Source organism: Stegodyphus dumicola, chromosome 6 (assembly GCF_044657685.1).
Source record: "Stegodyphus dumicola isolate Sdum_Otavi_A_Nest chromosome 6, ASM4465768v1".
Taxonomy (NCBI): Eukaryota; Metazoa; Arthropoda; class Arachnida; order Araneae; family Eresidae; genus Stegodyphus; species Stegodyphus dumicola.
This window is the reverse complement of record NC_140773.1, coordinates 184,074,362-184,146,450: the sequence shown is the minus strand read 5'-3', so window position 1 is coordinate 184,146,450 and position 72,089 is coordinate 184,074,362.

Genomic DNA, 72,089 nt, shown 5'->3' with positions numbered 1-72,089 from the left:
GACGGCATAGACAGGGGTTATTTTACCGGTGATGGGAGAGATTTGTTTTGCAAACACAATATTTCCATCGGGATCCAGCATATAAAATTCATCTCCTTGTCGATTCTTAGCATAAATCTCATTTCCGTCAGCCAATTTGGCATAGCGCTTATCTGATTTCATTCGATCGGGGTAGTATTCTTCGTAATTCAGGAGATCTCGCCTATGCCGACGAATTATTTCCTCATCCACGTCCATGGGAATATTGCCTACATTATCATTATTAGGAGGATTGTCATGGATTGGAGGAGGATGGTTAGATGGATTGCTTGGAGGGTGATTGTTAAGGGGGTTGTCAACGACTCGGTCTCCTACATGATTAGGAGGAGCTGCTTCCATTCGAAGCAATTTTCGTTCCGCTTTATCAGATTTGGATTTATCCCTTCGAACCATTTTTTTTAATTAATATGAGTTACTTTATTATTATCTCTTCTCTTCTGACTCAGAACAAAGAAAACAAAAATATGGTATCGATCCTCTTATGGTTTTTATTATTTCTCTTTATCCACCATCCCGTTTATAATGCTTACCAGAATATTACGTATCGGACCCTTTATTACGAGACATTAGGTCAAGAATAGAGAAGAAGAAAAAAACAAATGGATTCCTTAACATTAGGAACGCTTTTAGTCGCTGGAGCGTATACGTCCTTCGTGATCCTGTTTTGTCTCATTTTAACACAAAGCTGGTTCTTTCTCCTTTTCCTCCTCATCAACGGACTCATTTTTCTCTTTCTGGCTTTTGGATACATTCGCAAGCTGACGATTTTTACAACTTTCGGCGAATTGCTCGGCAGTTTGGTGCAAAATAAAGACGTGGGAGATTGGTATTGCCGTTTTCGTCAATGGTGGTTTAAGTAAAGAGAATGGATGCTCAAACCTTTAAACGTTTAAAACGAACTTATTTAGAAGATGAACCGATCGTTTCGAACGAACTCCAAGAAAGCCAGGCTCGTGTTTCACTGTTCGTGGCTCATAAAATTCATGAACTTTTACACTTCAAAACCTCTTCTTCTCCACCTCCTCCTGCGGGTATCGACGTCACCCACTTTACGACCGCTTTCCGAGAAGAAGAGCCCCAACAACGATTAGATGAAGTCGTCGTCACCTATTTATTATTCATGGCCAATTTAATGAACCAAGATAAATGGGGACGGACGTTTCTACGACCTGGAGCTTGGGTAGGCGAATACAGTTGGATTCAACTCTTTAAATTGACCACGTACTGCGTCTTAACGCTCCTGTACCGTATTCGATGGAAGAGCGAATACTTTTTCTTTTTAGACGAAGCGGTGATTGCATTACTCCAGGGGAAAAGTCAGGCGATTCGAGACTTGATGACCCGGATCGGCATTTCCGTATCCCCACAACCTTTTTCAGCCGAAGATTATTTTCATCACATCGATTACCACAACACGTTGGTCTTTGGTCCTTATTACTGGCGGCTTTTACATTGGATGGCCGAAGCGTTTTCAGTTCAGGACGAGCAGGACGAGGATATTCGACTCGCGAAAACTCTTTGGAGAGACTTTGTGACAGAATCTTTATATCGAACTCTCCGATGCGGGATTTGTGTGTATCATTACTTATCCAAACTCAAAACGTATAAAGAACGATTTTTAAACGAACACTTTGCCCACGTCTGGTTTCAATTTCATAATGAAGTGAATGCCAGTCTTCAAAAGCCACCTTATCCTGAATCGGAATTCCAGAAAGATCAAGAATATATGCGAGCTGCGTTAAAAAAATAAAGAATAAGAAGCATGGGATCTTTTCTGACTCGTCTCGGGAATCAAGTATGCGGAACAACCACCATGGGTTCCATTCAAGATCTTTTCAAGAAATGTCAAGACGCACCCGTGACCGTTGTATTAGGTAATTTAGGAAGGCATCCTTCCCTCTTATCCTATCATTTGGAAACCCTTTTTGTTCGACATCATAAAACGGTCCATATTCTTCTCGACGATTCCAACGATTGGTTCGTCAGCGGGTTAGATCCGTCTTACGAATGCGACGGCACGCATTGCGATCTTCTCATCTGGATCGAACCGAATTTTGGAGACTCGGTGGTTAAACCAGCCTATGCCGATCGTCTCATTGTTTTCACGAGCCATCTTCATCTCAATTTATCTAATTGTCAGTTACTGAATTATCATTTAGGCGATCCCTACGACCTTCCTTCCAGTACCATGAAACCGTGGATCGAAGATGAGGCTGAAATATATCCACACAATGAAGTGCTGTACCCAAGGAAATATCAAACTGGGAGATGGTCGAAGCAAGTCGAGAATGAAATGGATGTTGTCTTTCATTTGAAACTGTGTCGTACAGCTCAAGAATGCTATCTCAGCATGTTAAACGCTCTCGAGATTGTTGGAAAGTATCGTCCCAAAACCTGGCGATTCCTTCTTTCCGAATATATGAAAAAGTCATTGGCTTTAAATCTTCGGATGGGATTAAAGAAATGGGATGAATATCAGTCCCAATCCATTCCATCGGTTCGAGTCCGATCCCTACATCCGTCATCGGCTAATTTACTCAAACCCATCTATGGTCTCAATTCCTTTTTCCAGTCTCAATTAGTTTCCTCACTCTGGTTTTCTTCCTCAGGTTCGATTGATTCTGTTTCCTCCTCCTCTTCCTCCTCAGAAGTTTCCCAAGGTCCCAATAATTCATACATGAGTAAATCATCTAAATCAGCCTCATCGTCTGAAAACCTGATGCGGTTTTCATAATCGTAAATTACATCATATAAAAAAGAACGTCGAAAAGGGAGAAACATAGAAATTAATTTCTGCAGGGCATCTTCAAATGGTTCTCGGCAGACAGGACACGTCAATGCTTTTTCTCTCCAAATGTCAATACATTTCGTGTGGAACTGATGTTGACACGTTAAAGTAGAAATGGTTTCTACATTTTCGGCAATGAGTTCGTCTAAGCAAATTGGACAACATTCGGCCATTTTGTTTCTACTGTTTCTTCTTATTATTATAAATATTTTTTTTTGATTCAAAAACCTATTAAAAAAATTATAAATAAGTAAGAGTTCTTCATTATACCAAAAATAAAAGAAGCATTATGTCTCCCTCAAAAACTAGTAAATTAGTCTACTCTATTTAGGAAAATCAATATGAAACTTGGTGTTTACAAATGCATAAAGATCTAAATCATACCGAAACACTTCAAGAATATCACCAATATCTTATCGATCAAAAACAACGTTCCGCGAAATATATTTCAAATGCTTTAAATGCTATTCGACGAAAATGGTTCTTACCTTCTGCAGATGAGGTGGTGGTCAAGAAACCTCGTCGTCGAAAACACCAACTTTTTACAGCAGAGCAGATGAATCAAATCCGTAATTACTGTCTCTCCAATTATGAAACAGATGAACTGTCGCTGATAGTCTTATTACTTTTAGAAACGGAATTGAGGATGATTCACATCTTGGGCTATCTAAACGATGATCCAGAGAAACGAAAAGCGTTTGCGTCTAAATCTTTAGAAGTCTATAAGGATCCAAATCAGATTATTCCAGTTTCTTTTCAATGCTCCTCCATCCAAACTATTTGGAAAAAATCATTACCAGTATTTATTTAATCTAAAGCGACGATTGAAGAAAACGTATAACATCAAAGGGGCTTCCTTCGAAATGCTGAAGCGGTCTCGATATCTCGTGAAAGCAAAGGCGAAAACGAATGAATCAGAACCCAGTGAGTGAAACTTATATATCGACTTATATATCGTTATCAACATCTCCAAAAAAAGAAAGTAAAACCGACCGACTGGTGGAAAATATTTCTCAAAAAAATCTAATGTGGTATAAAAAAAAAACTTTTTGTTAATTTTTATCATGTCTTTAGACATGATAAAAATTAATGACCCTCCCTTTTTGTCTGGGAAGGATGTCTCACCCTTTCTAAAAATAGACCATGACTCATCCTTTCTCTAATGGCAATCATTCCATGAATGAATCACGATTTGTTTTTCAAAAGAGTGAGACAAAAGATTTCCAAGAAATTATTTTTCCAAGAATTTCCAAGAATTAAATTTCCAAGAAAACCATGATTCATTCTTAGAAATCTATTTTTAGAAAAGGTGACATCATTCAAAATAAAAAAGAAAGTACAGTTAATTTTTATCATGTCTAAAAGACATGATAAAAATTAACAAAAAGTTTTTTTTTTTTTTTTTTTTTTTTTTTCTATCAAAATTTTTGAGAAATATTTTTCAACAGTCGGTCGGTTTTACTTCTTTTCCATTTGGAAATAGATTTGTTGATATAACGATGTATAGGAGATGGATCTGTTGATAACGAAATATTATACACCAGTCGTGAGTCTTACTTTTCCATTTTTACGTACTGTATTTATTTTTATTTTAAGAATCATCTAATTCCTTCTACTTCGTCTTTGTCGTCTCATTTCTCTCCAAAATGCATTCGGTCGACCAAAATAAGGATTGACTTCCCGTTCTTCATCATCTGAGGTAGGTGAACTTTGTCTAGGTGTATCCATATAAGCATAATCTCCCACTAAATCTTCTCTTCTCTGTCTTCTGGGTCTCGTCTGACTGGTACTAGGCCCTGAAAAAATGAGACCATGGCCTCCCAGATCGACTAATTCTTCTTCGGGTCTTCGTCTTCGTCGTTGTCTTGGCGGTTCTTCCACCTCTGGTTCTTCCTCCTCCTCCTCTTCATCCGAATCTATTCTTAAATGTTCCATTTGCAATGTTCCGCTGGTGAAATACAGCATATCATCCTGGCTGATACGAGTCCGACAGGTCGGGCATTTCTTTTTACCATACTCTCGAATCCATTTCTTTATACATTTAATATGAAAGGAATGCTCACAATCGAGATTGTAGACTTTATGGCGTTTCGTTTCTTTGAAGGCCTTCAAGCAAATTCCACAGATTTCTTCCTCTGCGTCTGCCATTTTTCCCAATGATTTACTTGATTATGACATATCCATCTCTTCGCCATCTTCGTTTCTTCTTCCTCCTCCTCCTTGACATATTTCTTGACGAGAGGGAACTTGAGATTCCTTCGTCGCTACATTGAGTAACATTCTCAATTCTTTTTCCATATACCCGTCGGAACATAAGAACAGTTTCACCATTTCCATCGTCCAGAAAATTTCTTCGTCGGATTTTTCAAATTCGCGTATTTTCAAGGCCACTTTCTGTACAAGACGGTAAAATTTCTTACCCGTCGCGATCGAACCTTTCACTAATCCTTTACCTTTGAGCTTGGAAATAATAAACCCGGTCCCGAAAAGATATCCGAGGTACTCATCAATTTGGGTGGCTTTTTTCGTCGTCTCTTCGTCTTCTTTCGGAACAAACAGGACGTAGGGGAAATTTTGTTTGAACGCAAACTGCTTTATTCGATCATCCGCTTTTCCTAGGAACACTTTCGCTAAAAAGGTTTCGATTCGACTCATTTTTTCAATAAATTCTAGTGATAAGGCATCGCACGTGCCGCCTTGTTGAATCTCTCGAAGGAGGTAATAGAATTCTGTATTCCGATGGTACGTAATTTGAGAAGTGACCAGTTTTCGCAATTGCTGGGTCAAGAACGATTCTTTGAAGAAGTAGGGGCGACGACAAATGCGAACTCCAAACTCAAACACGAAATTAGCCACCACGTTGAGTTCGTTCCGGCATAAATTGCAATAAATCATGACGTGCACAAGATCAAATAGGGTCGTGCAAGGAGAATAACGAGCCCGAATTTGATTCGAGGCTTTCATTTCCAAACATAATTGATAAGCGGGATCCTTTTCAACATCCTTGGAAGTAGGAGGTAGAAGGAACGAAGCATCGTCGCCGTCACATATTTTTACATAGGGAGCTAGGACTTTGTGATAATAACTTAAGAAATTGAAAGGTTGGTCCTCGTCTTGATGGACATTTTCCATGAGCGATTTCATGTTGGTGAAAAGAGCGTGCAGAGCCGCTTTATCGACTTGGGAGTGATTCTCTTCATTGGCGATTTTTTCAATATGCTGGGCGTATTCGTCCATGTATTCGATCATGAACCGTTCGAGTGATTCATACGATTCAAAAGGTTCGGCCTGGGATCGAAAAGGGGCATTCACGCATTGTAATAATCGAATCCCGTTTAATAAAATACGTAACGTGACGGAAACATTACGTATCGGTAAAATACCAGGAATCCCTATGAGAGGAAATGTGCAGGGTACGTTTAAATCTCCCGTCCAATTCGCATATTCTCGAGCTAGACGAGCTGATAAGAACGGATCACTGTCATCAGGAAAGGACGCTTGTAAAATAAAAGCATACGCATCTTGAATTTGATCACATTCCGTGCACTGCAATTGACCATTGACACCTGCTACAATTTTATCGGGACCGTGACACGTTGAAATGAAATCAAGGAACATGGTAACCAAGATCCTACTTGTATTATTCTTATTCTTATCATGCCGTATACACCTATTGAAATAAGACGGGAAATTCGTCGTTCGTATTATGAACGAGGGCAAACGGTTCGTCAAATTGCTCGACACTTGAATGTCGCTCCTTCCACAGTTCAATATTGGATCTCTCGCTCCTCGGCAAATGAGGAGAACTATCAAACCAAACACAAATCCGGCCGACCTCGAGCCACGACCCAAGAAATGGATCAACGTATTTTTGAAATGTCGACGGGTGATCCCTTTTTACCCGCGACAGATATTGGTCGTCGATTACAAGTGCCTTGCACCGCTCAAACGGTTCGTCGACGATTAAAAGAAAAAGGATTAGTGTCGCGCATCCCCGTCCGAAAAGATTATTTGCGGGAGATTCATCGTCAACGACGCTACGACTTTGCTTCTCAACGTGCGGAATGGACGGTTGACGATTGGTCCCGGATTATATTTTCCGATGAGAAAGTATTCAGTTCGATCGGGTACGGTCCTATTCGCGTATGGCGGCCTCGACAGGTCCTGCGTTATCAAGACGAACTTCTATTCAAGAATTCGAGATATTTTTCTTCTGCGTTAGAAGGCCGTCAACGTTCCGGTCGTTTTAATCTCAGTGTCTGGATGTGCATGAGCGGAAAATTTCCCAACCAAATCCGTCGAATCGGGATCCAGCATTTAAATGCCGACTATTACCTCTTTAATATTTTAGAGCCGGTGCTTCTCGATCATAGTCAACCTCCCGATGTTTCTTTAAACCCTTTGATCACCGAACACCGTCTCTTGTTCATGCACGATCTCTCTCCGATCCATACGAGTTTACGCGTCACACAATGGATTCGAGAACATGAAATTCCTATGGTCGAAGACTGGCCTCCTAAAGGAGCTGATTTGAATCCCGTCGAAAATGTTTGTGCGGAATTAGAACGTCGATTAGCGAATCGGGTAGCTCGAAACCGATTGGAATTATGGGATTTGGTCCGCGATGCTTTTTATAGTTTGGAAGAAACTTATTTTGAAACATTAATCGCGTCCATGCCTCGACGAATTGCATCTGTCATAGAACACAGAGGAGGTTGGACAAAATACTAATCATCATCTATAAAAAAAGACACTTCATTTGGTTCTTCAATGAATATATTTATTGACACCATATTTCACTATTTGTTGCAGGGCGATCATAGCCATAAATCGATGACAATATTTCGTTCCACAATACTCACATTGCTGTGGACGACGAGAAGGTTTATAGCTTACTGTCCATACAGATTCAACACGGAGCAATTGATAAATTTTTTTTGACAATGTTCATTCGCGACATACAGTCTTTGAATATGAAGTTTTCGCAGATCCTCATTCAATTGCTGAATCCATTTGGTATGCGGTCGATACGTTTTCATGTCTCTAGAGGCAAACCGGACACTGTTTGTCAGAGTGTATCCATCAGACGTGATGGCCAGCACACCTATGACACTCGGATGAATTTCAGTTCGATATTTCTTTTTTTTAGTAGAAGAAGTAGAATGAGATGAGGAGGGAAGATCTTCGATTGTAGAACGCATGCGTGGTGGAGAGGATTGGTCCATTATTTCTGAATAATGAGAGGAAGAAGACGAAATGGGCGATAACGGCGGATTAAAATTCAGAGAAGGAGTATCACGAATTGGATTAGGTTTCTTCTTTTTGATCCTACGGCGGACAGGTGGAGGAGAAGGAGTTGGCGATATATCAGACCACGACGTGATATACTCATTCTCCGAAGAAACACATTCATATAAAGGCGAAGAAGGTTGCAAGTCCAAACAGGGTTCATCATCGTCTTCACACGTCATGATTAAGTCTCCCGTAGCCATCTGTTTTCGACCTATCTGCTCAAGAAAATGAGCCGCGATTCCTTCTGCAATCGTTTATATAGAGAAAGAGTGAGAGGGGGGAATGAAAGTAGGTAGGAGTAAAAAAGATAAGTCGTTGGGAAAAATATTTCTCTCAGAAAAATTTTCAACCTTAAAAAAAAAAAAAAAAAAAAAAAAAAAAAAACACTTTTTGTTAATTTTTATCATGTCTTTAGACATGATAAAAATTAACTATACCCTCTTTTTCAAATGATGTTAACCTGTTGTCTCGATATGCTTCTAAAAATAGAACATGACTCATTTCTTTCTTGGAAATTTATTTTTAGAAACATATTCGAAAGGATGAGACATCATTCTCAGACAAAAAGAAGAGAGAGTTAATTTTTATCATGTCTTAAAACATGATAAAAATTTTGTTTATTTTTATCATGTCTTAAAACATGATAAAAATTAACCAAAAGTTTTTTTTTTTTTTTTTTTTTTTTAAGGTTTATATATTTTTTCTTGGCTCTCAGAAATTTTTCTCAGCCAACTCGATGGACAAAACCCAATTTTTTAAGAACGGACTATCGCTCATCTATTTAAGCATTCCGAGTTTCGCTTTAGTTCAATCCGTGTTTCCTTTTAGAATGAGTGTGTGCTCTCCAACATGGTTCTACCCTCTCTTCTCAAGAACCCCGTCCAGTGAAGAATTTAAGGATATCTCCTACCTATCTATCAAAGAAGCCACGCGTAAATTTAATAGAGTTGAATTCAATATGAGTTTTTCTAACAGTTTTCATCAATGGATATTCACAAAATTAATAATAAACGCGGAACCACCATTTTTTTATGAACACAGATTAACGAAAAGAAATGCTTTACATTTCGCTATTTTGTTCTCAATGGATGATATCGTTCGGCAACTGATTCTTCTTGGATGCGACATGAACAAACATGATATTTTTGGTTTTACCCCTTTACACTATGCCTGTCAATTACGATGCAAACTCATCGTGGATATGTTGTTGCTTGCTGGTGCAAATGTCCGGTGTTGCGATCCCAAAACAGTTTTAGAACGCTGGCGAAAAAATGGAAAATTGGAAGAGGAAAATATGCGGTTACTCAATTATGCTGTTGAACCACGTATTCTTAGCCTGGAAAATTTATGTTACATAACTATTAGAAAACATATGAGGCATGTCAAAAGGAATGCTCATCATCTCGGATTACCTGACTTAATGGTAAGACGTCTCACCCTCGAAGAATGGTAATAATATTCTTTAAAATAAGATCCCTTAACCACCCCGCACTTCCCACTTGAAGAATCCATTCTATCTATTCTTTTTTTAAATGTCTAGGGATGTCATCCGACGCATTCTCTCCGCCAAAAAAAAAACAAGTTCCTCCCACCTACCCCAAAAAGAAGAAGAAGAGGAAATTTCCCATGAGTCTTTTCGAGAACCCTTCCCCCCTCTCTCTTCCTATATATAAAAGAAGCCTAGAGAAATGTTGTCTTTTCTTTTTTTTTTCCATCTCGTCCTCAGGAGAGAGAGAAAACCAAATGCCATGGAGTAGTTACGGCGAGAGTCTTTTTCCCTCGCGATTCGTTTCCGTTTCGCCAAGACAATTCCCCTCACGTTTTACTTGGGGTCGGGCACGCTCTATTTTCGAGGATCGGAACTCGTGACTTGCCTTTCCCAGCAAGGGACTTGGATGAGTCCCAAAGGTCAACGGACCCTTCAGCAATGGATCTCTCGAGCCCCTTTTCGCCCTTACCGATCCTTAACGACGGATCTCTGGATCGATACGTCGGACCGCCCCAACCGGATTCTCCGCTATACCCCTTTTATCACCTTCGATTCCCTGGAAAGACTGCTCAACGATTTGGGTCCAGACGCTCTCCTCTTTTCGACCTGGCTTCAGAGTGTGATGAGAGAACCTCTTCAAATCCAAGAAGATTCTCAGACCGGAGAAACTTATTTTAGTCCCGTGGAGAACAAGGTGATGTACTTTCAGTTTCAAAATTTATCGGAACTGTTTCAATGTGCTTTATGTTTTTATTCTTCTTAAAGAGTGGGGGGGGGGAAGAAAAACTAAAAATTGTAGAATAATCATAAAAAATAATTTCGTTTTTCTTAAAAAAAATATTGAGATAGTTCAATCTTGGGGAGGAGGTGGAAAATTCAAAACTATTATCTAAAACAGATGTGGCGGTCAGTCCATTTCGATCCACGGAGGAGGATATGTGTGAGATTCTCTGATCCATAGAGAGTTTCAGAAAAAAAAACTGCGAAAGTTCCCCCCCCCTATCTCCAAAAAATGGGTATCCAGGTTGAATGCACAGTACAGACTGATGGGAAGCCGAAACTCGAGTTTCTTAAATAGAAAAAAATAAGAGCTCCTTCTAGAAACAATTTTAGATGTCTTGTTTGGATGAGTGAGTCGACTGGGAAAAATTTCAAAAAAAAAAAAAAAAAACTTTTGGTTAATTTTTATCATGTCTTATAGACATGATAAAAATTAACTCTCTCTTCTTTTTGTCTGGGAACGATGTCTCACCGTTTCGAAAAATAGAACATATCCCATTCTTAAAATTCTATTATTTTAGAAAGGATGATGAGTGATGGTCTATTTTTCGAAACGGTGAGACATCATTGCCAGACAAAAAGAAGAGAGAGTTAATTTTTATCATGTCTATAAGACATGATAAAAATTAACAAAAAGTTTTTTTTTTTTTTTCAATTCAGGAAATTTTTCTCTGAGCTTTGCCAATTTTTTCCCAGCCAGCTCCATCCATAAAACAACACCTCTCAAAATCTTTTCTCACTTATCTATTTAAACCACTCGAATTTTTGCTTCCAATGAGTCCACGCATCTTGGCCTTTCTTCCACTCTGCTCTGAGAAAGATAGGATAGATTGTTTTCGGTGGACCGTCCTGTTGACGCTTCCGATTTATATAGAGAGCTATATATAGATAGGGTCCCTCCTAACTCCCTCTATTATGACTATTAGTCTTTTCTTTTTTTTTCCAAGAAATATACAAAGAATGATCCACAGTTTTTTTTCCGTTAATGAAAAAAAAAAATGCTTCTACCTTCCGACTTCTTTTTAGTACCTCTTTAGGTGTCTCCTCCTTCTGGATCTTTTCCTTCTCCTCTCTTCCTCGCGAGCAGGGAATTGGAAATGCTGTTCAGGATGCAACGCTCGTAAAGGCTCCACTTTCTTCCTGGAGAGGGCGTCTACGGCAAACACCGTCTTGTCATGAAATTGGAGTTGGTAGTAAAGAGGTCCGTGAATAATGTACACGGAGCGAGCTCGCAGTCGATAGGCAATCATACGATACCCGTCGGCTTCTGATTCCATTTCCCATCCATAAAGACGGATAGAAGCTTCTCCGGTTTGAAGAATATGAACCCACTCGGGTGAAACGTAAAACAGTTTTAAAAAGGTTCCAGCATCGACGGCGATCACATTTTCCCATCGCAGATAAGCGTGTAAGCGAAAGGTTCCTGCCTCCATCATCGATTGGAAAGCAAAGTGCTTGAAAACTTCGATGGACGAAAAATAATGCAGGATTTTTCCATCGTAACAGGATAAATAGCACATGGTTTCTTGGACGATTTGTTCCATACGCTCCGGGTCCCGAAACCATTCTTTTAAACGGGAGAGAGGTTCCCATTGATGAGCTACTTCGAGATGACAGACGGGCGTGATTTCCACCAGGGTAGGTAGAACTGCAACGCCATCGGTCGACTTTTTAGTTTCGCTTGGTTGGGAAGGAAGAACGAGAATGAACCCTGTAGGCAGAAAAACTCGGATCTATATAAATGCTAGAGGAAAAAAGGCGGGGGGAAGGGAAGTTCTTCCTTCCTCCCAAAGAAAGAAAAGTGGGTGGAAAGAAAAAAATCATTTCACTCTCAGGAAAAAAAAAGAATTTTTTTTCTTGTCAACATGTTGTCTAGACATGTTTCTAAAAATAGATTTCCAACAAAGGTTCATTCTTTTCTTAGAAATCTATTTTTAGAAAAGAATTGACATATCCTTTAAAACAAATTTCTTTTTTTTCCCTCCCTCCAGCAGCCAACTGGATGGGCAAGCGTTTCGGGTCAGATCAGTCCGTGCTGACATTATTTTTTTTAATACAATGGAATTAGTATAGGAATGTACTAGAAACTGACCCAAGGTTGAAAAGAAAATATCAAAATCAATACTCACTTCTTGACGATTTCTTTTTCCAAAAACCTGTCGAAGAATTCTTGATGCGTTATCCAATCTCTAGACCTGTCTGAAGGGAATTGAATCTAAGGTGAGCGCGCATTTACCTGACGCGAAACTCGGAATATCTGCATAAATAACAAAACGTCCATTCTTAAAAACTTATCGTCTAGTCCATTGAGTTGGTTGGGGGGAAAAAAAATCTCAGAGCTCTGGAAAAAATTTTCTAAGTAAAAAAAAAAAAAAAAAAACTTTTTGTTAATTTTTATCATGTTTTATAGACATGATAAAAATTAACTGTCCCCTCTTTTTGTCAAGGAAGGATGTCTCACCGTTTCGAAAACGAAACGAAAACTCATCCTTCTCATGGCAATTATTCCAAGAATGAGTCACGGTTTGTTTTTCGAAACGGTGAGACATCCTTCCCAGACAAAAAGAAGAGAGAGTTAATTTTTATCATGTCTAGAAGACATAATAAAAATTAACAAAAATTTTTTTTTTCCATCACTCAGAAATTTTTTACAAAGCTCTGAGAATTTTTTCCCAGCCGACTCGATGATCCAAACAAGACAGATCCAAATTGTTTCTAGAAGGAACTCTCCCTTCTCTATTTAAACCACTCGTGTTTCCAACTTCATTTCAGTCTGTGCTGTGAATTCGACCTGGATACACACTTCTCCCTCCTGGAAAGAATTTCTGTGAAGGTATGCGAACATTTTTCTCAGCTCTTAGAAAATTTTACCAGCTGACTTGATCGACGACAGACATCTCTAACATTCTGTTATCTGCGGAAGCCGTTTCATTTTCGTGCAGTCCATGCTGTGGACTCACCTGAATATCCATTGCTCCCTCCCCTTCTGGAAAGGGTCGTAGCTTTTTTAGATCCTCGTCGCTCTTTTTACGTTTCGTTGCATATCTAGGACGAACTTTTTTACCTTATTCCTTTCAAACTCTAATATTGAGGTTGGAGAGCCTTCATGGAAAATCAGCCATGATCCTGACGAATCTAAACCGACTCCTTGAAAACAGAGCTATGTCATGTTTTTTTGATGACAGAATTCCAAGCTCCGAGTGATGAGAAATTTAGAAATTTTGCAGTGTTAACGGAAAGGAGGAGACAGAAACCTGGAGAATAGAAATGAAGCTGAGAAAAAATGCTAAGAGCTCAGAAAAAAAAAGGCTCTTTCCAGGAGGGAGGAGAAGCGCGTATCTAGGTTGAGTGCACAGCACACACGGATCTGAAGTTGGAAACGCGAGGGGTTTAAATAGAGAAGCGAGAGTTTCTTCTAGAAACAATTTTGGATGTCTTGTTGTTTGGATCATCGAGTTGACTGGGAAAAAAAATTCTCAGAGTTCTGGAAAAAATTTCTGAGTGAAAAAAAAAAAAAAACTTTTGGTTAATTTTTATCATGTCTTCTAGACATGATAAAAATTAACTGTCCCTCCTTCTTGTCTAGGAAGGTTGTCTCACCATTTCTAAAAATAGATCATGACTCATTCTTGGAATAATTGCCTTGAGAAAGGGTGAGTGATGGTCTATTTTTCTATTTTTAGAAAGGGTGAGACATCCTTCCCAGACAAAAAGAAGAGAGAGTTAATTTTTATTATGTCTTAAGACATGATAAGTTTTTTTTTTTTTTAAATCTTATCTAGAGAATTTTTTCTAGCCGACTCGATCGACAAGACATGACATGACCATTGTTTTTTTTTAATAATGGACTTTCACCTATCCCTTTCAACCCTCCGAATTTGGTTTTGGATCCGTGTCCTTGCTTCCACATTCAGAGCTCTTTTCTTCAACATTTCGATGCAGGGGAAGAATCAATTCTCTCACGACGTTTAGATATTCTTTCAGAATGCTAGAAAACTCATTCAAAGAAGAAGTATCTAAGGGTGGAGTTGCCGGTTGAATCGGATTATGCGAATCCGTCTGTATGCCAAACTGTAAAGGTGAACCACCCGCTTTAGGAGAGCATATAATAGTAAGATCCATCTTTTTCCAATTTTTGATTTGAATATACTTGTTTCTTCTTACTCGGAACATTTTCCTTTTTCTTCCTCCTCATCCAGGAACTGAATTCCAGGTGGAACGGAAGCATTTGTAATAAACTGTTGTTTCTTGGTTCCACACGCCTGACATTTTCCCGTGACCATCGGCCGTCGATTTTTCGACATGCGATAGTGGACGTCGACCGTATCGGTCTTGGCCCGGCATTTCACACACCAAATGGAATAAGAAATAGGTTCCGCGTCAGAATGCTCCATTGCAGTAACACACTCTTTATTATTTTCTTCTCTTTCGATAGAGAGAGAGAGATCTTAACCAGAAGTGTAGATATAAAATTTAGGATACGTTTCGGATCCGTCCGCTCTTTTCGCATACCCCACTTCTTCACAGAGGTATTCCGTTTGCTGATCCGCTCTTCGAGGATAAAACTCGTTTCCCCAAGCATCGCGAGCATAACGAATTCGATCGCCGGCCGTTAAACAATATTCGACTCCATCCGCCTTTTTAGGATACATTTCATGCCCCGATTCGTCTTAGGCATAAGGGAATAAAACAGACGTATAAAGCGAATACTCTTCCCCATTTTGAAATTTCGGGTAGTATTCTCGTCCAAAAGACGTTCGGGCATACCGTCGAGGAGCTAAAATGCATTGGTTTCCGTTTAAATCTACTGCGTAATACTCATGACCGTTTTCGTCTGGAGCCAAGATAGGATTTCCTTCAGGATCCGTAACGTATAATTCGTAATGAGGATGTTGGGGGTCGGTCGGGTATCGTTCTTTCCCCGATGCGTCTACTCGATAAACAGACATGCTTAGTTCTCGTCGCCTGCTCCTTCCTTCTCCCACTCGAGACCCGTTGAGATGAGGGTATGAGGTTGATATCTATAAAATGTGTTGAACCTTTCAAACTATTCCATTGTTTAAAGACGGGTGGGTTAGGAAAAAAAATAATAATAAAAGCAAATATCTGAACGGTTCAACACAACGGGTGAATGGAAAAAGGAATAGTTCTCTCTCTCCACTCACAGGATGGTTTCTTCTTCTTGAACGGCTCACACTCAACTGAAGCGAAACTCGGAACTCGAAATGTTTAAATAGATCATAGAGTCCATTCCAGAAAGAATCCGGAGATGTCTTGTCCATCCAAGTCGGCTAGAAAAAAAATTCTCAGAGCTTTGAAAAAAAAAACTTTTGATTAATTTTTATCATGTCTTATAGACATGATAAAAATTAACTGTCCCCTCTTTTTGTCTGGGAAGGATGTCTCACCCATTCGAAAATTCGAAAAAACAAACCATGACTCATTCTTGGAATTGTTGCTATTAGAAAGGGTGAGTGATGGTCTATTTTTAGAAAGAGTGAGACATCCTTCCCAGACAAAAAGGGGGTTCGTTAATTTTTATCATGTCTAGAAGACATGATAAAAATTAACCAAAAGTTTTTTTTTTTTTTCAGAGTAACAGAAATTTTTTCCAGCCGACTCGATCGACAAGACGTCCCCATTTTTATTTAAGAATGGATTCTTGTTTATTTGTGTAAGCATTCCGAGTTTCGTTTTAGATGAGTCTATGTTGTTGAAGAGGAAACATGGGTACCCTCATTTTTTTTCCTATCTGATTTCTAAGATGAATTCAGTGAGTTCACCTTGAACTTTTCAAATTTTGTTTGTTTACTTTTAGCCCAGAGGTCGACGGATAAATCATTCTGAATTTTTATATATTTTTTTGTGTCCCTCTCTCTCTTTCTAAGAAACCTATCTCGTTCCAAGTCTTCTCGAAGTGCTATTGGTTCGTTTCGAGACGAGTTCATTTCACAAACACCCCCCCTCCTCCTCCTCAAAAAGTATATATATATAAATTAAAGGAAGTGATTTTCATACACACACTTCACCTTTTTGAGTGGTGTCACGATGAGCCTATCCAGTAGAGAACGTCTTAGGGAAAGATTGCGTGAACAGAAACGACGCTGGCGAAGCAATTCAGCTAATCGAGAGCGAGAACGAATACTTCAAAGGGAACGTTATGCTGTTCTTAAAAAGAACTCCCGACCGCGAAAGAAACATCTTCCTCCCAAGCAGTGGGAAAGCTATACGAATTTGCAGTATAAGGATATGTGGTCCGAAGAAGCCTATCAAAAATGTATTCGACAATGTAATAAAGAGCAATACAATTTCCTGATCTACGTTCTCGTCCGTTTGTACACCTATTACGCGTTACCTGAATCGAAACGTCCCCCTCCTCTGGATATTATTGTGCAAGGATCTGCCGGAACGGGTAAATCTTTCCTGATCCAAGCTTTATACCAAACTCTGATTCGAAGGCCTCTTTTTAGCGAACCGTGCTCGGTTCTCAAACTCGCACTCAGTGCTCAAGGAGCGGTCTACATTACGGGAGATACTTTGCATCATGCCCTGCGTCTTCAAATGAACGGGACTTTTGTTCGACCTCTGACCCAAGAGACTGTAGACTATTACAGACCCCTGTATGCTCCTTTACGGATGGTGATTTTGGATGACGTTTCCACGATCGGATCCAATTTATTTTCGCGCCTCGACCAGCAACTTCGACAATTGTGTCATGTGCCGGATAAGCCGTTTGGGAATGTGCATATTATTAAATTCGGAGATTTGCAGCAGCTCCAACCGATTCGCGACACGCCCATTTTTTATTCTGAAGGGTGGTGGACGCCTCAATCCACGCTCTACTATGAACTAGTCGAATGTATGCGATTCTCTCTGGATTACGAGGAGAGACTCGATCGTTTAACGAGAAATCACTTTTTAGAACCGGACGATGTGGCATTTTTCCAGTCCCGCGTTCGCAGTTTCGACGAAATTCCTCGCGAAGCTATTATTCTCTGTTTTTCGAGCAAGGATGCAGAGAAATATAATATGAAACGTCTCCAATCCCGAGGGACGTACTGTTCGTGTCTGGCTCGAGACGTGATTTATTCCGAGAGCGAAAAATTGCGGAAGAGGATGATGAAACGGAGTCGACATTTACATCGATCTCAGATGGCGAATCTCGAATCCGTCCTCCATTTACAAAGAGGAGCGCGATATCAATTGACTAAAACGCTCGATAGATCCAAAGGATGGATGAATGGAGCGATTGGAACACTACACCAAATAGACCAGGATGAAGACGGAGTTGTTACGCGTGTCTGGCTGCAATTTTCGAATAGTCTAGCTCCTATCGATCGCGTCTCCATTCGTATTGACACCTGTTCGACGAAAAGACTCGCATTTTATCGCGAACAGTTTCCTTTGATGTTAGCCGAAGCGATCACGGCTCATAAAGCCCAAGGAGCCACCTTTCCGTCGATCGCAATTTACATGCACGGACCTTTTAATCGATTTCAACAATATGTCGCTTTTTCTCGAGTGACTCAACCCCAGGGATTGTATATTCTGGACCAGTTTCGTCCCCGCATGAAATTGGCGAGCAAGCAAAAATACGAGGAGGAACTGGAGCGATTGCAAAACATGTCCCGGATTCTGTATGATATATCGGCTCGAGAAGAGAACCAAGATCCGTACGAGTTTCTCATGAACCTTCTTCAATGTGGGAATCGTCTTTCCTTCCATCTTTCCAATAGAAACATCTCCCAAGAAAAAGAAGTCGTCAAACTAGAAGAAAAACCTTCTTTCCATGTAAAACCTGTTATAAAATGTCAATCTTAAATCTTTTTTTAAAAATTCAATAAAAAGAAATATTCTCCATCAAAACCCCTCCATTCTTTCAAAGCTTCACAAAACGCTCAACAATGTCCACACAATGGGAAGAGAAAAATCGATCTCAACGGTCCACACAACATGTTGACTCCTCAAAATATGTCTCTCCCAAGTGACAGGATGCTTTTTCTTCAACGGCTGACACTCATCTAAAGCCAAACTGGGAATGCTTAAATAGATAAGCGAGAGTTTATTCTTAAAAAAAATGGCGCTGTCTTGTCAATGGAGAATCGAGTCGGCTGGGAAAAAATTTTGAGAGCCGGGAAAAAAAATTCTCTAACTCAAAAAAAAAAAAAAAAAAAAAAAAAAAAAAAAAAAAAACTTTTGGTTAATTTTTATCATGTCTTATCGACATGATAAAAATTAACTCTACCCTCCTTTTGTCTGGGAATGTTGTCTCTCCGTTTCTAAAAATAGACCAGAACCCATTCTTGGAATTTTATTCTTTTTAGAAAGGATGAGTGATGGTCTATTTTTAGAAACGGTGAGACAACATTCCCAGACAAAAGGGGAAGGTAGTTAATTTTTATCATGTCTAAAGACATGATAAAAATTAACAAAAAGTTTTCAAAATATTTTCCGAGCCGACTCGATTCTCCAATTGACGACACAGCGCCATTTTTTTAAGAATGGCCTCTCGTTTATCTATTTAAGCATTTCGAGTGTCACTTCAGATGAATGTCAGCCGTTGAGGAAGAAAAACGCAGATTCCCATTTTCTCATTTCCTTCAGAGAGAGAGAGGCCTAGATTTTCGAGACTCGATGACATTTCAAGCACTTTTTGTTTAAGCTATTCGACTTCATATTTGTCTGACGTTCAAGAGTATGATCTCTCGTGGATGGATCTCTTCCACCTCATTCTCTTTCCAGTCGATTTAGAAGGGGAAGGGGAGATTTTTTTTCCCTCATGGAGGATGTCTCCTGAATACCGTTCAAAGAGTCTATGGAGAAATTATATGGTCAGAGTCACGGATTTCCAGGGCAATCTGCTTCTCAGCTAAAAAAAGGATCTCTCTTTCCCAGTCTGTCTTCGATTCCCTCGTTAACTGTGAAACCCATCGCTTTTCCGATTTTATGGTTCTCCCAGTATAATCAGACAGTCGGTCACAAAAGTATTCGAACACCGGTACCCTATCAGAAAATGACAAGATGGCGTTTTTTTCTCTTTCTCTCTGTGTGTCGTGTTATTCCATCCTAGGTTTTCTTCTCCCCCCCCATCTTGGAAAAAACTGGAAAAAATTGGTCACGATCTCTTTTTGAATGGGGAGATGCCATTTTGAGAAAAAGCTGACGACCCTATCTTGGAGAATGAACATGACCGCTCTACACACCCTTTTACTCTCTCTCTCTCTCTCTTTGAATTGGGAAGCCATTTTGGGAAAAAGCAGACGACCCTATCTTGGAGAATGGAAATGAACGCCTCTCCCTCTCTCTTTGAAATGGGAAGCCATTTTGGGACCCTCTATTCTTGGGGAGGGAGAAAACTGAAGTCTGCATTTCGCTGTCTCTGAATGCGGAAAGCCCTTTTGGGAAAAGCGGACCCTCTTCTTCTGATCTTGGAGAACTGGAAATGAACGCTCTACACGATCTCTCTTTGAATTCAGAAGGTATTTTGGGACCTTCTAATGTTGGAAAACTGAAATGAACGCTCTACACCTTCTCTCTCTCTCTCTCTTTCTCTGAAATGGGTAGCCATTTGAAAACTCCCTAACTTTGGAAAAAACAGAAATGAACGCTCTACACTATCTCTCTTTGAAAATGGGGGGTGTCATTTTGAGACCTCCCTCCCCTAAACTTGGAAAAAAAACTGAAATGAACGCTCTACACTTTCTCTCTTTGGACATGGGTAGCCCTTTGGGGACCCTCTCCTCTTGGTAGGAAAAAAAGAACTGAAGTGAAGGCTCTACACAATCTCTCTTGGAATGGGATCCATATTTCGGGAAACGTGGATCACCTCATGCTGGAAAACTGAAGTGAACCACCAAGATTGGACTCTATATAATATTTTTTTTAATTGACATCATGACCCTCCTCCAATTTGTTATTAAAAAAGTTTTTTTTTTTTGTTTTGGTTTTTATCCCATTTCCGATGTGATTTCAGAAATGCAGTTCCATAACAGTTCAATTTCATTCGAGGTTAAATGATCTAAACAGTCTTTGACCCACCCATCCGTATGATTATTTTCTTCTCCTTCCTGTTGCACCAAATTTTGTAAGTCCATATAATCATTCCATACGGGAAGGGCTGGATCCTCACAAGGCTGTCTTGAAACACTTGGAGTCTCTTTGGGATGAGTGGAGGGATCTAGGATGTCTGGACCCGGCTGCGATTCTACCTCCATGATTTCTGGACCCGTTGGAACTTGTTTACCCGGCTGAAATTCTACCTCTACGATTTCTGGACCCGTTGGAACTTGTGAACCCGGCTGTGATTCTGCCTCCATTATTTCTGGACCTGTTGGAACTTGTGGACCCGGCTGACATTCTACCTCTACGATGACGGGACTCGTTGTAACTTGTGGACCCTCTGACATTCTACCTCTACGATGTCGGGACAGGTTAGAGAAGAAGAAGAAGAGGATACTGGAAGAGGTTCTGTCTGTGAGGAGTCCAAAAGAGGTTGCCTGTTTGAACAAGTCGGGGAAGAAGAAGAAGAAGAAGCTTCTGGGCTCTGAAGCGGATCTTGCACGCCAGGTAGGTTCCGGTAAGTCGACCGTTTTTTAAGAGGTAATTTTTTTTCTTCCTCCTCATCTTCAATTGTGATGACTTCAATTTCATTCCGTTGCCGGGTCGATTTTGTTTCGGGCCATGACGGTTTGGTCCAGCTCCTCTTATCATCTAAGGAAGGGATGGGTAAAGGTGGCGGAGGGTTTTCTTCTTTTTCTTGAAACATCATCGGCGATTGGAAAGAAATCTCCTCTTTGAATTGTTTCCAAAGCGAGTACTAGCACCGATCGACGAGAAAGAGACTCTTCTGGGTTGTGACGATGAGATATTGCGTTTTCGGGGGAACGACATAGTTTTGAAAAGGTCTTAGAATATATTTCTTATATTTCATCCTGTCGCTGACTTTAAAACTTCTTTCCTTCAGATTGGGGGACGATGATTCGTAAGAGGCGAGAGGAGCGGCTGTGGTTTGAACAATATGAACTTCATCCTCAGCCGTCGTTCTCACTCCAAACGTAAAATATCGTTTCGTGAGAAAAATATTCTTCCACCGAAAACTCGTGCGCGGATCCGTATATCGCCGGTCTGTTTGAATAGGCCGTCTCAAAGCTCGATCCATCCGATTCCAAGAGAAGGGAGATTCCTCTTTCTTTTGTTGCGATTCGAATAAATTTCTGTATATATTCTGAACGAGCAGGTTGGAGGATTCGACATCTTGGTTGAAAGAAACGATCGCTTGATGAGGTGGTAAATGCGGAATAAATGTCGCACAATGACACGCCAAAAAATTTTCAAGTAGGAGATTTGCTTTAGCGTCTTCAAATCCTCCCCGTTCGAAATCCGTTCAGTTGGATAAACGTCTAATAGCGACATGGCTCCCAATGGAAAAGAAATGATCTCGCCCAGTACTCTCGTCTTTTTATATATATAGACACACACAGACACACATAGAGGCTCTATGACGTCCGTTTTATTTGTTTTTTTTTTGTTTCTCTCTCTCTCTTCTTTCCAAGAAATCTTATCTCCATGACCTCTTTTTCTTTTCTTAAAAAGATGAATGCGTGTGGGAATGAGGAAGTGAAAGTAATAATTTAATAAACAAAAAATTATCCAACCATGACCTTCTTTTTTTTTTCCAAGTCACCCTTTCCAATCCAAGGACGTCCAGAGATAGAGGAAGGAGGGAGAGAGGAGGACGGAAGGGAAGGTCACACTCTCTTTCTCTCTATAAATAAAAGGGGAGAGCCCCAAAGTCGTATTTTTGTCCAAGTGGATCATGAGGAGGCATCCCCAGCTCACTACGTGTATTCCTTTCAAATATAAATATGTTGATCTTTCCTTTTATATCATCCAAGGAGTCGTTTACCTGAAAGCCTCCGATTTTTCAAAATGTGCGGGTTATCATACCGTGGGGAGTTGTCAAAAGATGCGGGACGAATTTTTGTCTGACGAAAACGTGTTGATGGCTCGTGACATTCCACCTTTGAATGCACAAATTTTGTTAATGAAACGAGCCAAATATTTTTACACGTCCCACTTTCTAACCGTCTCGCAAATGAATAGGATTATCGATCGTCTTGAGAAGACAAAAGGGATTCTTGTTCATTTTAGTGAATGGTTGCACAAATGTCTGCACGAACCTCTCTCGATCGAGAAGACTGGGAAGAATACCTATTATATTCTTCTCGAGGACTCTCCTCCTTCGTCTCATCTTAGAGAGGCCACGACTTTTGAAAAAATCCTCGAGCAAGATAAAATAGAATGGTGGAACAACTACCCCATCCCTCTCCCAGAGCATCAAGAGGAGCCTGTTCAGAAGAAAAAGAAAAAACCTTTCCAAAAGCCTATCCTCATCCTCCTCGATAATGATGGGGATGAGGAGAAGCCTGTTCAGATTCCTCTCCGTTTGTCAAAACCCGTCGAGGATGAAAAACCTCTCCCTTCCTCAAAACCCCTTGAGGAAGAGAGACCCCTCGAGAAGGAGAGATCTCTCCCATTGTCAAACCTCCTCGAAGATGAAAAACCTCTCCCTTTCTCAAGACCCCTCGAGAAGGAGGGACCTCTTCCTTTATCAAACCCCCTCGAAGATGAAAAACCTCTCCATTTATCAAGACCCCTCGAAAATCAGGGACCTCTCGATTTGTCAAAACCCCTCGAGGATAAGGGAACCAAAACTTCTCTCTCTTTCGAAGAGGAGGGACCTCTCAATTTGTCAAGACCCCTCGAGAATAAGGCAACCGAAAATCCTCTCCCTTTCTCAAGACTTCTCGAGGAGGAGGAGGAGGAGGATGAGAGACCGCTTCATGTCTCAAGACAGGATCCCCCTCTATCTCTTGAGGATCCGAGGGAAACGATTCCTATTGAAAAACCATCTATCGACGATCCTCAGAAAAGGTCTTCGGAGGAGACTAGACTTCCATGTAGAAAACGAATCTGCCACAATCATCATAATAATAATAATAATAATAATAATAATAATAATAATAATAATAATAATAATAATAATAATAATAATATACCCCCCCTGTCAACAACAGAATCCTACAACATTTGCAGATAAATGCATTCAAACCAATCCCTTTATAGTAACCCCTTTGATTGGAGAACCCGTGCATTAGCCTCGAAAAAAAATGAGATTGTAGACTGTTTCTATGACCAGAATGTTAAGCCAATAGATAGGTCTAGCTCAGAATTTTTCTTTTTGAAAGAAAATAAATAAATAATCCAAAGACTATTCGTAAATATAAATGGTAAAGTCTCGAGTCGGCTGGAAAAAAATTTTCAGAGCTGAGAAAAATTCTCCAACTCAAAAAAAAAAAAAAAAAAATTTTGTTAATTTTTATCATGTCTTAGACATGATAAAAATTAACGACCCCCTTCCCTTTCCGTCTGGGAATTTTGTCTCACTCTTTTGAAAATCAAATCGTGATTCATTCATGGAATGATTGCCATTAGCGAAAGGATGAGTCATGGTCTATTTTTAGAAAGGGTGAGACATCCTTCCCAGACAAAAAGGGAGGGTCATTAATTTTTATCATGTCTAAGACATGATAAAAATTAACCAAAAGTTTTTTTTTTTTCATTAGAGAATTTTTATTTCAGTTCTGAGAAATTTTTTTTCTCCCAGCCGATTCGAGACTTTACCATTTGTGTTTAAGAATGATTTCTCCCTGATCTATTATTTCAAAATTCCAAGTTTCGCTTCAGAACCATCTGTGCTGTTGAAGAAGTAACGTGATATATGTATTTTTTTTAATGAGTTCTGTCAAGATTGAATTGTGCAGGATCGACCTTGCGAATTTCTTTACTGTGTCTTTAAATAATAATGATACCGAACCGCTTTTTGTAGAGCGCAATGGAAAAAACCTTTTGTATGGTTAGGACAATTCATGTGTTCGATCCCATTGTATTTGAGAATCTCTTGCGTCGATCCCGAAATGCAATAAATGGATCTTTGCAACCATTTCTCTAAAAACTGCCGTTTCATTTCTCCTCGCACCCAAATCTTGGAAAAAGGTTCTGTCAACATTGTTAACACCCATGGAAAATAACTATACGGAATTTCTCCTTCGTACCACGACAAGCCGTGATAATAATCACTCGCCCACACAGCGGTTCGTTTTTCTTTCTCGGTGAGCATTTGCCATGGAAACGGGGGTTTAAAAACAAATACCCCTCGAGAAGTACCGTCCAATGTGACGTAAGCCAATTCTTTCACAATAAAGGCTCCTTGAGAATCGTAGAAACCTTCAAAGTCGAGCACGAGTTCCATGTTTTTTATTTCTTTTTCTTTCCAAGGTGACCTTTATTATTATTATGATTTATGTGTATTGAGATACGCACGATATTATTCAAAAAACAAATATATATATATACGAATGTGACCTTTCCCAGAATTCATACGACCTGTCACGTGCAACCTTCTCTCTCTCTCTCTCTCTATAAAAGAGGAGACGGCGAGAGAACGCTATCCATTTTTTCCTTCAGGACACACAGCGAGAGAGAGAGAGAGAATTTTGTTTTCTTTTTTTCCTCAATTGAAGAAGATGGACATTTTGAGTGCCAAACCTCTCAAAGATTCCTACATTGTTCTGGACATGGAATACTTTCACTGTTATGATCCAAAGACGGGAGATATATGTTTCATCTTGAGAGAACTAGGCTACATCACTTGCGATTGAACCTTATGCGGATCCATGATTTTTCTCCCTCCTGTCCATTACGATGACTTATCGTCCCGCAATCAAGCTGTGGTCAACCAGACTACAAATAACCGACACGGCCTGCAATGGACCGAGGATAGTCTTTCCTACGAGCATCTTCCTACGATCCTGAAAATGCTGACCGAAAATGTGGAGGTGATCTACGTCAATGGATACGATAAAGCCGAATTTTTCAGCAAGCTCTGCCAGCGATCCGTTTACGAGTTTTACATCCCAGGGAAAACCGAGTGGCGGAACAAGTCGAAATGCACGCGACACCAATATTTCCAAAAGATGATTCATTGTGCCGAGAACAAGGTGAGAAATTTAAGATACCATTTGATGGAGGGTAGTTACGTTTCTCGGAAATTACATTGTTACCCCTCCGAGAGCAAAGCTGTCGAAGACGAAGAGGAGGCGGAAGAATCTCCCCAAGAGAACTCGTGCGACGATGAGGAGGAGGAGGAGGAGGAGGATGAACTTTCTAATAATAATAATAAATGTCTAAGTTGGGATGCTTTAGAGACCCAAGAATATTGGTCTCAACCCTTATCTCACCTAGACCTGAAAGAGGATCCTCAAGTGTACTCTTTGTGGTCCTCTTCTAAAATTTGGTCTTGGAGAGAACCCTTGAATGTTCATGAATGAAATGGTATGTAAATCCCTAGAGAAAAAAATAGAAAAAAAAGTTCCTTTTTTTGTAATATGTTAATTTCTTTCCAATCCCATTTCTTTTCCATAACTCCACCCCAATCGACGAGAAGAAGAAGAATTTTCCAAGTTACACAAGACGAATCTTCCAAGTTACACAAGACGTAGAAAGATTTCACAAGGATTTATAAATCACACGCTTCCACATGATATATGTATAGAGAGAAAAAGACCCTCTGTTCTCTAGCCAATACGTCAAGACTTCCTTAAACTAAGAGAGATCATGAGTACCGAGGAAACCTTAGCAGAGCAAGTGGAAAGACTTTCAAAGAGATTAGAAGAGTTAAGACGGGATAGATTTACAGTTCCGCCGCCTAAAGAGGAAACTATCATCGATTTCAACAAACCGCTGTACTTTCATCCCCTACCCCAAAGAATGAGACGAGTGGACTCGCCGTTGAACAATTCCAATGAGAAACAAAATGTCACTTATTTGAATAGCCAATTTCAACACATGAATATTTCATAAGTATTTTTTGTTTTTTTTCCCTAAAGCGTAGGGAGATCGGATCAGTAGTTTTTCCCTTTTCATCGTCGAAAAAGATTGGGAGGAAAAATCTTTCTCAGCTCTCTCAGAAAAATTTTTCAGCCTTAAAAAAAAAAAAAAAAAAAAAAAAAAAAAAAAAAAAAAAAAAAAACCTTTTTGTTAATTTTTATCATGTCTTAGACATGATAAAAATTAACTCTACCCCCCCTTTTGTCTGGGAATGTTGTCTCACACTTTCTAAAAATAGACCATCACTCCTCCTTTCCTAAAGAATAGAATTCCAAGAATGGGATCTGGTCTATTTTTAGAAACAGTGAGACCCTATTACCAGACAAAAGGCGGGTAGAGTTAATTTTTATCATGTCTAAAGTTCAGGGTCCATCCATCTTCTTATGTGAAACGGTGACCCTGACGAGATCGAGATAAACAAGTCCTGTGAGTTGTTTTGTAATCTTGACGCGATCCAAGAAAGACTTTTTATTTTTTTTTTTTTGAAATAGGCGGGGGTGGGGAGAGAAAATGTTCTCACGACCCTCAGATATCTTTTCATAAATATATTTTTTATCAAAGTGTTTCTTTCATTCTGATCCTTTTAAGAGGTTGGAATGACCCTGACATTTAGATGGGGTCGCGATCCCGACAGATGTCGCGCGAGTATAAAAATGTGTGTCCTCCACGAGATTTCTTCAGAGAACAGAAGAAGACGTGAACTGAGCTGGTAAGTCCCTTTGGTCCTATGAATATGGTTATCTATAAACTCGATTTGATTCTTTGTTTTTTTTTAATAATCATAATAATCATAACTTCATTTAAAAAGAACTCTCTTCTTAACCCTTTGAAAAGAAAAATGTCTCTTTCAAGACGACGACTCTAAAACGTTTTATTGTTTTTTTTTCCTTTCTAGATCTTCCCTATTATACATATATACCTTTTCGATTCTTTTTTGCTCCTGTTTTTGGGAGACATCACCGTATTCATCGCCATGGCGTGTTCAGAAAACTTTATCGTGCTCGATCTAGAGGGTTTCCAGTCCTACAACCACAAGAAGGGTGAATTTACCTACGTTTTAAAAGAAATGGGCTATGCGACAAAAGATTTTTTGACCGTGGGATCGTTGACGTTTGCTCCTCCTCACCCCTTCCACCAACTGAATGGAAAAAACCAAAAGACGAATGCCTGGCTGACGAGAAACCGGCACGGACTTCGTTGGAACGAGGGTCATATTCCCTACAACCATTTAGGACGCATTCTCCAATCGCTCACTCACAGCTTCTCCACGATTTATGTGGTGGGATGTCAGAAAGCTAAATTCTTTGCTAAAGCCTTGGATTATCAAAAACCCGTGACGGAAATTTATGTGCCAGATGGAATCATTTGGAAGTATCGGGGAAAATGTGCCCGACATCATCAAAGGAGGAAATATTTCCATTGTGCCGAAAACAAAGTGCGCAACTATCGATGGCATATTATGGAAGGAGATTTTCATATCAATCACGTCTATCCAGACGGAACGGAGAAAGAGGAGAGGATTCAGGAGGAAGCAGACAATCCTCTGCAAGCTTTTGATAAGGCCTACGATCAGTTAGAGAAGGATCCGTCCCCAAAAGCGTACGATAACCTCATCCAGAAATGGGATAATCTGTCCTGTTTCCAAGTGATGGAACATCCGGATGAGCATACGCCTTTAAACTTGATGGGCTCTTCTTTGTCGTCAACTTCCTCCAATAACTCGAGGAAGACGGAGGGTTGGGGAGACATACCTGAAAATATTCCCCATTACGATCCAGCAGCCTGTTGGGACGAACCTTCCAAAGAATCTCATGAGACCCCCAAAATATCTTCAGAGGATCCAAAGACAAAATCCACTGAGTGTTGGGACGATGAACGGACGACTCATGCTCTAAAATCCACTAAGACTATGTCCACTGAGTGTTGGGACAATGAACAGACGACTCATGCTCCAAAATCTACTGAGACTATGTCCACTGAATGTTGGGACAATGAACGGACGACCCATGCTCCAAAATCGACTGAGACTATGTCCACTGAGTGTTGGGACGATGAAACCGAAAAGACGACAAAGAATTGGGATGACCGTTCTCAAAAGTATTTGAATTGATATATACATAAACTCAGGAGGAAAAAAATAAAGAAAAGATTTTTAGAAATAAGTAGGGAAAGGTTCTCCGCTTTCCCTATATTTATGGAAATGGACTAAGAAGAGAGAGAGAGAGACGAATGAGGAGACCAAAAAAAATGGGTCTTGGAAGGAATGAGTGCAAATGCATTCGATTCCTTCCAAGACCCATTTTTTTTGGGTCCCTCTCTCATCCAATCTTGGAAAAGAACTTTGTCCTATTTTTCTAGGTCCATTCAAAAAGAAATGAATCTATCCATAAATTTTCTTAAAAGAAAAAAAACCAAAAAGATCCTTTACCTCTTGACGGTCCAAAGTCGAGAATCTTGGAAAACGTCATCCACTCTCCATCCCCTCAAGCTTCTCTGTAGAAAATCTAGTAGGTGCATCTGCATTCTTGAACACCCGGCAGTTATTATTGGACGCGAAACGTCGAATGCTGAAATAGTTAAGAGTGAGCCCATTCTTAAAGAAACGGGGATGTTTTATTCATCCAGTCGAGTGCGGAAAAATTTCTGAGAGCCGGAGAAAAATTTCTCTAGCTGAAAAAAAAACCCTTTTAGTCTGAAAATTGATGTCTTCAATTTTTCAAAAATTGAAGACATCAATTTTCAAATTTTCAGACTAAAAGGGGGGTATTTTTTTTTTTATATATAACTTTGAACCACAGAAATTTTTTCCGGCTCTCAGAAACTTTTCCCAGCCGACTCGATGTGAATAAAAATTTACTGTTTGTTAAGAATGTTATTTAATGGATCGATTTCAACCTATCGAGTTTCGCTTGAGTTCCGGCCGTGCTGTGGGCCCACCTGGATACAAGTTTTCCCCTTTTGGAATAGAATAAAACTTTACTGTTTTTTAAGAATGTTATTTAATGGATCGATTTCAACCTATCGAGTTTCGCTTGAGTTCCGGCCGTGCTGTGGGCCCACCTGGATACAAGTTTTCCCCTTTTGGAATAGAATTTCCGTCAAGGTAGGCAGGCTACTTTTCCTCTTTTTGCATTTTTCATGTCATTTCATTTGTATTACAATATACTGAAAACGGGCGTTCGAACTGATTTCTAGGCTATTTCTATACAAATGGAGCTCGATCCAAGAAAGAAATGATGTCTTTTTTTTATTTTGTGGACTGCCAATTTGTATTGGAATATACTGAAAACGGGTGTTTGAGTCGGTTTTCAGTATATTTCAATACAAATAGAGCTCGATCCAAGAAAGAAATGATGTCTTTTTTTTTATTTTGTGGACTGCCAATTTGTATTGGAATATACTGAAAACGGGTGTTTGAGTCGGTTTTCACTATATTTCAATACAAATGGAGCTCGATCCAAGAAAGAAATGATGTGTTTTTTTTTATTTTGTGGACTGCCAATTTGTATTGGAATATACTGAAAACGGGTGTTTGAGTCGGTTTTCAGTATATTTCAATACAAATAGAGCTCGATCCAAGAAAGAAATGATGTCTTTTTTTTATTTTCTGGACTGCCAATTTGTATTGGAATATACTGAAAACGGGTGTTTGAGTCGGTTTTCAGTATATTCCAATACAAATAGAGCTCGATCCAAGAAAGAAATGATGTCTTTTTTTTATTTTGTGGACTGCCAATTTGTATTGGAATATACTGAAAACGGGTGTTTGAGTCAGTTTTCAGTATATTCCAATACAAGTGGAGCTCGATCCAAGAAAAAAATGATGTCTTTTTTTTATTTTGTCGATTGCCAATTTTGTATTGGAATATACTGAAAACGGGTGTCCACGTTGGTTTTCAGTATATTTCAATACAAGTGGAGCTCCATCCAAGAAAAAAATGATGTCTTTTTTTTTATTTTGTGGACAGCCAATTTTGTATGGGAATATACTGAAAACGGGCGTTCACGTTGGTTTTCAGTATATTTCAATACAAATGGAGCTCCATCCAAGAAAAAAAAATGATGTCTTTTTTTTATGTTGTGGACAGTCAATTTTGTATTGGAGTACACTGAAAACGGGCATTCACGTCGGTTTTCAGTATATTTCAATACAAATGGAGCTCGATCCAAGAAAGAAATTATGTCTTTTTTTTATTTTGTGGACTGCCCTTTCAGTATATTCCAATACAAGTGGAGCTCGATCCAAGAAAAAAATGATGTCTTTTTTTTATTTTGTGGACTGCCAATTTTGTATTGGAATATACTGAAAACGGGCGTTCACGTCGGTTTTTAGTATATTTCAATACAAATGGAGCTCGATCCAAGAAAAAAATGATGTCTTTTTTTTATGTTGTGGACAACCAATTTTGTATTGGAATATACTGAAAACGGGCGTTCACATCGGTTTTCAGTATATTACAATACAAATGGAGCTTGATCCAAGAAAAAAATGATGTCTTTTTTTTTATGTTGTGGACAGCCAATTTTGTATTGGAATATACTGAAAACGGGCGTTCGAGTCCGTTTTCAGTATATTCCAATACAAATGGAGCTCCATCCAAGAAAAAAATGATGTCTTTTTTTATGTTGTGGACTGCCCTATTTTGTATTGGAATATACTGAAAACGGGCGTTCGAGTCCTTTTTCCGACTATTTCTATACACATTCCACTATATTAAAATGACGTTATGGTTGAGTCCAAACAGAGTCGTCTCCGGACAAAGTCGTCCCCTCTTTTCTTTGAATTCTATTCTTTAAAAGGATGAGTCATGGTCTATTTTTAGAAAGTGGGAGACAACATTCCCAGACAAAAGGGGGGGGTGAGTTAATTTTTATCATGTCTAGAAGACATGATAAAAATTAACAAAAAGTTTTTTTTTTTTTTTTTTTTTTTTTTTTTTTTTTTTTTTTCATCTCAGAATTTTTTTCTGAGCTCTGAGAAATTTTTCCTAGCCGATCCCATTTCGTTTTTCGACTTTCACTTTCAACTATTCACTTTTCCTATCCACTGTCGTTGGAATTGTGTTCACTGGAGGCTATTTCTTTTTTTGCAATCTCGCTTTTAGTTTTCTCTGAGATTCTTTAGAAATGGCTATACAAATTTCACCATCTATATAGAGATGATGTCCAAACAAAGTCGTCCCCGGACCATCTTGGTGACCGAATATGTATAGAAATAGTCTGAAAATGGGCTTGAGGGCCGGTTTCTGGACGATTCCTCTACAAATTCGGCCGCATCCAGAAAAACAAAAATACATAATTTCTTTTTGGGTGGACAGGAGATGACAAATTTCTTTTCTCTCTCTCCCAATATTGGAGGAGAGAGTGGCCCAAAAAAATGGGTCTCGGAAGGAATCGAATGCATTTTGAATCGAATGCACTCATTCCTTCCAAGACCCATTTTTTTGGTCTCCTGATTCAACTCTCCAGTCTATGGTATAGGGAAAGCGGAGAACGTTTCCCCTTCCTTAAGCAACTGGAGACCATATCGCATCATCATCATCATCATCATCATCACCATCATCCTCTTTCTGGTACTTTTCAACGAAGGCTTGATGTCTCTGGATGATTTTGGGGAGATGATGGATCCCGAATTGAGTGATGAAAAAGAGAGGACTCTTTTTCCTTTCTTGTTCGTCTTGCACAGTCTCTCGGAGGGTGATATACGTTTCCCCGTCCTCCTCAATTTTCGTCAGAGGTCTCATGAATATTTTACACATCCAAGGGAAGAGCGACTTGTTATGCAGGGATTTCGAAGCGACGAAGGCCGCTGAATTCGAAGTAGGGACAATCTGGTTCGGTTGACCCCATTCTTTGGAGTAGTTGTCCAAATCGCCTAGTCGAAGAAAATGGTTTCGATTAAGAAAAAAGACTTGGAGAACACTCGTCGTATGCGAGACGTTCGTAGGCAAGAGAGTCAAGATATCTTTGGCATTCCAGTACAGGAATCCTAGATCCACATACGCGTGCACGTAATAGTCATCGTTATATTCCAGTTTGAGCAGCATGGCTTTTGTATTTTTTTTTCCGTTCTCAAGGCGAAACACTCGTCTGATATGAACAAGAGCTCGCTGGCGATCCGTTTATATAGACTCCTCAGAGAGAGAGAGGGAGAGGGGAGGAGGAACAAGGTTGATGAATTCTAAAATAAAAAAAATGATAAAACATGAGATCGGCTGGCAAAATATCTTCAGAGCTCAGAAAAAAATTCTGAGATTAAAAAAAAAAAAAAAAAAAAACTTTCTGTTAATTTTTATCATGTCTTCTAGACATGATAAAATTAACTCATCCCCCTTTTGTCTGGGTATGTTGTCTCACCGTTTCTAAAAATAGACCAGAACCCAGTCTTTTCTTGGAATTCTATTCTTTAAAAGGATGAGTCATGGTCTATTTTTAGAAAGTGGGAGACAACATTCCCAGACAAAAAGGGGGGTGAGTTAATTTTTATCATGTCTAGAAGACATGATAAAAATTAACAAAAAGATTTTTTTTTTTTTTTTACATTTCAGAATTTTTTTCTGAGCTCTGAGAAATTTTTCCTAGCCGATCTCATTTCGTTTTTCGACTTTCACTTTCAACTCTTCACTTTTCTATAAAAGCATTCCACGTTTCTGTTCAGAACAGTGTCTCTCTCTACCCAAATCTGAAACCCTAGTCACGAGAAAATATGAGACTAGAAAAATAGTTTAGCTTATTGATCTAAAAAATGTCCCATGCTAGAACTCAGAATTATAATCAGAGCTGGGCTTTCCAGTATCCACTTCCAAGATTTTAGATTTGCCATGGGTGACATGTTCCCAAATTCATAAATTCTTCAATTATAGTCCCCTTCTTTGACAAATGGCTAAGAAATTCTTAAAGAATATCATGATAAAGATTTAGCTATCTATATATAACATTATGTTTTCTTTTCAAAAACAAAATCCAGTCTTGATCGAAATGGACTTTACGCACAATTTATTGTATCCCCCCCTTTCCAAGATCGGCTTGAAGAAGTGATCAAAAAAAATGGGTCTGGAAGGAAAAGAGTGCATTTCGAGAAAAGAAAAGAGGACCCTCTTTTTCTCGCAATGCACCCGTTTCCTTCCAGACCCATTTCTTTTGCCTCCTCAGAACTCTCTTTCTTTTCTCCTCCCTCTCTCTTAAGAGGGATTGAAAGAAAGAGGTTAGATGGAAAAGTTTCTTTTTTTTTTCTTTTGCGAAGATAAAAAAAAATTTGGAGGAGGAGCAAATTTTTTTTGGGTGGTGGTGGTTGTTTTTTTTAGAAGGTGATGACTTTAGTGACATTTAAAGAGACCACCAGAGGATCCGTTTGAGTCTCGACGACCTTTTCTTGACGGGGGTATGTCTGGCAATAAGCGCTGGCATATTGTTTAGGGTAAGTAGAAGAATCCGTCATGCCTGGATGAGGCGGTATGTAGCGCACTCCCAGATTAAAGAGGGTGATGAAGGGAAATTTCTCCCCCGGATAGAGCAGTCGGTAAACGGGTTGATTGGGTACAACTCGAACCAGCGGCTGAGTTAAAATGCTATACACCCAGGCCAGAAGCTGATTATTTTTAGGATTATTTTCGGCCAGATGTAACATTTCTTCGCTGGAGAGGACATATCCCTCTTGAGAACTGCCGAGACTCTCAAGATCTTTTATTTTCCTGAAGACGTGGTGTTCGTCGAAAAACACGGAGAGAATGTCCCAGGTTCTTTTACTGGAAGTATGAATCAGAGGCAAAATGTCCGTAGCGTTCCAAAACAATCTTCCGTCATCCACATAACAGCGAATGCTCACAAACTCATTATATAAGACGCGGATCATCATCTTGAGTAGAAATATGGATACTCACAGCAGTCTCTCTCTCTGGGAAATAGAGTCTGTCTTCCACTCGCCTCTCTATATATACGAGAAGACCACGTGATGCGCGACGTGACGGTTGACTTCTAGAAAAAAAATCAACTTTGTCTACCTCTCTCTCTCTATGACCTTCTATTTTTTTCCTAAAGGACACCCCGTCACCTTTTCAAAGGTCATGGGATTGAGAGGAACGAAAGAAAGAAAAACAACCATCCTTTGTATACTACCTATGACCTTCTCCTAGAGACCCCTGTCATTTTCTTCTCGAGAGCTACGTGATGAAAGCTTTATTTTTATTCTAAAGTTTATCAACTTTCTAGACACATGACCCCGTCACCTTCTCAAAGGCCATGTGTATGGAATGGGACCCTTTTGGTTTTTTCTTTTGAGAAAATAAAAAATAAAACAACTTTATAATCATCTCTCTATGACCTTCACAAACACTCATGTTTTATCATTTTTTTTTATTTTAGAATTCATCAACCTTGTTCCTCCTCCCCTCTCCCTCTCTCTCTCTCTCTCTCTGAGGAGTCTATATAAACGGATCGCCAGCGAGCTCTTGTTCATATCAGACGAGTGTTTCGCCTAGAGAACGGAAAAAAATATACAAAAGCCATGCTGCTCAAACTGGAATATAACGATGACTATTACGTGCACGCGTATGTGGATCTAGGATTCCTGTACTGGAATGCCAAAGATATCTTAACTCTCTTGCCTACGAACGTCTCGCATACGACGAGTGTTCTCCAAGTCTTTTTTTCTAATCGACACCATTTTCTTCGACTAGGCGATTTGGACAACTACTCCAAAGAATGGGGTCAACCGAAACATTGTCCTCACTTCGAATGAAGCGGCCTTCGCCGCTTCGAAATCCCTGCATAACAAGTCGCTCTTCCCTTGGATGTGTAAAATATTCATGAGACCTCTGACAAAAATTGAGGAGGACGGGGAAACGTATATCACCCTCCGAGAGACTGTGCAAGACGAACAAGAAAGGAAAAAGAGTCCTCTCTTTTTCATCACTCAATTCGGGATCCATCATCTCCCCAAAATCATCCAGAGACATCAAGCCTTCGTTGAAAAGTATCAGAAAGAGGATGATGGTGATGATGATGATGATGATGATGATGCGATATGGTCTCCAGTTGCTTAAGGAAGGGGAAACGTTCTCCGCTTTCCATATACCATAGACTGGAGAGTTGAATCAGGAGACCAAAAAAATGGGTCTTGGAAGGAATGAGTGCATTTCAAAATGCATTCGATTCCTTCCGAGACCCATTTTTTGGGCCACTCTCTCCTCCAATATTGGGAGAGAGAAAAGAAATTTATCATCTCCTGTCCACCCAAAAAGAAATTATGTATTTTTGTTTTTCTGGATGCGGCCGAATTTGTAGAGGAATCGTCCAGAAACCGGCCCTCAAGCCGATTTTCAGACTATTTCTATACATATTCGGTCATCAAGATGGTCCGGGGACGACTTTGTTTGGACATCATCTCTATATAGATGGTGAAATTTGTATAGCCATTTCTAAAGAATCTCAGAGAAAACTAAAAGCGAGATTGCAAAAAAAGAAATAGCCTCCAGTGAACACAATTCCTACGACAGTGGATAGGAAAAGTGAATAGTTGAAAGTGAAAGTCGGAAAACGAAATGGGATCGGCTAGGAAAAATTTCTCAGAGCTCAGAAAAAAATTCTGAGATGAAAAAAAAAAAAAAAAAAATCTTTTTGTTAATTTTTATCATGTCTTCTAGACATGATAAAAATTAACTCACCCCCCCCCCTTTTGTCTGGGAATGTTGTCTCCCACTTTCTAAAAATAGACCATGACTCATCCTTTTAAAGAATAGAATTTAAAGAAAAGAGTGGACGACTTTGTCCGGAGACGACTCTGTTTGGACTCAACCATAACGTTATTTTAATATAGTGGAATGTGTATAGAAATAGTCGGAAAAAGGACTCGAACGCCCGTTTTCAGTATATTCCAATACAAAATTGATTGTCCACAACATAAAAAAAGACATCATTTTTTTCTTGGATAGAGCTCCATTCGTATTGGAATATACTGAAAACCGACTCGAACGCCCGTTTTCAGTATATTCCAATACAAAATTGGCAGTCCACAAAATAAAAAAAGACATCATTTTTTTCTTGGATGGAGCTCCATTTGTATTGGAATATACTGAAAACCAACGTGAACGCCCGTTTTCAGTATACTCCAATACAAAATTGGCTGTCCACAAAATAAAAAAAAGACATCATTTTTTTCTTGGATCGAGCTCCACTTGTATTGGAATATACTGAAAACCGACGTGAACACCCGTTTTCAGTATATTCCAATACAAATAGGGCAGTCCACAAAATAAAAAAAGACATCATTTTTTTCTTGGATGGAACTCCACTTGTATTGAAATATACTGAAAACCAACGTGAACACCCGTTTTCAGTATATTCCAATACAAAATTGGCAATCCACAAAATAAAAAAAGACATCATTTTTTTCTTGGATCGAGCTCCACCTGTATTGGAATATACTGAAAACCGACTCAAACACCCGTTTTCAGTATATTCCAATACAAATTGGCAGTCCACAAAATAAAAAAAAGACATCATTTCTTTCTTGGATCGAGCTCTATTTGTATTGAAATATACTGAAAACCGACTCAAACACCCGTTTTCAGTATATTCCAATACAAATTGGCAGTCCACAAAATAAAAAAAAAGACATCATTTCTTTCTTGGATCGAGCTCCATTTGTATTGAAATATAGTGAAAACCGACTCAAACACCCGTTTTCAGTATATTCCAATACAAATTGGCAGTCCACAAAATAAAAAAAAAAGACATCATTTCTTTCTTGGATCGAGCTCTATTTGTATTGAAATATACTGAAAACCGACTCAAACACCCGTTTTCAGTATATTCCAATACAAATTGGCAGTCCACAAAATAAAAAAAAGACATCATTTCTTTCTTGGATCGAGCTCCATTTGTATAGAAATAGCCTAGAAATCATTTCGAACGCCCGTTTTCAGTATATTGTAATACAAATGAAATGACATGAAAAATGCAAAAAGAGGAAAAGTAGCCTGCCTACCTTGACGGAAATTCTATTCCAAAACGGGAAAACTTGTATCCAGGTGGGCCCACAGCACGGCCGGAACTCAAGCGAAACTCGATAGGTTGAAATCGATCCATTAAATAACATTCTTAAAAAACAGTAAAGTTTTATTCTATTCCAAAAGGGGAAAACTTGTATCCAGGTGGGCCCACAGCACGGCCGGAACTCAAGCGAAACTCGATAGGTTGAAATCGATCCATTAAATAACATTCTTAACAAACAGTAAATTTTTATTCACATCGAGTCGGCTGGGAAAAGTTTCTGAGAGCCGGAAAAAATTTCTGTGGTTCAAAGTTAGATATAAAAAAAAAAATACCCCCCTTTTAGTCTGAAAATTTGACAATTGATGTCTTCAATTTTTGAAAAATTGAAGACATCAATTTTCAGACTAAAAGGGTTTTTTTTTTCAGCTAGAAAAATTTTTCTCCGGCTCTCAGAAATTTTTCCGCACTCGACTGGATGAATAAAACATCCCCGTTTCTTTAAGAATGGGCTCACTCTTAACTATTCAAGCATTCGACGTTTCGCGTCCAATAATAACTACCGGGTGTTCAAGAATGCAGATGCACCTACTAGATTTTCTACAGAGAAGCTTGACTGGATGGAGAGTGGATGACTTTTTCCAAGATTCTCGACTTTGGACTGTCAAGAGGTAAAGGATCTTTTTGTTTTTTTTTTCTTTTAAGAAAATTTATGGATAGATTCATTTCTTTTTGAATGGACCTAGAAAAATAGGACAAAGTTCTTTTCCAAGATTGGATAAGAGAGCGACCCAAAAAAAATGGGTCTTGGAAGGAATCGAATGCATTTGCACTCATTCCTTCCAAGACCCATTTTTTTGGTCTCCTGATTCGTCTCTCTCTCTCTCTTCTTAGTCCATTTCCATAAATATAGGGAAAGCGGAGAACCTTTCCCTACTTATTTCTAAAAATCTTTTCTTTATTTTTTTCCTCCTGAGTTTATGTATATATCAATTCAAATACTTTTGAGAACGGTCATCCCAATTCTCTGTCGTCTTTTCGGTTTCATCGTCCCAACACGCAGTGGACATAGTCTCAGTCGATTTTGGAGCATGGGTCGTCCGTTCATTGTCCCAACATTCAGTGGACATAGTCTCAGTAGATTTTGGAGCATGAGTCGTCTGTTCATTGTCCCAACACTCAGTGGACATAGTCTTAGTGGATTTTAGAGCATGAGTCGTCCGTTCATCGTCCCAACACTCAGTGGATTTTGTCTTTGGATCCTCTGAAGATATTTTGGGGGTCTCATGAGATTCTTTGGAAGGTTCGTCCCAACAGGCTGCTGGATCGTAATGGGGAATATTTTCAGGTATGTCTCCCCAACCCTCCGTCTTCCTCGAGTTATTGGAGGAAGTTGACGACAAAGAAGAGCCCATCAAGTTTAAAGGCGTATGCTCATCCGGATGTTCCATCACTTGGAAACAGGACAGATTATCCCATTTCTGGATGAGGTTATCGTACGCTTTTGGGGACGGATCCTTCTCTAACTGATCGTAGGCCTTATCAAAAGCTTGCAGAGGATTGTCTGCTTCCTCCTGAATCCTCTCCTCTTTCTCCGTTCCGTCTGGATAGACGTAATTGATATGAAAATCTCCTTCCATAATGTGCCATCGATAGTTGCGCACTTTGTTTTCGGCACAATGGAAATATTTCCTCCTTTGATGATGTCGGGCACATTTTTCCCGATACTTCCAAATGATTCCATCTGGCACATAAATTTCCGTCACGGGTTTTTGATAATCCAAGGCTTTAGCAAAGAATTTAGCTTTCTGACATCCCACCACATAAATCGTGGAGAAGCTGTGAGTGAGCGATTGGAGAATGCGTCCTAAATGGTTGTAGGGAATATGACCCTCGTTCCAACGAAGTCCGTGCCGGTTTCTCGTCAGCCAGGCATTCGTCTTTTGGTTTTTTTCATTCAGTTGGTGGAAGGGGTGAGGAGGAGCAAACGTCAACGATCCCACGGTCAAAAAATCTTTTGTCGCATAGCCCAATTCTTTTAAAACGTAGGTAAATTCACCCTTCTTGTGGTTGTAGGACTGGAAACCCTCTAGATCGCGCACGATAAAGTTTCCTGAACACGCCATGGCGATGAATACGGTGATGTCTCCCACAAACAGGAGCAAAAAAAGAATCGAAGAGGTATATATGTATAACAGGGAAGATCTAGAAAGGAAAAAAAACAATAAAACGTTTTAGAGTCGTCGTCTTGAAAGAGACATTTTTCTTTTCAAAGGGTTAAGAAGAGATTTCTTTTTAAATGAAGTTATGATTATTATGATTATTAAAAAAAACAAAGAATCAAATCGACTTTATAGATAACCATATTCATAGGACCAAAGGGACTTACCAGCTCAGTTCACGTCTTCTTCTGTTCTCTGAAGAAATCTCGTGGAGGACACACATTTTTATACTCGCGCGACATCTGTCGGGATCGCGACCCCATCTAAATGTCAGGGTCATTCCAACCTCTTAAAAGGATCGGAATGAAAGAAACACTTTGATAAAAAATATATTTATGAAAAGATATCTGAGGGTCGTGAAAACATTTTCTCTCCCCACCACCCGCCTATTTCAAAAAAAATAAAAAGTCTTTCTTGGATCGCGTCAAGATTACAAAACAACTCACAGGACTTGTTTATCTCGATCTCGTCAGGGTCACCGTTTCACATAAGAAGATGGATGGACCCTGAACTTTAGACATGAGAAAAATTAACTCTACCCGCCTTTTGTCTGGTAATAGGGTCTCACCGTTTCTAAAAATAGACCAGATCCCATTCTTGGAATTCTATTCTTTAGGAAAGGAGGAGTGATGGTCTATTTTTAGAAAGTGTGAGACAACATTCCCAGACAAAAGGGGGGGGTAGAGTTAATTTTTATCATGTCTAAGACATGATAAAAATTAACCAAAAGTGTTTTTTTTTGTTTTTTTTTAAAGGCTAAAAATTTTTCTGAGAGAGCTGAGAAAGATTTTTCCTCCCAATCTTTTTCGACGATGAAAAGGGAAAAACTACTGATCCGATCTCCCTACGCTTTAGGGAAAAAAAACAAAAAAATACTTATGAAATATTCATGTGTTGAAATTGGCTATTCAAATAAGTGACATTTTGTTTCTCATTGGAATTGTTCAACGGCGAGTCCACTCGTCTCATTCTTTGGGGTAGGGGATGAAAGTACAGCGGTTTGTTGAAATCGATGATAGTTTCCTCTTTAGGCGGCGGAACTGTAAATCTATCCCGTCTTAACTCTTCTAATCTCTTTGAAAGTCTTTCCACTTGCTCTGCTAAGGTTTCCTCGGTACTCATGATCTCTCTTAGTTTAAGGAAGTCTTGACGTATTGGCTAGAGAACAGAGGGTCTTTTTCTCTCTATACATATATCATGTGGAAGCGTGTGATTTATAAATCCTTGTGAAATCTTTCTACGTCTTGTGTAACTTGGAAGATTCGTCTTGTGTAACTTGGAAAATTCTTCTTCTTCTCGTCGATTGGGGTGGAGTTATGGAAAAGAAATGGGATTGGAAAGAAATTAACATATTACAAAAAAAGGAACTTTTTTTTCTATTTTTTTCTCTAGGGATTTACATACCATTTCATTCATGAACATTCAAGGGTTCTCTCCAAGACCAAATTTTAGAAGAGGACCACAAAGAGTACACTTGAGGATCCTCTTTCAGGTCTAGGTGAGATAAGGGTTGAGACCAATATTCTTGGGTCTCTAAAGCATCCCAACTTAGACATTTATTATTATTATTAGAAAGTTCATCCTCCTCCTCCTCCTCCTCCTCATCGTCGCACGAGTTCTCTTGGGGAGATTCTTCCGCCTCCTCTTCGTCTTCGACAGCTTTGCTCTCGGAGGGGTAACAATGTAATTTCCGAGAAACGTAACTACCCTCCATCAAATGGTATCTTAAATTTCTCACCTTGTTCTCGGCACAATGAATCATCTTTTGGAAATATTGGTGTCGCGTGCATTTCGACTTGTTCCGCCACTCGGTTTTCCCTGGGATGTAAAACTCGTAAACGGATCGCTGGCAGAGCTTGCTGAAAAATTCGGCTTTATCGTATCCATTGACGTAGATCACCTCCACATTTTCGGTCAGCATTTTCAGGATCGTAGGAAGATGCTCGTAGGAAAGACTATCCTCGGTCCATTGCAGGCCGTGTCGGTTATTTGTAGTCTGGTTGACCACAGCTTGATTGCGGGACGATAAGTCATCGTAATGGACAGGAGGGAGAAAAATCATGGATCCGCATAAGGTTCAATCGCAAGTGATGTAGCCTAGTTCTCTCAAGATGAAACATATATCTCCCGTCTTTGGATCATAACAGTGAAAGTATTCCATGTCCAGAACAATGTAGGAATCTTTGAGAGGTTTGGCACTCAAAATGTCCATCTTCTTCAATTGAGGAAAAAAAGAAAACAAAATTCTCTCTCTCTCTCTCGCTGTGTGTCCTGAAGGAAAAAATGGATAGCGTTCTCTCGCCGTCTCCTCTTTTATAGAGAGAGAGAGAGAGAGAAGGTTGCACGTGACAGGTCGTATGAATTCTGGGAAAGGTCACATTCGTATATATATATATTTGTTTTTTGAATAATATCGTGCGTATCTCAATACACATAAATCATAATAATAATAAAGGTCACCTTGGAAAGAAAAAGAAATAAAAAACATGGAACTCGTGCTCGACTTTGAAGGTTTCTACGTTTCTCAAGGAGCCTTTATTCTGAAAGAATTGGCTTACGTCACATTGGACGGTACTTCTCGAGGGGTATTTGTTTTTAAACCCCCGTTTCCATGGCAAATGCTCACCGAGAAAGAAAAACGAACCGCTGTGTGGGCGAGTGATTATTATCACGGCTTGTCGTGGTACGAAGGAGAAATTCCGTACAGTTATTTTCCATGGGTGTTAACGATGTTGACGGAACCTTTTTCCATGATTTGGGTGCGAGGAGAAATGAAACGGCAGTTTTTAGAGAAATGGTTGCAAAGATCCATTTATTGCATTTCGGGATCGACGCAAGAGATTCTCAAATACAATGGGATCGAACACATGAATTGTCCTAACCATACAAAAGGTTTTTTCCATTGCGCTCTACAAAAAGCGGTTCGGTATCATTATTATTTAAAGACACAGAGAAGAAATTCGCAAGGTCGATCCTGCACAATTCAATCTTGACAGAACTCATTAAAAAAAATACATATATCACGTTACTTCTTCAACAGCACAGATGGTTCTGAAGCGAAACTTGGAATTTTGAAATAATAGATCAGGGAGAAATCATTCTTAAACACAAATGGTAAAGTCTCGAATCGGCTGGGAGAAAAAAAATTTCTCAGAGCTGAAATAAAAATTCTCTAATGAAAAAAAAAACTTTTGGTTAATTTTTATCATGTCTTAGACATGATAAAAATTAATGACCCTCCCTTTTTGTCTGGGAAGGATGTCTCACCCTTTCTAAAAATAGACCATGACTCATCCTTTCGCTAGTGGCAATCATTCCATGAATGAATCACGATTTGTTTTTCAAAAGAGTGAGACAACATTCTCAGACGAAAAGGGAAGGGGGTCGTTAATTTTTATCATGTCTAAGACATGATAAAAATTAACAAAATGTTTTTTTTTTGAGTTGGAGAATTTTTCTCAGCTCTGAAAATTTTTTTCCAGCCGACTCGAGACTTTACCATTTATATTTACGAATAGTCTTTGGATTATTTATTTATTTTCTTTCAAAAAGAAAAATTCTGAGCTAGACCTATCTATTGGCTTAACATTCTGGTCATAGAAACAGTCTACAATCTCATTTTTTTTCGAGGCTAATGCACGGGTTCTCCAATCAAAGGGGTTACTATAAAGGGATTGGTTTGAATGCATTTATCTGCAAATGTTGTAGGATTCTGTTGTTGACAGGGGGGGTATATTATTATTATTATTATTATTATTATTATTATTATTATTATTATTATTATGATGATGATGATGATGATGATGATGATTGTGGCAGATTCGTTTTCTACATGGAAGTCTAGTCTCCTCCGAAGACCTTTTCTGAGGATCGTCGATAGATGGTTTTTCAATAGGAATCGTTTCCCTCGGATCCTCAAGAGATAGAGGGGGATCCGGTCTTGAGACATGAAGCGGTCTCTCATCCTCCTCCTCCTCCTCCTCGAGAAGTCTTGAGAAAGGGAGAGGATTTTCGGTTGCCTTATTCTCGAGGGGTCTTGACAAATTGAGAGGTCCCTCCTCTTCGAAAGAGAGAGAAGTTTTGGTTCCCTTATCCTCGAGGGGTTTTGACAAATCGAGAGGTCCCTGATTTTCGAGGGGTCTTGATAAATGGAGAGGTTTTTCATCTTCGAGGGGGTTTGATAAAGGAAGAGGTCCCTCCTTCTCGAGGGGTCTTGAGAAAGGGAGAGGTTTTTCATCTTCGAGGAGGTTTGACAATGGGAGAGATCTCTCCTTCTCGAGGGGTCTCTCTTCCTCAAGGGGTTTTGAGGAAGGGAGAGGTTTTTCATCCTCGACGGGTTTTGACAAACGGAGAGGAATCTGAACAGGCTTCTCCTCATCCCCATCATTATCGAGGAGGATGAGGATAGGCTTTTGGAAATGTTCTTTCTTTTTCTTCTGAACAGGCTCCTCTTGATGCTCTGGGAGAGGGATGGGGTAGTTGTTCCACCATTCTATTTTTTCTTGCTCGAGGATTTTTTCAAAAGTCGTGGCCTCTCTAAGATGAGACGAAGGAGGAGAGTCCTCGAGAAGAATATAATAGGTATTCTTCCCAGTCTTCTCGATCGAGAGAGGTTCGTGCAGACATTTGTGCAACCATTCACTAAAATGAACAAGAATCCCTTTTGTCTTCTCAAGACGATCCATAATCCTATTCATTTGCGAGACGGTTGGAAAGTTGGACGTGTAAAAATATTTGGCTCGTTTCATTAACAAAATTTGTGCATCCAAAGGTGGAATGTCACGAGCCATCAACACGTTTTCGTCGGACAAAAATTCGTCCCGCATCTTTTGACAACTCCCCACGGTATGATAACCCGCACATTTTGAAAAATCGGAGGCTTTCAGGTAAACGACTCCTTGGATGATATAAAAGGAAAGATCAACATATTTATATTTGAAAGGAATACACGTAGTGAGCTGGGGATGCCTCCTCATGATCCACTTGGACAAAAATACGACTTTGGGGCTCTCCCCTTTTATTTATAGAGAGAAAGAGAGTGTGACCTTCTCTTCCCTCCTCCTCTCTCCCTGCTTCCTCTATCTCTGGACGTCCTTGGATTGGAAAGGGTGACTTTGAAAAAAAAGAAGGTCATGGTTGGATAATTTTTTGTTTATTAAATTATTACTTTCACTTCCTCATTCCCACACACATTCATCTCTTTAAGAAAAGAAAAAGAGGTCATGGAGATAAGATTTCTTGGAAAGAAGAGGGAGAGAGAAACAAAAAAAACAAATAAAACGGACGTCATAGAGCCTCTATGTGTGTCTGTGTGTGTCTATATATATAAAAAGACGAGAGTACTGGGCGAGATCATTTCTTTTCCATTGGGAGCCATGTCGCTATTAGACGTTTTTCCAACTCAACGGATTTCGAACGGGGAGGATTTGAAGACGCTAAAGCAAATCTCCAGCTTGAAAATTTTTTTGGCGTTTCATTGTGCGACATTTATTCCGCATTTACCACCTCATCAAGCGATCGTTTCTTTCAACCAAGATGTCGAATCCTCCAACCTGCTCGTTCAGAATATATACAGAAATTTATTCGAATCGCAACAAACGAAAGAGGAATCTCCCTTCTCTTGGAATCGGATGGATCGAGCTTTGAGACGGCCCATTCAAACAGACCGGCGATATACGGATCCGCGCACGAGTTTTCGGTGGAAGAATATTTTTCTCACGAAACGATATTTTACGTTTGGAGTGAGAACGACGGCTGAGGACGAAGTTCATATTGTTCAAACCACAGCCGCTCCTCTCGCCTATTACGAATCATCGTCCCCCAATCTGAAGGAAAGAAGTTTTAAAGTCAGCGACAGGATGAAATATAAGAAATATATTCTAAGACCTTTTCAAAACTATGTCGTTCCCCCGAAAACGCAATATCTCATCGTCACAACCCAGAAGAGTCTCTTTCTCGTCGATCGGTGCTAGTACTCGCTTTGGAAACAATTCAAAGAGGAGATTTCTTTCCAATCGCCGATGATGTTTCAAGAAAAAGAAGAAAACCCTCCGCCACCTTTACCCATCCCTTCCTTAGATGATAAGAGGAGCTGGACCAAACCGTCATGGCCCGAAACAAAATCGACCCGGCAACGGAATGAAATTGAAGTCATCACAATTGAAGATGAGGAGGAAGAAAAAAAATTACCTCTTAAAAAACGGTCGACTTACCGGAACCTACCTGGCGTGCAAGATCCGCTTCAGAACCCAGAAGCTTCTTCTTCTTCTTCTTCTTCTTCCCCGACTTGTTCAAACAGGCAACCTCTTTTGGACTCCTCACAGACAGAACCTCTTCCAGTATCCTCTTCTTCTTCTTCTCTAACCTGTCCCGACATCGTAGACGTAGAATGTCAGACGGGTCCAGAAGCTTCAAAAAGTCCCGACATCGTAGAGGTAGAATGTCAGCCGGGTCCACAAGTTCCAACAGGTCCAGAAATCATGGAGGCAGAATCACAGCCCGGTTCACAAGTTCCAACGGGTCCAGAAATCGTAGAGGTAGAATTTCAGCCGGGTAAACAAGCTCCAACGGGTCCAGAAATCATGGAGGTAGAATCGCAGCCGGGTCCAGACATCCTAGATCCCTCCACTCATTCCAAAGAGACTCCAAGTGTTTCAAGACAGCCTTGTGAGGATCCAGCCCTTCCCGTATGGAATGATTATATGGACTTACAAAATTTGGTGCAACAGGAAGGAGAAGAAAATAATCATACGGATGGGTGGGTCAAAGACTGTTTAGATCATTTAACCTCGAATGAAATTGAACTGTTATGGAACTGCATTTCTGAAATCACATCGGAAATGGGATAAAAACCAAAACAAAAAAAAAACTTTTTTAATAACAAATTGGAGGAGGGTCATGATCTCAATTAAAAAAAAATATTATATAGAGTCCAATCTTGGTGGTTCACTTCAGTTTTCCAGCATGAGGTGATCCACGTTTCCCGAAATATGGATCCCATTCCAAGAGAGATTGTGTAGAGCCTTCACTTCAGTTCTTTTTTTTCCTACCAAGAGGAGAGGGTCCCCAAAGGGCTACCCATGTCCAAAGAGAGAAAGTGTAGAGCGTTCATTTCAGTTTTTTTTCCAAGTTTAGGGGAGGGAGGTCTCAAAATGACACCCCCCATTTTCAAAGAGAGATAGTGTAGAGCGTTCATTTCTGTTTTTTCCAAAGTTAGGGAGTTTTCAAATGGCTACCCATTTCAAAGAAAGAGAGAGAGAGAGAAGGTGTAGAGCGTTCATTTCAGTTTTCCAACATTAGAAGGTCCCAAAATACCTTCTGAATTCAAAGAGAGATCGTGTAGAGCGTTCATTTCCAGTTCTCCAAGATCAGAAGAAGAGGGTCTGCTTATCCCAAAATGGCTTCCCAATTCAAAGAGAGAGAGAGAGAGTGAAAGGGTGTGTAGAGCGGTCATGTTCATTCTCCAAGATAGGGTCGTCAGCGTTTTCTCAAAATGGCATCTCCCCATTCAAAAAGAGATCGTGACCAATTTTTTCCAGTTTTTTCCAAGATGGGGGGGAGAAGAAACCTAGGATGGAATAACACGACACACAGAGAGAAAGAGAAAAAAAACGCCATCTTGTCATTTTCTGATAGGGTACCGGTGTTCGAATACTTTTGTGACCGACTGTACATCGGCAGAGAAAGGTTTCCAATCAAACCGGAACAGCAATGTTTTATTTATATTTTCAGAAAGACTGGTGATTTTAAGAGGTGGCCATCTTAAGTTATCACACAATCACACAAATTTGATTATAAAACCGCTGAATTATATATTTATTTTACCGCTTTTACTACTTTTAATGTAGTAAAAATTTAAATTGTCCGATGCTGAATAGGCAAATCAAAATTCCCAAATAAGACAAGAATCACAATATTACCAATGCAACACAGGGACCAAGAAATAATATATATATATATATATGTGGGATTTTAAATCCTTAATATTTTTCCTCGCGCGCTGTCTAAATTTTAGCTGTTAGCACGAGTGAAATTCATAGAACTCTCGCCACTTTGTTTTATTAGAAGAGATATAAGATGTTGTTTTATAGATGTAAGATGATATAGATGTATTAATAGATGTAAGATGATATACATGTATTAATAGATGTAAGATGATATAGATGTATTAATAGATGTAAGATGATATAGATATTGTTTTATAGATATAAGATGATATATATGTTGTATTAATAGATGCAAAATATTATAGATGTATTAATATTTTATTAAATGTGTTTTGTTTGAACATGAATTGTGATTTTGAAACTAAAGAACCCACAAAATTGGTGTCAGAATCGGGATCAAACTACAAGCATAAAATAGAGGAATATGAAGCAATATTGTATGAAAGAAGAAATACTGCTATTAATTGTGAAATCGATGCATCAACTGCTCGAATTTTCAACGACTCTTCTTTTGCTGCTGTTGATGAAGATCATGAGCTAAAACAAAATGTTAGTAAGTCATCAGTTCAATTTCCGTTTTCACAGTTTTCAAATATGTATATAAATTTTAATGACATTGAAAGTTTGATTTCTAAATTTGATGGTAATGCTTATAATTCGGTTTACAAATTCATTGAAAACTTTGAGGATGTATCTAATTTGTTAAAACTAAATGAATTACAGAAACTGATATTCGCCAAAAGATCTTTAACTGGCAAAGCAAAATTATTTATTGAAAGTGAAACGAAAATTAATTCGTGGAATGCAGTTAAGGCTTTATTAGTAAATGAATATGGTGTTCAGTATAACTCTGCTCAGTTACATGAATTATTATCGAAACGTAAAATGCAGGAAAAAGAATCTCTATATGAATATTTTTTGGTAATTAAAAATCTATGTTCCAAAGGTAATCTATGTTCCAAAGGTAATTGCTCCAGAGAACAGAAATTGGAATTTAATCCTAATAAATCTAAAATTATGATAATTAAAAGAAAGCATGTCAGCTATACAAGCCAACAACTGTTCTTGGATAATACCTTACTCGAAATGGTGAATGAAATTAAATATTTAGGCGTTATTCTTGATCATAAGTTTTGTTGGAAGAATCATATTATGTATTTATCCAATAAGTGTGAAAATATACTTAGAGGACTTAATCGTGTCTCTTGCAATACTTTTGGTTTAAAAGTTAATGTTATTGATATGATTTATAAGCAGGGTATTGTCCCCTTTATTTGCTATGCTTCTAGAGTGTGGGGAACAGCTTTAGAAAAAAAGTATACTTCGCAGAATTCAAAGAAGAATTTTACTAAGAGTTGTGCGTGGCTACAGAACAATTAGCTATGAAGCCTGTTTCGCAATTTCAGGATTTCCTCCGATTGACCTTCATGTTTTGAATGACAAAAAGTTTAAAGATACCATCAGTAAATTTATGTTCGATGCCAAGGTGTTATTTGAAGATCTTCCTCATCCTGCCAATCGTTTGCCAATTCAAACTATCATTTATGACAATTCTGTTGATGATAATTTCCCTGTTGTGTGTTATACAGATGGCAGTAAAATTAATAATCGAGTTGGATTAGCTTATGTCGTTTTCCATAATGGTTCTGAACTGGAATACAAACTCTTTAGAATTCCCAATGAATGCAGTGTTTTCCAAGCCGAATTACTGTGCATTAGTGAGTCAATTAAGTGGATATCTAACAACTGTTCGCTAAGTGCTAAATTTCTTATTCGCACTGATTCTCTTTCATCCTTATTTTCTCTTAGGAATATCTTCTCATATAATAGATTAATTGTGACTTCCCATGCTCTTCTTAAAGACATTAATAATAAAGGTGTTGATGTTATCTTTTCTCATGTATGTGGCCACACTGGCAATCTAGGAAATGAACGGGCTGATTGGTTGGCAAAACAAGCTACACATCTTCAAGTAATTACTCCAATGATATTTCCTAAGTCATTTTACAAGAAAAAAAGTAGGGATGATACAATACTCGAGTGGAATGAACTATACAGGAATTCTACTACTGCCTCTTTGACTAAACTATATTTTCCTTCCATTCCTCACAGACTGAATAATAAACACTTTTTCTGCAATTTTGAAGTTACTCAATTTCTAACTGGACATGGTAAATTCAATTCATATCTGAAGAGATTTAGATTATCTAGTACAGACTTGTGTTCATGCAGTTTCGGGGGAGTGCAAAATGTCGAACATTTGTTGTTCTATTGTTCAAAGCTCAAGGAAGGACGAAAGGAACTCATTTCTAAGTTAAACTCTGTGAATATTACATTTTCTCCCCCTCTTCATGTTTTTGTTCAACATAAAATGGCTTTTTTCTGTAAATTTATCTCTTACGTATCATCTGTGAATTTGTAAGTTTATTTTATTTTGTGTTGTGTTGTTGTATTTTTTTTTACTTACCTCTGTAAGCCTTGTGTAATACTATGTGGTGCACAAGGATTTAAAAGTTTCAATAAAAAAAAAAAAAAAAAAAAAGGTAATTTTAAAAACGCCGCTTTATTTGAATATGTTATTAAAGCTATAAATGATTCTAAATTTAATAAAGCTATTCTTTATGGTTGTAAAACGTTGGCAGAATTTCAGGGAAAACTTAAGATATATGAAAAAATTAAATTTGATAATGATAAAAACAAATCCGTTAAGCCTAATTCTAAAACCAGACGCGACCATTTTGAAAGTAAAATAAAAACAAATATTCGTTGCTATAATTGCGGAAATCTTGGTCACGCGGAGAAGTTTTGCAAAAATAAGAGCAAGGGAAAAAATGCTTTCGTTGTAATTTATTTGGACACGTAGCCGCAGAGTGTATAAAAAATAAGACAGATATAAAATATCTTACCATAGTGAATCATATATCTGTAAAGAAGCAGTTAAATTATATGCATAAAATTGTATCGATAGATAATGCAAAAGTAAAAGCTCTGATTGATACAGGAAGTGATATAAATATAATATCGGAAAATATTTATAAAGGAGTCAGTTCACCTAGTATTAATTCTTCCGATTTGATTCTAGTAAGCTTTGGTAATAATAAAGTAAAACCTATTGGTTATTTTAAAGGTTCCATACGAATTGATGATTGCGAAATTAAATCAAGTATTTATGTTGTGCCTCAAGGAACAATGAAAGAAAATGCTGTTATTGGAAATGAATTGCTTTCGCAAATGGAAATTATTATAAACAAGAACGGCATATCTATGAAAGTAGTAGAAGATGAAACTGAATCGAATTTAATGTATGTAAATATAGATCAAGAAGGTGCGTTAGACAATTATTCGGATATTAATAAAGCATGTAAGTCCAAATTAAAACACTTAAACGAAAGTTATATTCCCAATAAAACTGAAAACCCTATAGAAGAAGCAGATGCTGTTGAAAATGAATTAAAGGAAGAGGTGTCCCAGGAAGAGAAAAGTGATGTTAAACGTGGACAAGGAAAATTGCAAAATGTAGAAAAAGAGAAGAACTCCATTCCTAATGGAAGAAGGAAAAACCCACCTAAGAATGTTCAGAAAATCAAAAAGAGTAATGAAAAAATTAATTATTCCAAAAACTCCACTTCAGAACCAAGGAGTTCTAGGAAAAGAAAGAATTCAGAATTTAAGAAACTAATTCAAGATAATTCTGCTGAAACAGGAATATCAACAGTTAGAAAGAGTAAACAGCAAGTAAAATTTCGAGCTGAAGATCTGGATTCTGGTATGTCTGAAAAAGTTAAGGGAACACAAGCCAAAAGAAAATCTACTAATACCGAAATGCATGTTATTTTAAAAGATGACCAACCTATTTCTTTGAGACTCAGATTACCAATTATAGGTACAGAACAACTAAAGCAGGTAAAAACTATTTTACAAATGGATTTGGATGCTCCTAAACAACAACTTAGATCTTTGGAAAGAAAGGTTTTCGTGTTAGAACAGACTGTAGAAATATTACAGAAACAACTATTAGAAGCAAAGAATGAAGTAGAAGCTGCAAAATTTCAGATGAGAATCAAAGATAAAATCCTGTCTGAGAAAGAAAAAGAAGTTCAACATGTTAACCTGAAAATGCAAGAACGAAATAAGAAAGCGTATAACACATATAACCTTCGAAAACGTTCTCCAAAATGTTATGAAATTAAAGATTTAGTAGCAATCAAAAGAACGCAATTTGGAATCAAACGTTAAGTTAAAATCAAAGTATTGAGGCCCGTATAAGATTATCAAAGTAAAGAATAATGATTACTATGATGTTGTAAAAGAAGAAGATCATGAAGTACCCACTAAAACAAGTACATGCTTTGAATACATAAAAAAATGGACTCAAGCAGAAGAAGATGTATAAAATAATACTGATTATGACATTTAACCTGAATTGATACAACTGATAACCGAACTGTGGTTTTTCATCTTATAATGACTTTCAGTTAATGTTAAAGATGAAATGAAATCTTCAAAAATGTTAAAGATTGAAGATATTTCAGATAAAATTTTCTGAAAAATAGAAGGGACTGTTGACGATGTTATAGTTGCAAAGATGAAGGACAATTAAGATGTTTCCTTTCAATATTGTCCTTAGCACACAATCTTCCCCTTTCCCTTCGTATTTCTTTTCAGGTTTCGGCTTATTCATGGTGATGGTTCTTTTACTGAAGACAACGATGATGTAAGATGACCAATGATTTATGATGCCAAGAGTAGAATAATGTCGTCGAGGTCGACGCATAGCAGGAAGGCCGAATGTGGGATTTTAAATCCTTAATATTTTTCCTCGCGCGCTGTCTAAATTTTAGCTGTTAGCACGAGTGAAATTGATAGAACTCTCGCCACTTTGTTTTATTAGAAGAGATATAAGATGTTGTTTTATAGATGTAAAATGATATAGATGTATTAATAGATGTAAGATGATATAGATATTGTTTTATAGATATAAGATGATATATATGTTGTATTAATAGATGAAAAATATTATAGATGTATTAATATTTTATTAAATGTGTTTTGTTTGAACATGAATTGTGATTTTGAAACTAAAAAACCCACAAATATATATATAAATGTTAAAAGAAAAATCCTAGTTCGTACGCTATTAATAGCTGTTATCCTAGAGTTTATAATCTTATACGAAAGGGAATCAGAATTTTTAAATATTACAAATGAAATTTACTAAATGTACAGACGGCAATGAAAGAACAGAAAGTATTAATTCATTTCAGTACTTCATTTCAGAAATGAAAGTAGTACCATTCATTTCTGCAATGTTAAAAATAAATGGTACTACTTTCTAAGACGATCACTGAATGTATATCCTTTCTTTTTTGAAAAAAGCCTCTACCCCCTACGAAGTCTTTTTCCATTCTCCGGTATTCCAGATGGTGTTTATAGCTTAAAGAGTCGTGTTATTTAAATCCTAATGCGGTGTTGCTATGGTTACCCGGGCCATTAGCTTCAACTCTCTTTGGCATAAAAATTCCATTTTCATCTGCCAAAAGTAAACCCGTAATTCTGACTTCAGAAATCCAGTGCAACGGTCAGCGCCATCTATTGCCAAAATCTGTATTCATGTTTCTCACAACTTATCAAAATCACGGAGTAGAATGACTCCGTGTTGTTTTACTCCGTGATCAAAACATAAATCTCGTCTTTCTTGCTGTTGCCATATAAGGTATTTCTCCCGCTTTCCTACCGTGCCTTCATAGTGTAGTGGTTCTGCACGCTGGTATTCCAGAGGTCCATGGTTCGATTCCCATCAAAGGCAGTTACTAATTTTTAATCTCTCAGGCTTCCAAAATTAACCTAATGTCTCTACAGTGGCGCCCGAACTAAAAGGGTTGTTAATGATGAATCTCCACACCCAGGTTTTGGCGATTGGGTCCCCTAAAATCCCAGTCACTCTTTAAAAAAAGGAGTATATAAGGTATTTCTCCCGCCTTCGTGGTGTAGTCGTTCTGCACGCTGGCGCGATATTCCAGAGGTCCGTGGTTCGATTCCCGGCGAAGGGAGTTGCTAATTTTTCATCTCTCCGGCTTCCAAAATTAACCTAATGTCTCTACAGCCAAACAAAAAAAAAAAAAAAAAAAAAAAAAAAAAAAAAACCTTCGTCTAAAATAAAAGGAAAACAAAGGCCGTTGAGTATCGTTAAGATATATAAAATCATGGAGCTCGCAAGAGTATTACTGTCGGATCCCCTAACCTCTATACCCTCTGGCAGGCAAAATGTAAACATCCGGATATCGTAAATACGGACGTTATGCAAAACGGAACTACTCACATACAGAAAATTAATGAATCATATTAAGATCAGTGGCGTAACTAGAACTCTAAGGCCCCTACGTCAAAAAAAAAAAAAAAAAAAAAAAAAAAAAATTGTTGCCCGCCGTATAAATTTACAGTACTAATCCTCCCCCCGAAAAATAATCGAGGTTTCCAGAAGCCAACATTTTGATAATAGTTTTTATTAGATCAGGTTGAACAGTTAAAAATCTGATATGGAGACACATGACTTCCTTGTATCGCCTATTAAATTATACACTTTTCTGGCTGCATTTCATTTAAAGTTATTTCCTCGAATAATTTTAACTTAATTACCCGATCCCTCAATGTAAGTTTAAAATGACATCAAAAGTTGCAAATTATGAATTAAATTGGCCAATTTTTGTCATACGGGAGGCAAACTTCTAATTTATTTTTCATAACGAGTACAAAACTTTCCCAAGTATAAGTATAGGAACCGGCAGACCGAATGAAAAGTTAAATTTCGTTATTTGTCGAAAATTATGTTTTTTTTTTAATTTGACATAGCCAAAACATTTTTCGCCTTTAAAACACTTCTGTATTGGAAAGATATGACTATTGTGAAAATAATAGTCACATATGGGAAAATAATACTTTACCAACGATTGTGAAAATAAAGGCCGGGTAAAGAGGGTCGATATATATGTATATGTACACCGTCAATTGCAATAAAAAGAGAGGTTCACAAATGGATATTATAGCAGCCCCATGTGCAAAATTTCAACGTTCTACGGCTAATCGTTTTTGGATTATGCGATGCATGTATATATGTATATGTAGATACATACGTAAGTACATGCGAACGTAAAATGTCCAGAAAAATTACCTTTTAAATCTCTTTTACAAAACGTTTTTGGAAAAAAGAGTCCTTTACTCTGTCTGTACGCACAGATGTCACCGCCCACCCCCCCAAAAACAGAAAAAAAAATGGATTCGTTTTGGGTTATGCAATTACGGCAGAGTCTCGAGGGCTATTTTCCTAGGGAAAGGGAGCCTTCGTGGAGGTCTTTCTAAGGGAAACTGGCTCGTAAACACGTATCCTAGAACACGTTTCCTAGAACAGGCTCGTAAAGCCTGTTCTAGGAAAATCGACTTTAATCTATCTAGATGATATAATTATAACGAGTAGTACGTTGGAACAACATATTAAAGATCTAGAAGAAGTTTTTAAATTATTAAAAGAGGCTGGTCTTACAATTAACGCCTCAAAATGCAAGTTCGCAACTAAAGAACTTAAATATCTCGGTTATAAAATTTCGCAAAAGGGTATAGAAACGCAAGATTCAAAAATAAAAGCAATCAAGAATTTCCACCGCCCAACACCGCCAAGAAACTTTCTTCTTCCCTTGGGTTATGTTCTTACTATCGGGCTTTCATAAAAGATTTCGCTAATGTTGTTGAACCACTGTTAGTAATTAAAAGAAAGAAAAGTAAATTTACGTGGACAGCGGAAGCAAATACCGCATTTGAAAGATTAAAAGAAGCGCTCATCAATGCCCCTGTTTTGAAATTCCCGGAGGGGGACGAAAACGTGGAAATTGCAGCAGATGCGTCGGACTATGCGGTGGGTGCGGTTCTTATGCAAAATAGCTATCCTCTGGCATTTTTTAGTAAAACGTTGAATCAGACACAAAGGAATTATACAGCTACAGAGAGAGAAACATTAGCCGTATTAATGGCTGTACACAAATTTCGAGTTTATTTCGGCAAAGCTCCAGTAACAGTCTTTTCGGATCATGCGGCTGTTGGTAGACTTTACTCGGGGAAATTTGTACACCATTTATGCAGTGGAAAGCCACCTTTTTGTAAAAGTTCACTCAGTTGTGAAATTAACTCTACTGTGTCCGAATCAAATAGGACATCATCAATATAACAATTGTGTAATATTATTTCAGCTGCCTTCGGGAATTTAGCTCCTTCGTCAATTGTTAGTTGTTTGAGTACCCGAGTAGCCAGGTATGAAGCTGAAGTAGTGCCGTACGTAACTGTGCACAACCTGTAAGTTTTAATCGGCTTCGATGGATCATCTCTCCAAAATATTTTTTGGAAATCGCGATCTTCATCATGAATTTGAACTTGTCGATACATTTTCAATAAGTCGGTAGTAATGGCTATGGGATAGCATCTAAACCTCAAAAGAATAGTAAATAAATCGTCTTGTACCTTGGGACCATTCATTAGCGTGTCATTAAGCGATATCCCTGATGTAGTTTTGGCACTAGCATTGAAAACGACGCGTAGTTTTGTGGTAAGATTGGATTCTTTTAGCACGTGATGATGAGGTATATAATAATGAAAATTTACTTTATCTGGATTATCACCGGATAATTCTTCCATGTGTCCAAGTGATAAATATTCGGACATGAAGTCTTTATGCTGTTGATATACTTCAGGAGTTTTTATTAATTTTTGTTCTAGACTAAGAAAGTTGCGAAAGGCTGATGGTCTGGAATTACCTAACTCATTTCTTTTAGGCTTGAATGGCAGTTTTACTGAGTAACGACCATTTTCACTATGGACGTGATTTTCCACGAAATGATTTTCACACAATCTTTCCTCTTTAGTTAAAGGTTTCGATGTGGGAATTTGTTCCAAATCCCAACATGATTTAACTAATTCCTCCGTGTTTACGTTTAGCGTATTGACTGAAACCTGCTTACGGTTTGGGAATTCAAAATGTGTAGTTCCAGCAATTATCCATCCTAACTTAGAACAACATGCAAATGGAAGATTTTTGCCCCTTTTAATTACCTCGCCATTTATTAAAGTAAGGAATACATTAACTCCAAGTAAAATATCAATTTCTCCCGATTCATGAAATGTAGGATCTGCTAAAGTTAAATCTTCGAAACTTTCATATAAATTCAAAGGTAATGTTACACTTGGAATGTTTCCTGTAATTTTGTCTATTATGTAAGCGGACGTTGAAATTCTGTAATTAGTATTAAAATGAGGTGTAAACAACAACTCAACTTCTCCAGTAGTAGTTGTATTGAAAGTACCTAAGCATGACACTAATATCGAATCCTTTATGCTCAATCCTAAATTGATAGCTGTTTTCCGAAGAATGAATCATTTTTCACTACCTGAATCTAGTAAACATCTACAATTTATGAATTCATTTTTTGAGTTTTGAACCTTAATTAAAACAGTACACAAAAGTACATGACTACGTTTACCATTAGCATGAGCTCCAAAATGTTGATTTTCATAGTTGTTTGCACAAACAGTTGGAGAAACCTCACTCAACTTGTTTTCTGGTTTAATTTGCGATTTCGGAACAAACACTTGTGCTTCCGGGGAAGGGAATCTAGATGCATTTTTTGGTTTGAAATTATTTTCTAAATGCAAAATGCTATGATGATGCTTAAAACAATGCTTGCAGGTGTTTGCACTCTTACACATTTTAACTTTATGGACATTAGACAAGCAATTACAACAAAGTTTATTAGTCTTAACAAACTCTATTCGTTTTTGCACTAGTAAATTTAAAAAATTAGAACACCTGTATAAAAAATGATCTTCTTTACAAAATAAGCAAGTCGAATTAGTAATCAGAGAAGTAACCCTATTATACACTGGTTTATCTGATTTTAGGTTTTACTAATTAAAGGTTTACTGTTCTGTAATGTTCTAGCGTAATTCTTCAAAAATTCTATCAAGTCATTCAACTTTGGTATTTCGTCTTTTTTTAATTGACGCTCCCACCACAACTTTGTCGAAACGTCAAGTTTTTGCAAAATAATATACAACAACAAAGTATCACTAAAATTATCTATCCTTTGATCTAATATTTCCAATGAGCAAGTTATTTCGTTTACGTTATCTACTAAATTTAATATCGATGATGCAGATTCCATTTGTATTTGTGAAACGTTAAGAATTATTTTAATAAAAGCAAATATCTGTTCTCTCTTATTAGAAAATCTCTCTTCTACTAAATTCCAAGCAATACTGAAATTTTGATCAGCTATGGGAATTGACTGAATAATGCGATAAGCATCATTTTTCAAAGAACTCTTTAAATATTGTAATTTTTGAGCTCCAGAAAGATTTGGATTTTTGCGAACACTAGCGTAACACTTTAACTGAATGGATAACATTTAAATCTTTAAATGTTATCCATTCAGTTAAATTTCCGCTAAATGTGGGTAAAGATAATTTCGGTAACTTTAAACTTTCAGAGATTGATTCAGGTACGACAGGTTTGTCGCCATTTGCATTTACGACCTTGTAAATCTTTAACTTACGAATAATTTTTAAGTGAACCTCCTCAATTTTCTCTAAAATCGACTGTTCTTCCTCAACGAAAGTGTCTATTTTATCATCATCACAATTGATATAAATTTCTATAAATAGAGATTTAAAATCTTCCTTAAAAATTTTACATGTTTCTAAGATTAATTCAACTTCAGCATTATCTAAGCTATCATAATCGATTCTCTCGATGAATTTAGTTAACTGTGTTTTCAAAATTTTCTTTCGCTTTTTTTCTATATCTGACATTTTGAAAATATTCTAAATTCTCGATTTTACTAATACTTTAAACACAAAAATAGTAGCTATAACGAAATGTCAAATGCAATTAAAATGCTTTAACTATTTCACTCACCTCGTACACTGTATCCATTGGGTAACTCTTGAGAATTCTAAACCGAAATTGCATTATCAACTCCATTACAGACACATAGAATTCTTATTCACAAGCGCGGGTTTTTCTAGAAGCTCCGGCGTAGGACGACCAAATAATGTAGCGAAGCGGTATCTTAACTTTAAATTAATAAACCTCAGAATACATCAATGCGAGTGGACTGTAAATTAACCTTTATTCGGCAGTTTGAACTTTCGAAAACAACACACAACACAAAGTAAAACGACAGAGTTACAATTAGCGGTTTTAAGAATGCAAGAACAAAATGCGAGCTACGCATACAATCTGCGCATTGTGAAATAATATCTCACAGACAGGCAGAGAGCTCTGGTGGCCGAAACAACAGTGGACTAGTAATTTTTGAGTCTCATAACAAATTATTTCATGCTGAAGTCAAAGCTACCTTAGCCGACATTAGAGAAAAGTTTTGGATCATACAAGGACGCCAATTCGTCAAGTCCACGTTAAGTAAGTGCTTTTTGTGTAAACGATACAAGGTGCGTGCCGGTACACAGGAAACCGCTCCTTTACCACCTAATCGTGTTCTTCAATCATCTCCATTTTCTGTAACAGGGCTGGATTATGCTGGTCCCTTCTTTACAAAGGACAGCAAGAATAAACATTATCTGCTTTTGTTTACATGTGCTACAACTCGAGCTTTACATCTAGAACTTGTCCCTTCTATGAGCGTGGAGAATTTCATGCTTGCGTTTCGCAGGTTTATTTCTCGTCGTGGATTGTGCTCAACGATATATTCAGACAATGCCAAGACATTCAAATGTGCTGATCTCGAGTTGCGAAAAATTTGGAAGTGTACTCAACATCCATCTGTACAAAATTTGTTTTCTTCCCACGGTATAACATGGAAGTTTATTGTGGAAAAAGGAGCATGGTGGGGAGGGTTCTGGGAAAGGCATTTTAGAACGATCAAAACTTGTTTAAGGAAAATAGTTGGACGTTCTAGTCTCTGTTTGAATGAGCTAGAAACAGTCTTCGTAGAAATCGAAGCCATAATTGCTATAATTAATTCAAGGCCCATAACGTATGTCTACAATGACCCTTCAGAACCTTCACCGCTAATTCCTGCTCATTTTTTAATCGGTAAACGTTTACTTTCTCTTCCAGTTACAAGAGTGTGCAGAGAAGACTTGATTGGGTCTAGACATTCCTTGATCAAAAGGTATAAACATCAACAAACTTTTTTAAACCATTTTTGGAATAGGTGGAGGAATGATTACTTGCTTTCTTTAAGATCTGTGAATTTATTTCCACCTACTAAAGTGTCTGGTCAGTTTAATGTTAATGATGTAGTCCTTGTACATGACGACCGTCTACCTAGGAATTTGTGGACACTAGGTAAGATAATAGAAACTTATCCTGGCAGAGATGGTCAGGTTCGTTCTTGTCTCATTAAAACTCAAACAGGTAATCTAAAGAGACCAGTACAATTGCTGTACAACCTTGAAGTGCGTAATTAGTAGTAAAGAGTAACTGTGTAATAACCTAATTTATTGTTTGCACATGTCATCTTCAGTGTATCTTTATTGATTGTTGCTAAATGTAGTTTAGTTTATATAATTATTGCGAATTTTGATTTGGTATAATGTTTCTTATTTAGTAATTACTTTATAAGTTGATTTAACGTGTTTAACATTACTTAATTGTTATTTGTAATTTGATGTAGTTTATATAGTATTCAAATGTTGTGTTTGATTTAGAAATACTGGTTTATTTTGTATTCGGTTTGTGTGAACTTTGAGTTCACAGGTGAGGAGTGTTGTAAAGAGAGAAGTAGAGGGCGCTGCTTGGCAGTAGCGTAATGCATTTAAGTAAAAACGAAATATCGTTTGATTAGGCAACATGATTTCTGTGAAGGTAGTCCGCCTAACAATAGGACAGTTGAAAATATGTAAATATAACGGATAATAAATAGTATTAGAAAAACTGAACCACCGGATGTTTTGTGATGGCTCTTCGGGCCGCCATGGTTAAATGCAGGTTCGTCACAATTGGCCACTGAACAGTAGTAGTTCATCCTAGGTACTAAACCGAGATAATGGTCTTGTATGGTGTCTCTCTTCATGAGTCATAATTTCAAAGATCGTTTCGTTTCAGGAGTCAAGGTTGGGAGAGCATTAGAATTTCAAATCAAAACTTCAAGATTTCACAGAACATAGAAATAACATTTATTAACGATAAACTTATATTACTTATATTACTTCCGCCTATAGCGGCCATGAAACATAATCAAGCATAAAAAAATATGACATGCGTCATTCTTCATGTTCAAGCGTCAAGTGCAATTTTTCATCGGCGCGCATCAAGAGCGCCACCTATCTACCGAAAAGGCGGAACATACTCCGCCCCGATGAACATTGGTTCATTACAACATTATTATAAAGATCTTCAATTTTAGATTTAAACAAGTTTTCCAAAAGTTCAACAGTATATCATATAAAATAAAAATGCATAATGAAAAATTTAAATTGAATAACAACATTAAATTTAGCACAAAATTTTACAAATAAAACATACTTACAATCTCTAGAAGGAAAACATAATGAAACTGCTAAATTACCATAATCCACAATTGTGGTCCATTCTCTGAATCTGAAACATAATTGAATTAATAATAATAATAAAGACACAAATTATGAATATACAATTAATGGTTTTTTTTAGAGTCTTATTCACTCAATGGTAAGCGGGAAAGTTTATGTATAGGACGCTTCATTTCGCCCAATAACTTATATTATATTAATATATAATAACTTATATGCCAATAAAGTTTTTAGTTTCACAACACGAACCTTTCCATCAGCACCAGGAAATAGTTCAATTACTTGTCCAAGTCGCCACTTTAATGGAGGCAAATTTTCGTCCTTTATCAAGACTATGTCACTGAGGGCTAAATTTGGTTTATCCCTCAACCATTTGGTACGCCCTTGTAATTGTGAAAGATAATCTCTAGACCAACGTTTCCAAAAGCTCTGGAAAATTTGCTGTGTCAATTTCCATCTTTCAGCAGGTGTTACCTTATTATTTGTAAGATCAGGTTCAGGAATTGCTGTTAATGTAGTCCCAATTAGGAAATGTCCAGGTGTTAAAGGATTAAAATCTTCAGGGTCAGATGAGATGGAAACTATTGGCCTGGAATTCAAACACGCCTCGATTTGTGTAATTAAGGTGTGAAATTCTTCGCATGTCAGAACCTGGGTCCCAATAGTTCGCTTTAAGTGAATCTTCATTTGTTTCACTCCAGCCTCCCAAAGGCCTCCAAAGTGAGGGGCAGCAGGAGGATTGAAGATCCATTGAATATTTTCACCGCTCAGGTAGTTTTGAAATGCTTCGTCAGAGGAAAGTGTAGCTATGTATCTTCTTAATTCTCGATCAGCCCCAACAAAGTTGGTGCCTCTATCGGAAAAGATTTTCTTGGGTGTTCCTCTGCGTGACACAAATCTTTTCAGAGATGCTAGGAATGCTTCAGTTGTTAGATCACTGACTACTTCTAAGTGAATGGCCTTTGTGGTGAAGCATATGTAAAGGCAAACGTAACATTTATATCTCGTTCCTCCTCTTCCTTTCCTAGCTTTAATTAAAAAGGGGCCTGCAAAATCTAGTCCTGTATTCGAGAATGTTCTATCCGGCAATACGCGAGAAGCAGGTAGGTCGCCCATTATCTGACTGGATGTGCTTGTTCGATTTTTAAAACATTTTATACATTTCCAAATTATTTTTCTTACAATTTTTCGGCCATTAACGATCCAATATTTCTGTCGCAGAGCAGAAAATGTTAATGTAGCTCCTCCGTGAAGGTTCACTTCGTGAAAGTGTTTGACTATCAATTCAGTAACTTGGTGACTTTTGGGAAGAATGATTGGATACTTTGTGTTTTCTGAAAGATTCGAGTTACAGAGTCTACCACCGACTCTAAGGATTTCTTCTCTATCAAGAAAAGGATTTAATTTCAGGATTTTACAGCTGAGATTCAATTTCTTCCCTGCTTTCAAAAGTCTAATTTCTTCTCTAAATTCGGAATTTTGCATGATTTTAAAAATCAAATTGCTTGCCATATCCAATTCTTGAACTGTTAAAAAACCCTTGAGTTTTACAGATGTAGGTTTAATATTGTGGCAGAATCTTAAACACCATGCAGTTACGCGTTTCAATTTTTTCCAGGATGAAAACCTGGATATCAATTCAAATTCAACCTCTTGGCTAATAACAGAACATACAGTAGTTTGACGCTGTTCTACCTGTACCTCTTCCACCATAGGCTCGATCAAAGGATCAAAAGATGATGAAGGTACATTTTTCTCTTTTAACCACACTGGTCCATTGAACCAAAGTTTATTTTCCACTAGATCAGAAGCTCTTAATCCACGTGAAACTATGTCAGCCGGATTGTCATTTCCCTTACAGTATTTCCATTGCGAAGGTGATACAACATCTTGTATTTCACGTACACGATTAGCAACAAAGGGTTTCGATTTATCAGCGGTACCCCTGATCCAGTGAAGAACGATTTTAGAGTCACTAAAACAAAATACATTATCTTCTTGGATATTAAATAATTTCCTTAAATATTTAACTATTCTTGCGGCAATAATGGCTCCCATAAGTTCTAAACGAGGCAAGGTTAATTTTTTAAGTGGGGATACACGGCTCTTTGAAAGAACAAAAGACGTACAGCAAGAATCAGGATCACGAAAATATGCAACAGCTCCATATCCCTTGAGGCTGGCGTCACAAAAGACAAAAAGCTCTATTTTATCGAAATTTACACATTTATCATTTAATATATATTTTCTAGGAATACTCAAGTTGAGAATAACTTCAATTTCAAAGTACCAAGTTTTAAATTTTTCACTCAAATAACTGGGCAAAATTGTGTCCCAATCAATACCCAATTCCCATAACTCTTGTAATAAGAATTTATTCTGATAACAAAGGGTGCAATGAATCCAACTGGGTCATAAATTTTTGCCACAATCTGTAATACCTTTCGCTTTGTAACGTGTTTCCAGTCAACTGGTTGTAAAAGTCTTGTACATTTAATTTCAATGTGTCCTCATCCAAATCTCAAATTATTCCCAGCACCTTTAACGTTTTCTTATCCAAATTATCTTCCTTATTAATTAAACCAATATCTTGCCAATGATTTTTTAAAGATACGGAATTTGATTCAAATTTTCTCAAGTTCATACCAGCGTCTTGAAGAATTTTAACTGCATCAGTTGATAATGAGAAAACTTCTTCAACGGAGTCTGCTCCATGGATAAGGTCATCAACATATAAGAACTTATTTAACATGTCAACAGCTTTGCTATATTTCTTTTCATAACCCTTAATATGATGTTTGATAGTGGCGGACAAAATAAACGGACTTGTTGTCATTCCAAACGGCACTCGGCACATTCGGAAAACCTTAAAGCCGAAACTATTGTCACCATTGTCGTAAGAATGATCAAACCACAAGAACCTTAAAAAATTTCTATCTTCACTATCAATTTGAATTTGGTGAAAAGCCTTCTCTATGTCTGCACAAAATGCAACTTTATGTACGCGAAATTTTAAAATTATATCCAACAAGTTAGGATTTAAATTAGGGCCTGATATCAGACATTCATTTAACGATTTAGCTACTTCAGACTTAGAAGAGGCATCATAAACTATTCTTATTCTTGTTGTTACTTTTTCTTCACGTATAACGGGCCTATGAGGCATATAATAACAGTTAGGTTCATTTTCAACAAACTTACATTGTTCAACAATCCCCTTTTCAACTTGTTCTCTAATTATATTATCATATTCATTATATAGGAAATCATTTCCCTTTAATTTATTCTTTAGTCCTAGAAATCGTTGTTTAGCAACGAAAAAATTATCAGCGAGTTGTGATTTATTGTCCTTCCAGAAGAGTTTTGTTTCGTACCTGCCGTTATTAAATTTTAAACTGTCGTTAAAATGTTTAATAGTATCCAAATCAGTTTCCGAAAAGAAAATGTTTTGTTTTCATTTTCAATTCCTATCGAATCCAATTTCCAAAATGACTGCAAATCAAATGTGTTTCCTTCAACGGCAGATAAAAACAACGCATTAATTCGAGTATTATTATTTTTTACTTTACCCATCACTGTGTATCCAAATATGGTCGGTATTATAAACAAACCATCATTTATCATTGAATTACTTCCTGTTTGTATATACCAGAAATGCTCCGCGCCAAGCAGAATATTTATGTTCTCATTAACGGGACTTGTATCTGAAAGTTCCAAATCGTTTTTAGTCATAAATTCTTTAATGTTTTGACATGTTGATGGCGCCTGGAATTCTATTGATGATATTAATTCTATCCCTATAGCTTCTACAACAAGGCAGCGATCATCGTTTTTATTTTTTATTTTTAGACTATATACATCAAATTCTTGGGAGTTACCACGCTGATTTCCAAACGAATAGATTGTTAGAGATTCTTTTCTAATGACTTGCAATTCTAAATCGCGCGCTAACTTGTGGGTGATGAAGTTTCGTTCACTACCTGAATCAATTAATAATCTTACGATTCTCGATTTATTTTTGCTTTGAGCAATAACAGAACATGTCTGTAAAAGCACACTATTTTCAGGTTTTAGAGTGTTACAGTGGGAAGTAGATACTAAAGTTTTATTTTGCGTATCTGCGGATTTAACACATCTTCCATTTCTTTCGATTTCAAACGGCAGAAAAGTTTATTATGATTTTTCTCGTTACAATTTTCGCATGGTTGTATATTTGACCGACAAAACGACGACAAATGTGATCTGAGAAAGCATCTGTAACAGCGACCTTCATGTTTCAATTTGTTTCATTTTTGTTCGTCGGAAAATTTCAAACATCCGACAGATGTATGTTCGTTTGATTTGTAGAATATGCAAAACATTTTTACCGATGTGTTAATAGCAGAAGCTTGTGATTTGACTTTATAATTTTTGAACCCTTGTTTAGGATTAACCCCTGTGTATTTATTACCTTTTGAGCTATTAATCAAAATACTTGCTTCTCGGCATTCAGTTTCGATTTTAATGAACTCTATTAATTCACTTATTTCTATATTTTGGTTAGATGTTCTTTTTCTATGGAATTCAAGAGCTAAATCTTCAGGTAACAATTTAAGAATTATTGGGTTCAATAACTGTCCGTATGAACCGCTAGTAACATCTAAACTACTTAAATTTCTAACGCAGATTTGTAATTGATCATAGAGCTTTCTTAACCCAAAAACATTTGAAGAACTTTTAACTGGTTCTTGTTATATATGTAACTGTAACTGTATCTATTATTATCTTTAACCATAACTGTAATATAGAATAGTAGATGAGCAATGTAGAATAAAAGATGTTTGTGTACATCTTGTAATCATCACTTAGCACGTACCCAACACATATAAAATACAACACATGGAGCAGCCCGTCGTTGATTAAAAAAGAAAATCTTTTTTGAAGAACTATGCAGCCTCGGTAAAGATGTTCTAAACAAAAACATCATGGGAAGTTGTTTGCTGTGAAATCGAAACTTATATCGCTGGTAAGTGAGTTGTTTATTTTTATTGGAAGTGGCTAAAAATACGTATATATAAACTATTTAAAGTCCTAAATTAAATATGGATGGATTAAAGCCACCAAGTAATCTAAGTTTCGAAGGAAATTTAAGCGAAAATTGGAAGAAATGGAAACAAAAATTCCAAATTTATATGTTAGAGTCTGGTGGTATTACTAAATCACCTGAAATTAAAGTAGCTATTTTATTGCATATAATTGGTGAAGAAGCACTTGAAAAATTTAATACTTTTAATTTAAGTGAAGAAGATAAGAAGGATGTTGACAATAATTGAAGCTTTCGAAAATTTTTGCATACCGAAAGCAAACGAAAGTGTTGATAGACATATATTTTTCTATCGAACACAACATGTAGGTGAATCGTTTGATGATTTCTTAACCGATTTAAAGAAATTAAGTAGCAACTGTGGATTTGCAGAATTAAAAGATAGTTTAATAAGGGATAGAATAGTAAGTGGAATTCTAAATAAAAATCTCAAAGATAGATTATTAAGGGAAGATCAGTTAACATTGGAGAAATGTATTAAAATGTGTAAAACTTCTGAATTAGCAGAACTTCAGCTGAAAACTTTAACTGAAGAAAATAAAATAGAAGCTATCAAACGTAATAAATTTCGACCTTCAGAGGAAAAAAGTCAGCCTTGTAAGAAAGACTTTCATGTAAAACAAAAGCAACAAAGTACTAAATCTTCTTCAAACTATCAAGGAAATAAGTACAATAATCCAAAACCATGTAGAAAATGTGGAACTTTTCATAAGTGTAGCATCGGTACTTACTGCCTAGGAATATGATGTTTGTAAACTTACTTCCGATGTGGCTGTCTAGGGGCTAATAAACTAGTCCGATTTATGTAAAACTTGAATATTTAATGAAACATGAAGAGTTGCTACAAACTACAAAGTAATTACATACATAGAAGGAAATAGATGAGATTATTTACAGATGAAGAGAAGGAATCATCTTTAATATGCAATCTTTTAATCGCGTCATCGTCTTAATGGCGGAATCGTCTGCCTTCTATCATCGGAAAAGTAAAAGATTTATTCTCATAGCTTGTCACGTCATCCGATTATAATGAACGATGCCATCCCACAAATGCTCGTCCATCCTGATGGAATGCGGCCTCGCATTCTCGTAGCACCACTGTCTACATCTAGGGATCTGAAAAATAAAATTTAAAAAAAACAAAAAAAGAGATTTTTAGTTACTATTGATGGAAAAGTCGTCTTAAATGGTTTATTTCAGCCATCTTTTCTCATCATCTTAACATCCTCAGAAATAACGGCGTTAGCTCTTCTTAAATGCTCTTTCAGTGTTCGTTCATCTTTAACAGTCTATCTGAATACATGTATTTTACAAACACCTCTTCCTTTGATGTTGTCTGGAACAATTCATCTTCGTATTTACGTCTTCTTAAACATCATCTGAATACGTCTTCTGAATGCGTCTTTTTAGATACCGTCTGGATACGTCTTCTGAATGTGTCTTTTTAGATACCGTCTGGATACGTCTTCTGAATGCGTCTTAGATATCTTCAAGATCCGTCATTCGAATGCGTCTTCTCAAAATCATCTTCTTTAAGCCGTATTTCTTCATACATTTCATCCTTACAATAGTTCATTAGTCAAATAGTGAAAAATTAGTCAAATCGGGAAAAATTTGTCAACTTGGGAAAAAGTTTATAATCAGGAATCATCAAAATCGGTATTTCACTGTCAAAACCTTTTGGTTTTCTTCCTGGATCTTTTGAATCTGCTTTTTCGCTTCTTTTTTCTCACCTTCATTAATTTCTTTTGTTCCGTCTTTGCTTTCTGTATCAGCGTCGTTGTGATCAGGTTTTCTGACTGACTTCTACTTTTCAATCTTTTCTTCTTCTTCGGTGGTCTCTGTACTTTCCTTGTCTCCAGTGGTTTCTTTTGCTTGTCTGTTATCAGATATGTTACTGAAGTTTTTTTAGTAGAATTAGCAGTTAATTCATCATAAACTCTAACATGAGACTCTTCTTTAGGAACATGCTTCTTTTGAGAATCTCCTTCTTCCGTGGCGTTTCTCCGCGTTGGCATCAAAGCTAATTGTATTGCGCTTGAGTTTCCTTTTTGCACTAATTCATCTTCAATAGTATCATTTTCATTTACATCAAAATCTGCATCACTCAGGACGTCATCAGAATTCAAAATCAGGAAATCAATGCCACTTGCTTTAACTGTAGATGAAGTATCCAGTTTGATCACATTCTGTATTGTAACAGGAACTATACTAACAGGATTAGTTTCTGGTTTTGGAAGTAAAACACCATAATTAACAACTTTTCCATATCCTTCTTCAGAACCATTTCCATTGCAATAAGCATTTTTTTGCTCTTCAGAATCATTCTCAGATTTCTTGTTTTCTGCGATAACACAAATATTTGATCTAAATGAAGAACCATCAATTTGGAATTCACCTTCAAATCTCTCTATAGGTTTGTTGCCAAATTCTGTTAACTGGAGCTCTGCCGACTTAAGTTCAGGAGAACCTATCTTCTTATGTTTATCTTCTCGGATTAGCGTTATTTGACTACCAGTATCTATTAAAGCATCAGTTTGCAAATTACCCAAATTAACAGTTTTATGCATTTCTTTCTGACAAGTCTGAGTTATTGGAGTAACAGCTTTGGCATCTTGGATATTTTTAGATGATGTTTTCGAACAATCTATGGCCTTGTGTCCAAACAAATCGCATTTAAAACACTTAAATCCTTTACTCTTATTGTTACAAAAATTAGACTTATGACCTAAACTTCCGCAATTATAACACCTTGGCTCTTTAACCTTACTAGGTACAGCGCGTGTTTTATTTTCTGTGTTAGTACTTGAATAACCCTTATTCTTCGTATCTGGAACGCGAATTTTCTCATATATTTTTAATTTCTCTTTGAATTCAGAAATAGTTTTACAACCGTACAAAACAATTTTGTTACTACTCTGATCTGGTATCCCATTGATTACATAATCAAGAATTGATGAATCATCAACAGAACCGCGACTGGCTATTTCACGCATGGCAATTAAATATTCGGAAAGTGATTCACCAGGTTTTAAGTGTCGTTTCTATAACAAATTATGAAGTTGTGCACTGTTTATTTTAGAACCAAATTCAGATAAAAGATTTTCTTTTAATTTGTCCCATGATATTATACCTTTCAAAGACCTAATAAACACTTTAGCAGAACCAGTAAGCAATTTTTTAGCAAACACAATTTTCTGTAATTCCGATAACTTAAATAATTTAAAAGATTCTTCTAAATCACCAATGAAGGATTCAACTGGATATGTATCAGTGCCATTAAATTCAGAAACAGTTTCTAAAATATCACGAAAATGTAAGGAAATATTGCTAGGCATTATAATGTTTTCATCCACTGAGTTATTTATGGGAGGTGATTCTGACAGAACAGAATTAATATCATCATTTTTATCAGAATCATAAACACTTTCGTTTTCAGATAACTCATCATCGTCATCACTTTCGGATTTTAAAAGCTTAAAATCACAAAGACTATTCAATATTAAATCACAGTTTTTATCAGGATTTGAATCATAATTAAGATGTAACAAATTACACACAGAAATAAAATCACTTGCAGTAAGAGTTTTAAGTAATTTTTGTTTTGTTTCTTTAATATTAAAATCAGATGGAAAACCGCAAAAGTTACGCAATCTAGCTCTATTTTTTCGATCACCCAAAGTTCCAAACACAATTTGATGTAAAAGTTTAATTGACTTAGTAGGCCCAGTCTTTAAAGAATTTGAAATTCTAGGAATAGAATTTAAGGTTGTCATCTTAATTCACAGTATCACAGAACACTATTCTTAGAAGTAACAATGTCGAAATAATCGAAACAAAACTTACATCTCTTATTTTGTAATATTCATAATGCTTCTTCCTAGGCTCATCGCGGCCTAAGCGCCCAAATCTGTAGCATCGGTACTTACTGTCTAGGAATATGATGTTTGTAAACTTACTTCCGATGTGGCTGTCTAGGGGCTAATAAACTAGTCCGATTTATGTAAAACTTGAATATTTAATGAAACATGAAGAGTTGCTACAAACTACAAAGTAATTACATACATAGAAGGAAATAGATGAGATTATTTACAGATGAAGAGGAGGAATCATCTTTAATATGCAAACATCTTTTAATCGCGTCATCGTCTTAATGGCGGAATCGTCTGCCTTCTATCATCGGAAAAGTAAAAGATTTATTCTCACAGCTTGTCACGTCATCCGATTATAATGAACGATGCCATCCCACATAAGTTATACAACTGTCCTGCTTATAATAAGATTTGCTTGTACTGTAAAAAGAAAAATCACTTTTCTAAAATGTGCGCTTTTAAAAATGTTAATGTTGTACAGAATAATTTAGAGCATGAGTTGCATAATAATGGTAATGAATATATTTTAGGGTCAGTAGAAGATATAAATCCATTTTCTAAAAATAAAACCGAATGGTTTGAAAAACTAAAAGTAAACATATCTAAATATTTATTTGTTAAGTTGGATACTGGAGCTCAGTGTAATGTGCTACCATTGCCTAAATTTAAACAATTAAATTTAAGAGAGAAATGTTTGACTAAATCAAAAGTCACTTTAAATAATTACAATGGTACTACAATTGATGTAGTTGGAAAATGTAAATTATTATGTGAAACATCGAAAGGGGACAAGGATGAAATAGAATTTCAAGTCGTAGCATGTGATAAAACTGTTCCAGCTATTTTAGGTTTACCTACATTGCAAAAATTAAACCTAATACAAAAGATTTGTACAGTAAATCCTGATTCTAATGAAAGGTTACCAGAACTTTTAAAAGGATATCAAGATTTGTTTAAAGGAAATGGGAATTTAACTGGATATACATATCATATTAAATTAAAACCAGGATCTGTTGGTAAAATAGAACCCTGTAGGAAAATTCCACTTAGCTTATTAAATCCATTAAAAAAGGAATTAGCAAGAATGGAAAAAGATGGTATTATAAAGAAAGTTAACCAACCAACAGAATTCGTGAATTCATTAGTGGTAGTAAGGAAAAAGGATGGAAATTTAAGAGTGTGTTTAGATCCTCAGCACCTTAACCAAAATATACTGAGAGAACATTATCACATACCAACCTTTGAAGAAATTTCATCCCAAATGACAAATGCAAAGGTCTTTAGTATTTTAGATGCAAACAAAGCATTTTGGCAAATTAAACTGTCAGATTCAAGTTGTGAATTTACTACATTTAACACTCCGTTTGGTAGATATTGTTGTTTAAGGTTGCCATATGGACTGAGTTCATCACCAGAAGTTTTCCACAGAAGTTTTTCTGAAATTTTTAGTGATTTAGAAGGAGTTCAAATATATATAGATGACTTATTAGTTTGGGGTAAAGATAAAAAAGAACATGATTCAAGATTAAAGAAGTTGTTGGACAGAGCCAGAGAAAAGAATGTTAAATTTAATTTAAATAAATGTAAATTTGGGCTAAATGAAGTGAACATATATTTCCTAAAGATGGTTTAAAACCAGATGAAGACAAAATTAAGGCTATTCTAGATATAAAACGACCAAAAAATGTGAAAGAATTAGAAACTTTCCTAGGAATGATTACATATGTTTCTAGATTTATACCTAATGTATCAGAATTGACATCATGTTTAAGACATTTGTTGAAAAAACAAGTTATCTGGAACTGGAATACAACACATGAAAAAGCATTTAGAAGACTAAAAGATGTCTTGGTAAATAAACCAGTTTTACAGTATTATGATATAAACATGCCAGTAGTTTTATCTGTAGATGCATCTCAAGAAAGACTAGCAGCAGTCTTACTGCAGAATAATTTACCAGTGGCATATGCATCTAAGGCATTAACAGATACACGGAAGAATTATGCTCAAATTGAAAAGGAAACTTTAGCTATTGTATTTGCGTGTGAGAAATTTCACCAGTATATATTTGGAAAAAATATTACTGT